This window comes from Cibotium barometz, chromosome 17 (assembly GCF_041138505.1).
Source record: "Cibotium barometz isolate CiBa-2024 chromosome 17, ASM4113850v1, whole genome shotgun sequence".
Classification (NCBI taxonomy): domain Eukaryota; kingdom Viridiplantae; phylum Streptophyta; class Polypodiopsida; order Cyatheales; family Cibotiaceae; genus Cibotium; species Cibotium barometz.
In genome coordinates, this window is record NC_141062.1 from 2,863,283 (window position 1) to 2,935,371 (window position 72,089).

Here is a 72,089-nt window from a genome sequence, read left to right on the forward strand (position 1 = left end):
GAGGAGTGAGAGACATTGATTGCCTTGTGTGGTGGTGTGAACGACTCTATGGTGACAGTGTGCAGGTGAAGCTTGGAGGATTGGAGCTTCTCAAGTTAGCTTGGAGACCTTAAGGGACACAAGTTCAAAGCATTGGTACGACAGTTATGTTCTATTGATCTTTCCAAAGGTGAATGCACTGAGTTTCCTCTTGGAGGTGTGGTATCCCATAACATTTTTGACACCGCTACCAGGGAAACACCTTTGTTTCTTCCATCCTCTTTGAGTTTTAGCTCCCATTACATAAGATTCATCATTGCCTTTGCATTCTGGTGTGTACTATGCATGGAATGAATGGATAAGATTTGAGCGAAAGTGAAAACTTGTGAGAAATTGGTTGTTTTTGTTATGTAGTTGTGTGATGGAGTGGCCTTGGAACAAGGCTCCACTATTTTTTCTAGTCAATTTTGATTTTTGTATCACCAGAATCGTACATGAACAAGTAGGGTGATATTCTATTTTTCTTTACTTTCAAAAATTTACAAAAATCGTAAAAATAAGAAGCCATTGGATTGCGTCTTGAACTCGTATTTCATTCCTTATGCATGGCACAATCATTTTGGAAGCATCTAGATAAGGATATTGCACCCAAACTTATCGACGTGAAAATTTTCCACATGAAACTGTAGGAGACCATTTCACCACGTAAAATATTTTTTTGCAACTTCACGGCATGAAACACTCCCGACATCATCACCACAATTCACGGGATTACCTTGCTAAAAATAGGTAGCCTTATCCTGACACCACGGGTCTGACAAAATTTGGAACCATTAATTAGCAAAAAACGTGAACTCACCACGTGAACTGATTCAATACATTTCACGATATGAACTGATTGCATTTCATGGTGTGAACCATTTCAAAGCCTTCCACGGTGTGAAGCATTTTCATTTCACGACGTAAACTATTTGCATTTCATAACGTGAAACATTTTCCCTTCACAGCGTGAACTATTTCTGCGATTTCATGCCTTAATGAAATTTAACTCACAAACTTGGTATTTTCAGATTAAGGTTAAGAAAGTTCTTGAGACCAGTAAAAATTATAACAAGGTAACGTGGATTTCTAAGTCAAAAGAAAAAATATTTGAACACATGAAAGTGTAGAAAATTATTCACGATGACATGAAAAGTTTTTTGATATTTCATGCCATGAACTCTTCTTTGCAATCTCATGTCCTCAGAAGACAAGTCAACAGTATCTTACCATTAAGTATTCTTCCCAACCTCAGAGGAATTAGAATTGGATCTGAAAAGGATTGAAGTAGTACGGTAGCTATGAGAATTGAGCTTATTAAGGGGAAACAAGAGCTCGATACTCGAAGGTATTAAATGACTAAGGTGATGGAAAAGGGTATGTGTGTGAATGGACTTATGGTCCACTAGCTCACCTATTTAAAGGCAAAGCTAGAAGGCATTTTTTAGTGTGCAAAGGCCAAGTTGTATGCATAAGCAAATTAATAAACAAGTTTATTTCTTGTATTTTTGGGTCTTATCTCCTCCACTCACTTTGATCTAGCATAAGCACCACTGTAGACCGGTTCTCTCTACCATGCAATATAGTGCTCATAGAGTACTACCGATCAACAAATGTGTCAAGAAACACAATGTCAATCCGAGGACTCGACCCGATTAGTGCATGAAGGTTTATCCCTTGAGGGAGAGCTCACATACACGAACCACCACTTGACGATTCAACCATTCAACACCTCAATCAATCTCTCAATCCCTTAAATCCACTACACTAATCAAGAGAACAAGCAATGCATGGCAATCTCTTAATCCCATTCAAACATTGATTAAATCTTAGCTTTCCCTAATGCCAGCAAACCCATAAGCATGCATCTACTAACCCACAAGCTTAAGCAAGCATAGAATGTAACATTCACAAACCCACAAGCTCATAGAGAGAGTCTATCCATGAATACTCATTGCCAATGAAGTGGGCAAGAGCTTGCATCAATGGAGACTACACACACACACACACTACAAGCATGCAGCATACACAAGAGAAAGAAAGAAGCATTCAACTAATCATAGATTAATCTACTTCAATGATGCTAAAATAGATTAAGAGAAAGAAGTGGAGCTATACTCATTGGAGCTTGATGCTAAAACAGATTAAGAGAAAGAAGTGGAGCTATACTCATTGGAGCTTGATGCCCATTAGAGTACAATAGAGAGAGTTAGAGAGTTGCCATAGCTTGAGAGCTCAAGAGCTTCACTCAATAGCTTATGAGAATGGCCAAAAAACATACACTTTCTTTAGCTAACATCTCTTTTGTAGAGATGTCACTAACCCTAACCCTAGGCCTCTTTCACACATGGGCAGACAACCCCATAAGTGAGCCTTGCTTAATACACTTAGAACTCTCATTTAGAACCCACATTGGACTAAAACGATTTACATTGCACTTCGGCACAAAAATATGGAAAAATTATGTGCGTCTTTATGTCCCCATGGCTACAATCCTGCTCTCTAGCATTAATTGCTTCCGGTCTCCTTCCATAATCCGTGTTCCCGTGACTGTTCGCGTGGAACATTTCCCCCTTCCTAAATCGCGCAAGTCCTTGGGCGCAGTAGAAGCAAAAGCTGTAAAAAATAATGGAAGACAAGTAAAGCCTTTTATTGAAAAAAAAAACCAGCATGACAATCTCACACGTGAGCATGCAAGTGAAAGGCCGATTAGAGTTTTAAAGAGTGCTAAAAGAAGTGAGTAAAGACTAGTCAAAGTGAGACTAAGTGGTAGATAGTGCTATGCAAAGGCAAGTGTGCTTGTACACCCCCGCAGGTTATGACCACAGTCTCAATGTTCTACAAGTGTTTAAGTTATTCCTAAGTAGCAAACCTACTCCTAAATATGAGCAATGGTGATTGGACCTTTCTTTCTTTCTTTCTTTCTTTCTTTTTTGTGTGTGTGTGTAAAAGATGATAAAGAGGAAGGTTTCATCCCAATGAGACCCAAGCAATGGCCAATAGACCTCCGCCAAGAGAATCTAAAGGCCGCTAAGTATCTCAAGGGCAAAAGACCCTTTTCTTTCTTTTTGACTTAAGGAGTACCCCATGAAGATGAGGGCATCGGTCTCGAGGGCCCATAATGTACCCCAGAGTCCTACCAGCATCTATCAAGGCGATAGACTCCTATCAGCATCTATCAAGGACTCTATCAAGGCGATAGAGTCCTTGAAGGTCTTCTTCTTAATCTTTTAGACGTCAGTGTTCACCGTAGAGGAAGGAGTGCTTCCTCGCTAAAATATGGCATTAGTTCTATGGGAAGGTTAAGTAGACAATTCCGATTTTGGAATTGCTCAATATAGGTACTCATAGTGATCCAAAATTGACATGTTGAGGCTGGGAGAAGGAGGGCTTGTAAGATAGGTGGTTGCAAGTCATTTATGCATGTATCCCTCCATTGTTGTGCTTGAACCTCCTCAGGTAATCTACATTGATTTGGTCCTCGGTCTGGTACTCTCACATCAAGAAGTTTATGGCGTTGGGGTGTAATTCCCACAATTTGTTTCATTAAGCCCATGCCATATCGTCGAAAGTAAGAGCGGCATAGCCAACAAATGTGTGAAGCTTCTCCTAATACGAGTCGTGCACACTCTTGACAATGTGGAAATGGGTGATGCTGTTGTGATAGAATAAAGTGACAAAGTGATGTCCACAGTAAATTTTACCTAAGGGAGCATAAAAGTACCTAGAATGAGTTTGAAAAGGAGGAGCACTATAACCCCCGCGATGTTCAGGTTGAGTACTATTATGGTCAATGCATGGTGGACATGTATCTCACCAAGTAAGAGGTATCTGGGCGTAGAATAGAAATTTAGAAACTTAAAACTTTATACACTCATATCCATCAGTACAATCCCTATCAAAAATAATGTAGATAAGATCATCTCAAAAAGAACACAATCCTGTAAAGGCATAAGGAACCACATTAGTAAAAGTGAGACTATTCAAACACTGATCTACCAAAGAGCTTCAATTGTAGTATGAATGCCTTACCTTTGGTTTTGGGCATGTGAGGTGGGAAGGTTAGCAATTGTCAAGGAATTTGAGCAAGATAAGAGGATTTCGGCAGTGAAGTGCTAGAATCTATGCTCAAAGGAGACTCATGTAAAGTTGGATTTGTCTTAGGTACATAAGTTGATGGTGGAATTGTGTAACAAGGAGAAATTGGGTGATTCAATACATGTTTGGAGAAGGTCAACACAAGTAGATTTGTAGGTGCTATTACAACCACCTATCCTATCTTGAAGAGGTTGTGTTGATTTCCTTTGCACCCACTGATATGAAAAACCAAGAGTGGCTTTTGGAATCTTATTGATACACTCTTCTGCCTTTAGCAAACCATGGCATTTGGGAAGCCAAAGTGCTGTTGCACCCTCATAATAGCCTTGTACTTTAAGAACATACTTTGGGACACCCAATGAGTAACAATCTGAGGTTTAGGCTTGGAAAAGATATGCTTTTTAAGAGGTTTAGCAACTAGGCTAGATGGTACAAGTTTATACGCATCTTTGGGTAGCCAAATTGACAATTCCTTCTTGCCTGGCCTTCTTTGAGCAGTGACTAGAGTAGTTGGAATATGCCAGCCATGGCCCTCATTTGAGGACTCATCGATTATCCACATCATTTGTCTTGGAGCTTGAAGAGCAGATGTTGAAAGTGGGTTGTGTAAGGTAGAACTACCACCCTTTTGACATGATAAAACTCGTGGAGCAGCAGATCCCAAGATGCAATCAGAATCAATTTACAATTTGTATTGTCTATTCTTCCAATCTAATGAACAATTGGTAGCACTTAACCATGATCGACCAAGAACAACCTCTACCACTGCCTTGGACTTACTAGCCACATAAAAGGGAACTGACATCTGGTGATCTTGAATGGATATCATAATGACACATTTTCCCTCTATAGGGTTATCTTCACCTGAGAAGCTTCGTAAGTCAATAGGAATGTGCACAAGTGTTGGTTGTCCCAAGGCTACCCATGTGTCAAATGAGAGAACATTATAATCTGCACCAGAGTCAATTAAGGCAGAGACAAAGTAGGTAGTCTCATGAAGATGAAGACACACGTGAATATTTAAAGGATTGACATATTGTTCATTAGTAGCCAACTGTAAGGTCAACATAGAAGCCTTGCGACGCTCCTTGGCTTTTGCAACTCTAGCTTTAGCTTCTTCTTGAGCCTGACGTTTAAGTAGGTCATGTGCTTCTTTTCGTGTGTGGGCAGCATGCATTTGTTGAAGCATGGCTTCAGTTAATGGTTCATTGTATTTCTTGAGACGACTTCCATTAATGAAGTTAGGCATTTTCTCACCTTCTAGTGTCTCTAAACGCACTGCACAACTTGGAGTAAGCTCATTAATCACAAACGGTCCTAGGCCACGTTTCTTGAGCTTTCTCTTATGCTTCTTAAGTGTGTACAAGAGCACAAGGTCCCCTTTTTTGAATCGGCCAGTTGTTACATTTCAATCATACCATTGCTTTTGTCTCCTCTTCTCGGCATACATCCCCATTACCGCCAATAAGCGGGTCTTATCAAGATTTTCCAATTCATCAATGCGTTGAGAAAGCTCATGACTAGTCCAGTCCAATTATTTAGCAACTCGTAGAGTAGGTACAAGAAATTCAATGGGAAGAATTGCATCTAGCCCAAAAGCAAGCTCAAATGGGGTTGTGCCCACCACAGATGTTTTATAGGCTGTTCTATATGACTGGCCTTCCTACTCTCTAGTCCAACGCACTAAATACCCACTAAAACAATGAATGCGTCCTAAATAACAACCACACACAGCCTAAATCTTAGAAACACACACCGAAAAGACATCTTTTTGTATGAAATAATTTACAATGTTTTATTTACACACACCCACACAGACACACAAATGGAAAAGAACAAACTACTACGACCCAACAAATCATCAAGACACAACTTCACCATTCTAAACTGAATAAAGAAATTTAATGTCAAAATGGTTTTGTGTAAATTGTTTCCAAGAATTTAATAAAAAAGAACGGATATTTTCAACACTTCCACGTTTCAGTCAATCTGCAACAGCATCACTGCATTCAACATTTGGCTAATCTTCACTTCACTCCACTCTTCACTCTCTCTCTTTCACACTTCAAAACTCTTTCTTTCTTTCTTCTCTCTCTCTACTCATTATTCTCGTGAACTCTCTTCTTCTTCTTCTTTCTTTCTCTTTCTCCTCCTCCTCCTCGTGTTCTTCACGTTTGCTAGAGAGAGAAGTGCTCTCTCTCTCTCTCTCTCTCTTTTATATGCTCTCAAGAAGTTGGCGGGTACCAACGGGTGCTAAAACTACCCACCCTTCCATTTTTTTATTTGAAACTTTTCATTTGTAACCACATTAAGGTCTCCAAACTTGCGTTCCCACCTAACCATCCTCAAAGCTTGAGCTCAAAACTCATCATACTAACCCTCGTTCTCTCCCCCTCGATCTATCTCTTCTCTCTTCACTCTTACTCCTCTTTATGTACAATACAATGTTAATCGTCACCATACCCATGCAATGTGCTTACACCAATGGACAACATCGACAATCATGATGCATGCAAATACCATGACATTCCACACACATATGCTTTCAAATACCATGGAAATGCACCTAAAATAACCACAATTGACCCTATTTAAATCCTAAAATTTGCTAAAAATGGCTTCGATCCAGGGGTCATCATTCCCCCCACACTGAAATGTGAGCGTCCTCGCGAACACAGCAGCAACTTCACTTTACAGCTTCTCCCACACTTAACTTCTTCACCATCACTGCCTATCTAGCATCACATCTCCACTTCATCACTCTGAAACAATCACCAACCATACACTAGAATTATACCGTACCAAACAAACAAACAAAAACAAAAACAAACCTTCAACACCTTCACATCAGCACACATAAATGAGTGAATGAAAATCCAAGTTGCAAACACCACTACAAGAACTTATATAACACTAACCAATAGATAAACCAAAAGGTTTATTAAGCAAACATCAAATCCCAAAAACAATAAAAATTAGCAACTACCACAACATCCTCACTATGTCTATAATATTTTCACTTTAACAAATAGGAAACAACCCATCCATAACTACAAAACTCTAGGAAAACTACCTTTCACTCACTTCCATATTTCATAAAGACAATAGTAGCACAACTAACCATGGAAGTCATTGATTGTAATTCCCTTAAATCAGAACCATGCCTTTCTCGTTTCATTTTTTTTCGCTTGATTTTTTTTTAAAGACACAACTTCACACCACAATGGCAACCACCCCATATGAAACTAAGCTGCGATTCTCAGACCTTGCCACCCAGCTAGGTTGACTCCAAGAACCTACCAAGCTCACATGACGATGGCTATCCCAAAACAGCCCAAGGCATCGGTTTAGAGTACTGACAACCCTGCCAACATGACTCTCCTCACCTACCAAGAACCATTAAGGCGATAGACCACATATACCACATACATACATTTGAATTTTTATTTTTCTTCCTTCCTCTTTTTTTTTCTTCTCTTTTTTTTTCATCATTTTTCAAAGGCAATGATTTGAAAACCCTCCCCAGGCTCATCATGAAAATCAAGACTATTATGGTCATTATAACCCAGGAATAAGGGAGAAAAGTTCCTTCCACTAGAGTTCTTAAGCACTTCCAAGCTGTTACCTACCATTAAAGAGAAAAAAGTATAGTCAATGCAGCACATGCCTAGTTAAGATGAATGTGGTAATGACCAATTTCTACTACAGAGCTCAGCAAGAAACTCATAGAATTAGTATCCTTGACTAATAAACCCCAAATCTTTCCAAAAGAAAGAATCATATAAGTCAAGTACCAAGCAATTGCAACTGGATTAACACAACTCACAATCCCCATTATTACACACACCATGCAAGTGATACCGAAAAAATAACCAAATATATTGGAGAAAATACACCTGTGGAACACTGCATATCCTCTGAGTAGCAAAAATTGCATGTCCAGAAACAATCTTCAATACTATGATATCATTGTTCCCAAGTTACTCCCCCATCTCCTTGCACCTAGCAATGCAAAAATACAAAGAAAATACCATATCTGCACATGCTAACCATTCAAACAATTAGATTACAACTTCCAAGAAACATAATGTACCTAAAACTAAAAACAAACAAACACAAAAAACCAATCCACATGCAAACCAAAACAAACAACAAAAACACATAACAAATCACACAAACAAAACAATTGTTTCTTTTTAAAGTTTTTTTTTTTAAAATAAATAACCAAGAAAAACAAAACTAATTGACAGCATGGGACTCAGAAAAAAACGGTGCGAAAACTCACAGGCGCATTCACTACACCAAAAGGCAAAAGTTGAGGTGTCACCCTATGGCCCTCTGTCTCGTTCAAAAGTACAGCTCTCGAAACAAAACTACTCTCTCTAGGTAGAAGTATCCGATACAAGCCATGACGGAGGCCAAAGCCCAAACCCTCATCCTTATCCTCCTCATCAAGATAGTCTACCACAACATCTTCAGGATGAAAAGAATCATCCAAAGAATCATCGGACGCATCGGTTAAGGTGTCCACACCTGAACCAAAAATCTCTGGCGCAATAACGGTCAAAGATTGGGCCATGCGACCAAAGTCGCTCTCGGCAATTGAAAGAGATTCCCCGGCAGCCAACCACCGAAACAACCATTCCAACTCATCAACCCAATCAGGGTCTACAACTAATGCTAAAATACCATCCCACCCAAACCAAACCACATAAGGATGAAGAAAAAAAAACAAAGCATTGAGAGAAAACTCCATACCACCTGTATACCACCTGTATGAAAGAAGATCGAATCGATCGCACCAAAACCTGATAAACCCACCAATCCCATCAAAACAACGCAAAATAATATTAGAGAGCAAAACTCATGTGAAAAATATACAATGAACCAACTTGACCCATGTAATTACCAACTTAAACAAAATAATGTTTCACCCTAAGACCATTAACACGAAAAGGAGCTATTACAGCATCAGGGTCTTGGACAATCAAAGAACCATTATTAAAGGCCTCTAACACATTGAAAGGGCCTAACCACCTCATTTGTAATTTGCCAGGAAACTTATAATATCGATTGTCATAGACTAAAACCTGATCATTCTTTTGAAACTCCCTCACCTTAATGTGACGATCGTGCCAAGCCTTTCGTCTATGTTGCATCGCCTCAACATTTTGCAGAGCCGTTAAACGTATCTCATCCAACCTCACCAAGGCGAGTAATCGAGCCTCTAAAGATTCCTTCTCACCTAGTCGAGATTCCAAGGCAACGCGTAATGTGGGTATTTCCTTCTCTATTGGGAAAATTGCTTCTGTACCATACACTAGAGTGAAAGGTGTATTTTGAGTCTTAACCTTAAATGTGGTACGGTATGCCCACAAAGCCTCAAATAATCGCTCATCCCAATCGCGTCGATTTTCCGATACTGTCTTGGTTAAAATCGTTCCCAGTATTCGATTGGTCACCTCCACTTGACCATTAGCTCGAGGATAATACGGAGTGGATTTTCGATGCTTGATTTTGTAAAATTTCGTTAATTTCGTAATGGTCTCATTTAAAAAATGAGAACCACGATCACTCACCAACTCCAACGGACAACCAAAACGAGTAATGATATTTTCATATAAAAATTTGGCGACATCCAATGCCCTATCCGTTTTCAAAGGTTTAGCTTCAACCCACTTGGTCACATAATCCGTGCACACAAGAATGTATCGATTGGATCGATAACGAGTGGGTGGATCAATTGGACCCACAAAATCAATTTCCCATTTCTCAAAAGGGGTCGCAAATTGTGGTGTGGGTCGACCAACCCGTTGACACTTATCACAACGTTTACAATGCTCAAAAGAGTCTTTATAAACAATTGGCCACCAATACCCTGCTAGCAATACTTTGCGAGCGGTTAATTCCCCCGCAAAATGACCTCCACATGGCTCATCATGAAGTGCACGTAAGATAGAAGGTATCTCATCCTCTCGCACACAAGGACGATACACCCCCTCCCTAGGAAAATAACGATACAAATAACCACCAAAGAGGGTGTAGTGGCGAGATTGCAATAAAATTTTCTTTTTTTCATACTTGCTGGCGCCTCTCCGGATAATGAGCAGTGCTCAAGAAATTTGCAATATCCGCAAACCAAGGAAGTGTACAATCGGTCAAAAATAATGCCGCATCAGGCAATTCATCATCCACTCCCTCCTCAATATCCTCAATCAAAAGCCGAGAAAGATGATCCGCCAATACATGAGATTTTCCAGGACGAGTAACCACCTCAAAATCAAACTCTTGAAAAAGTAACATCCATCGAATTACTCGCCCCGCAAGATCTGTCTTGTTCAAAAGGTATCTTAGTGCTTGATGATCCACATAAATTGTAAAAAACTTGCCCAATAAATAATGTCGATATTTATTCACGGCAAATACCATGGATAAACATTCCTTCTCCGTTGTAGTGTAATTTCTCTCTGTCTCTGTCAAATTGCGACTCGCATAATAAATCGGATGGTCTACCTTCTTATCGTCTGCTTGACAAAGAACTGCTCCTACAGCTGTGTGTGAAGCGTCTGCATGAATATGAAAAGGTTTAGACCAATCTGGGGGTATCAAAACTGGTGCTTTTATCAATCGATCTTTGATCGCATCAAAAGCCTCCTGACAATCTTATGACCATTCAAAGGGTACATCCTTCCGAAGAAGAGTAGTTAAAGGGTTTACCACCGAAGCAAAATTCAATATGAATCGGCGATAATAATTAGCATGTCCCAAAAACCCTCGTAATTGATTCATGGCTGTAGGAGCAGGCAGATCACGTATCTTATTGATTTTACTATCATCCACAGTAATGCCCTCAGATGAAATCACGTGACCTAATAAGATTCCTTTCTTAATGCCAAAAACACATTTCATTAGGAACTCAATGGAGTCTTCATGGGCCCTTTTATTTGGCAGTTTAAGGGAGTCAAACCTTTTCTCTTAAGAAGAAACATTTTCTAATTAGAAGCTTCAAAACGGCTACTTTATTCGAATTTGAATTTTGGGGGGAAAATGGAATTTAAAATCTAGCGGATAAAACCATATCATGTAACATATCTGTGGAAAGCTCTTGATGCGTAGATCACGGATCTATAATCTCCGCTCAAATCGGAGCTTGTATGTAGAAGTTATGGAGGTTCGAAAATTGTAAAATTGCCCCCTCCCCTTTTTGGGGGAAAAAGTGCACCCTTTGACCACTCTTACACCTCTCTTACAAACCATTGGTTTTTGCTTACATGGCAGGCTCCTATTTGTCAAAAAGTTAAACGTTTCCATAACCTCATGGCAAATTAAAGGGCCCAAGAAGACTCCATTGAGTTCCTAATGCTCCGGATTCAAGGAAATACCGGTTTGCTAACAACGATCAAAGACCTTAGCCAACTTCTCAGGCATATCCTCCTCATCCCCTTGAACTGAAAAATCGTCTAAAAAGATTTCCATCCACTTTTGTAAAAACTCTTGAAATGAAGCCATCATCACCCGTTGGAAAGTAGATGTAGCATTACATAATCCAAATGGCATCACTCGATAAGCATAAGTTCCCCATTCTGTTGTAAAAGTGGTTTTTGGTTGATCATCTGGGTGGATTTGTATTTGATTATAACTGCTAAAACCATCTAAGAAGGAATACAATTTATGCCCTGCTACTCGGTCTAGAACTTGATCAGTGAAGGCAATGGAAAGTGATCCTTCTTAGTCTTATCATTTAGCTTTCGATAATCCACACAAATTCTAATCTTACGATTTTTCTTTGGAACAATTACAATTGGGTAAACCCACTCACTGTATGCCACAGGATAAATGAAACCCGTATCTAACAGCTTTGTTATTTCTGCTTTCACAAGCTCTGCATAGACAGGGTTTGTGCGCCTTTGACGTTGGCATACCGGCCTAGCGTTTGGCTCTAAATCAATGTAATGCTGGCATATCTCAGGTTTCACTCCCTGCAAGTCTTTATAGGACCAAGCAAAAACATGTTTGTATGTTTGTAGAACCTCTCTCAATCTAGTTAAGGTTCGTTCTTGCAATTGACTCCCCAATGTAAAGCATTTTCCCTCTTCAACTTCCCAGCGATGAGTAATTTCTAATGCATCAGAAACAAAGGCTGATCGTCGAGACGAGATCTAGCTTGTATAGGTGGATGGTCTCTCACTTTGAAACAAACATTTTCTAGAAACTTTTGCTTGGTGTTACACTCCTCCTCCTCTTCGTGCGAAGAATGAGCACTTACAAGACTTTCATGGGTATAAGGTATCACCATTAAAGGGTATATTTCCTCTTCATCATTGATAGGCTCCTCAATTTGGACCATAAAAGCATCCCTCACTACCTCAATCATCTTGGAATCAGTCCAATCATTGAACTCTCCTCCATCACCTCCTATTGTTTCATTGTATTGTGCTTTCAAGAACTCTCTGGAAAATGACTTATTTTTCCTTCTACTCATCTTTTGCAACGACGAGTTATCCTCACTCTTGTTATCTTTTTGCTTATATCTCTCACATTCTCTGAGCAACTTTTGAGTATACCTCGCATTATATTTGAGTTCTTGTCGACAACGACCAATCTCACGATATTTTTCTCGAAGTAAGGCTTCCCAAGAAGTTTCTTCTTCATGACGGCACTCTTCAAGTTGCAAGGTCAAATCTTGCAAATGTCTAATTTTTATCTCAGCTTGTCCCTTATCTTCCTCTAGCAGCTTCACCTTCTTTAATAATGCGTCCATCGACTCACTAGAAAAAACTCGTTCTAGCTCTAACTGCTCTTGCAATTTCTCAATAAGGGCATATAGCTCTTGGTGCCTTGCTTTATCCCCATCGTCTGCTCTCCTCTGCTTGATTGTATCCATGCAAAAGCAATCCACTACACACTCCTCTGGTGATGACAACCAATCGATAATGTCATTGTCAGAGTCATTCTCCAAAGAAAAATGCACTCGATATTCTCCCATACCGGCATCCAAAGCAAAGTTAGAGCACTCTCTCTTTTGCATTATAGGCTCCTCCGTAGTATCAACCATTTGCATTTGATACCCATTTTGAAGAAGACGAGCATACTTATCTTTATTTAATGCAAAGCGTTCTTGGACTACTTCCTCACCAACGGATGTATCACTTCCATATCCCGTCATTTCTTCAGTTGTAGAAGGTGGTTTAGTGAACTCCCTCAAGAATTCTTTAGACACAACCCTCAATTGAACTCTATCCGTGCGTGGACCTATGGTTATTATCCCTTTATGCCACTTTTGAACACATCGAGCTTGTACTAACCAAGGTCGTGCTACCAAGATTGGAAATGCTGCACCATAGGAATGCGGTCGCACTACTAGATAGGTAACACAAAACTCCAATCCAGCTATTATAGTCTTTACTCCTTGAAGCAGACCTAATGGTTTCACTCAACGTTGATCTGCTACTCGCAACATGATATTTGTGGACTCTAAACCCTTTAGGCCCAACTCTTCCATTGTGTGTTCAGTCATGAGATTCATCGTAGCTCCTCCATCTAGTTGTACCCCCATGACCTGATGATGTCCAATTTCTACCGTAATAGTCGGAGCCTCAGAATAATCCATAAACATATCAATTACTTGCACTCCTGTTTCCAAAGGTTCTTTAGGAGTCACTTCTTTTCTCACCCGCGAACGTCGACGTGCAATACATCTGCTTTCGACATATTGGAGAGATCTCCGCTAATGTAGGTAGACTCATAGACACCTCACACCGTTCCAATATATCCCATAATTCAAATTGAGGTTTTGGATCAACTTTAGCACCTATCCCGACCTTCTTAGCACGTGGTACTTTTAATCTATCAGGGAAAGGTGTTAGGGCCTTTTCCTACGCGTGCTATGGGAGGTTGATCAGACAATTGCTCATCCGACACTGGCTCTTGACTCTCTGCAACTTCCTCTAAAGATGCCTCCTTAAGCATGCTTACTTTTCCTCCTTCTAATTGGGTTGATTTTGGCAATCTTTCCGCAGTCCTTTGCACTTTCCCCTGGGATCTAGTGTGACAACTCCCACCATTGGATGATTATGAGAAAATGTCACCTTTCCAGATTTTCTGTTTGCCGATTCTTTCCTAGCACCTACTATAGGGACTACTTCCACTAAATTTGCTGAAGTACTTGGACCCTCATCTACAATTTGCTTCCCTTTGTCCCCTATTAATTTTGCATTACTTTTAGGGCAATCTTTCTCCTCGTGGCCCTCCTCACTGCATTGCTTGCATAAAGGAACATAATCTTGGTGTGCCCTTGCATTCGGGCAATACGCAGCAATGTGGCCTTCTTGGTGGCAGTTCTAACAAATCACTGTTCCTTGGGTAATTGTATTAGGACTTCCATATCCTTGATAACCCCGGCCAAAATATGGCCGATATGGTGACCCTGGCCTTTGTCCCCTCATTCCACCTTGCCCTCGCCCTCATGGAAATGGAGGTCAGGCTTGTGCGGGTAATCCTTACTGCAATTGTTGCTTATAGGGCTCTGGGATTCCTCTTTGCATGAAAGGTCGAGGTGGAGGTCCAATTTCATAAGTAATATTATTCTTATCCATGCAATTAAAATTAGTGTTCATCCCCTGCGCTTGCCTTCTCTCATGTGCTTGCTTAATGAAGCAATTTTCCTCTGTATGATTGTTTTTCAAGCAATAAGTACAAAACAAGATTCGTGGTTGATCAGGTACGACTCGAGATACAGTAGGACACTCTGTAGCCAAGTGGCCATAGCCATGACATTTCCCACACCATATATTCGATCGGGGTGGACTTTGCACATTGGCTTGCATAGTAGGCAGCTGTGGCTCTATAGCCATAACGTCCCTTACTGGAGCTCGCACAGCACTTAAGATCTCCTCTTTAACTTTTCCCAACACACTTGTCACAATGTCCCCCACCCTTGCCTCGCTTACTAAAGGTTGTGGTGGTGTTCCGGTCTGAAGCATGTATGCCGGTGCAGTCATATATGGGTTTGGAGGCATGTATGATGCTGGATTTGTATTAACAACCACTTGTGGTTGTGAGGGACCGGCAATTGTTGAGACCTCCTGGGGTCTCATAGAGCTAACCATAGGTGATGTCCCCATAGGGCCATAAAGTAATTCCCTCCGTCGTTGCTGTCCCAGCTGTACCTCTTCCCATTTTCTAGCTTCTTGTTTGGCCGCATTCAAATCAACAGGCCGACGAAGCCCAACATACTTCTGAGCCTCTGGATCCCTTAGACCATCAATCAAACGACGCTTTTGTGTGTCATCATTAGGGGCTGCTACTCCCATCTTCCTCACAATGGTCTCCATGCATTGTATGTAATGGTCAATGTTCTTGTTCACTCCTTGTAGTCTAATTGCTGGGCCAATCTATCTTGAAAACCTTGCCTTCTAAATTTGGCAAAAAAAGATGTTGATAGATTTTGGTACGTGGCCTTGGAGGCTGCATCCAAGTTGCCATACCAACTTGTTGCTTCGTCTTTAAAAGTTGCCGGAAAGATATGCAGCTTTTGATCTTGATCAATTATCTCGTTAGCAACACATGTCACCTCAAACTTTTGTAAATGCGCATCAGGATCCTCGTCCCAAAGTCCCGCAAATTGCACAAAGTCGGCTAACCGGATTGTTGCTCTTTGTGCTGGAACATCCATTTGGAAAAATGGTAATACCTCAAAAGTTGGATCGTCCCAGAAATTTAAAGCTCTAGGTCTTACCCTAGGTAATCGCGGATAGCTTCTAAGTCCTCTAGGCACACTACCGCTAGTGCCTGCAATAGTCTCTCTTTCTTCTCTTGTTGGGCTATCAACTTGTACAGGTTGATTGCTGACTCCTAAATCCCTTATTGTTTGGTCATCACACGAAAGATCTTCTCCCCGCTTAGACTAGAAGGAACGCTAACCTGAAATTGACCGCTATCCAAGGATCTTCCTGAAAAGATGCAGGGGGGAAGAGAGCTTGAGCTCTTGCAAGCACACACACACACTCACAAACCCTAATAGAGAACACACAAGGTGAGAGGCTGAAAATCTTCTTCTTCTCTAGTCAACACTCAACACACCATATACAAGATAAGAGTACTCATAATATGAAAGGTACTCAAACAATACATACACGGGTTCTCTATAGTGTGAACCCGACTAAATGAGTTGGCGCTATAACTATGCTAGTCTCTAGAATGGCTGTCACACAGCCTGTCATCCCACTGGCCGCATATCACCCAAGATCTCACCAACCATGCCAGTGGTGTAAGTGTGGGGCCTATCCCCCAGGCGGGTCATCAGTGTCCACCGCCTCACTAGACGAGCTCGATATCTCAACACTCCCCCTCGAGCTCAACTCCATCTCATGTACACCAAGCGAAGCCCTGAATCTACGGAGCTTCTCTGTACCCAATGCTTTGGTGAAGATGTCAGCTACCTGATCCTCTGTGCTGACATAAACAATGTCAAGATCTCCTGCCAAGACCTTCTCTCTGACGAAGTGGTAGTGGACCTCTATGTGCTTCGTACGAGCATGAAAGACTGGGTTCCTGGCCAACTGTATACTGCTAATGTTGTCACAGAAAATGACAACTTTTCTATCTCAAGTAGCTTTCTCAACCAAGCTACCTCACATGCTGCCATAGCAGCTGCTCTGTACTCGGCCTCTGTAGTACTGGATAGAGCAACCGTAGGCTGCTTCTTGCTGCTCCAAGTCACAGCAGCACTCCCCAAAGAAAACATGAATCCACTGGTAGATCTTCTATCTGAGATACTACCAGCCCAATCAGCATCTGTGTACCCATGTACACATATCTCTGTCCCAGTCTCATAGAATAGTCCACAATGCAAAGTAGACCTCACATACCTCAGTATGCGTCTCACTGCATCCAAATGTGGTTTCCGTGGAGCCTACATAAATTGACTCACCAACCCAACAGCATAGCTCAAGTCTAGTCTGGTGATCGTCATGTAGATCAAACTTCCTACTATGCTCCTGTACATAGTAGGATCCTCCAAGATCTCTCCTGAATCTGCACTCAACTTGCCATTCTGATCCAATGGCACAGAAATAGGCTTACAGCCTGTCATACCATACTTGGACAACATGTCCAAGCCATACTGTCTCTGCAGTAATCCAATACCATGTGGTGACCTAATCACCTCAATGCCCAAGAAATATCTGAGCTCCCCCAGATCCTTCATCTCGAACTTCTATCTAAGCAAGATCTTTACATCAAAGATCTCTGCATCATGGTCCCCCGTAATGATCAAGTCATCTACATAAATGACAACAAGCACAACTCCTCTATCACCATGTCTCACATACAGCGAGAAATCTGCATTGGCTACATGAAAGCCAATAGTGACAAGATATTTAGAAATCTTGTCAGACCATGCTCTTGGTGCTTGTTTTAAGCCATACAAGGCTTTCTTCAACCTGCAAACATGCTCGGGGTGACCCACATCCTAATATCTAGGTGGCTGCAACATATACACCTCTTCTTGCAAATCCCCATGCAAGAATGCATTCTTTACATCCATCTGATGTAAAGACCATTGCTTTGACGCAGCCACTGCTATCACAACTCTCAGCGTTGCCATCTTGGCAACTGGGCTGAAAGTTTCCTCATAATCAATCCCATATGTCTGCGCATATCCTTTGGCTACCAATCTAGCCTTGTACCTGTTTATGCTTCCATCACTGTTATGTTTAGCTTTGTACATCCACTTGCATCCAATGGCTTTCTTGCCTTCAGGCAATTGCACTAAATCCCAAGTTTCATTTCCATATAGTGCATCCATCTCCTCATCCATGGCTTTCTCCCAACACACATTTCCAACAGCCTCATCAATGCATGTGGGCTCAACAACCTGCACAACCTTTGCCATATATGCATAGTGATGTGCCACATAACCATCATATGTAAATCTCTGCACAGGGTTCTTCACTCTCCCTCATCTTCGCAGCTTTTCATTCATGGCTTCCATAGCCTTCTTTACACCAGGTGTTCTCATAGCTGGGATCCCAAGCTCCTCATCAAGGCTCATATCTGAGCCACTAGACTCTCCATCAACATGAGAATGCCCTGCAGAAATGTCAGGCATACCAAGGGGCTCAATCACTTTCTCTTTTCCTTTACTGATGTACTAATCACATTTGCAGGACTGGTATTATGACACAGCCTGCCACTCCATGGTCTATCAATAGACCCACTAGATGAGGACTCTCCTGGTCCACTCAAAGACTGTGATTGCTGTCCTGCATTCTGTGCAACCACACTTCCACTCACATCAGTCCCAATAGCTTCTTTTTGAGCAACATACCAGCTGCTCATCTCATAAAAAACAACATCCCTGCTTACCCTCAACTCACGTGTAGCAGGGTTATAACACCTGTATCCCTTTTGCTCAAGGGAGTATCCAATAAACACACATTTTTCAGCTTTTGGATCCAGCTTAGTTCTCAGCTCATCTGGCACATGCACATTTGCAATGCATCCAAAGACTTTCAGATGAGACAAATCTGGTTTTCTGCTAGTAAACCTCTCCTCTGGAGTTACATCATGTATGGCTGTAGTTGGAGTCCTGTTCATGATGTATACTGCTATAGATACAGCCTCAGCCCAATAGCTATGTGGCATATTTTTCTCTTCCATCAATGCCCGCGCAATCTCAGCAATGTGCCTGTTTTTCCGCTCAGCAACTCCATTTTGCTGCGGAGTGTATCTGCATGTAAACTGTCTCCGAATACCATTCTTCTTCAAAAATTCAGAGAACTCATTGGAGAAGTACTCTCCCTCCATCTAACCTTAGGCACTGTACATATTTCCCTGTTTGCTTTTCAACCAAAACTCTGAAATTCTGAAAGTGAGTGAACACCTCACTCTTCTCCTTCATGAAATATACCCACACTTTCCTTGTGTGGTCATCATCAATGAAAGTCACATAATACCTACAGTCTCCCATAGATATGGTCTTCGTAGGACCCCATACATCTGAATGCATAACATCTAGTGCATTTCTGCTTACATATCTGTTACGTGGAAACACATGCTTTGTTTGCTTCCCAAATTGGCATGCTTCACATATTTTCTACATACCTTCCACTTTAAATATTGGCAGCCCTGTCACAATTCCTTTTGTCTGCATAGACTTCAATCTCTGCACATTTACATGTCCAATCCTTTTATGCCAAATGTCTGTGTCTGCAACAATTCCTTGAGGATGCATAGTTGTTTTGCTGCACTTTTCCATTTTGCATGTCAGCTTGCTTCTTATAACATTCTGCCTGCACATGTCCAGGCTTACCACAATAATAGCATTCACGTGCATCATTATATTGCCTTTGCTAATTTCCACGGCCTCTTTGACTCCCCCTGCCTCTGAATTTGCCTCTTCCACCTACGTGTTGTTATTGTTGTTGATTCTGGGACTGTTGTTGTTGCTGCTGCTGCTGGCCATAATTTTGATTACCTGTTCGGCCACCTCCTTGACCGCGTCCACGGCCTCCTCTACCTCGTCCTCTTACTAAACTCGTGTAGAAGGCCTGTTGCTCTGAACTATTTCTACTTTGTGAAGACTGTTGGTCTTCACGCAAGTTCTTCTCTTCGATAATCAGCATAGACACCAAATCTGTAAGGTTGGGAATGTTTTCCCGAGTCTGAATAGACGTCTTGAACGCCTTGTATTGTGGCTCGAGACCACGTAGACAGACCTCCACCTTATCATCATCATCTACTGACACACCAATAGATGCAAGGGATTCCACAATACCCTTTATCTTCAACGCAGTCATTCACAGACATGCTCTTTTTCTCCACAGTATGAAGTTTATTCTTCAACTGTATCTTACGTGCCTTGGTATTTGTTTCATAAAGCTTTACCAAGGTGTCCCACGCCTCCTTGGGGGACTTGGCATCCTGAATATGCCCAATCATGGTGTCCTGTATACTAATGGAGAGCCAATACATAACCTTCCTGGCTCCTTGATTCCAGTCTTTAAACTCTTTCACATCTGCAGCAGTCGGATTTATATCCGGTATCTCCGGTGCCTCTTCATGCTCACCTTCTATATGTAGTCCCAATAGCCTTTTCCCATTAGGAAATTCGTCAACCTAAACCTCCAAGCATGGAAGTTATTCTTATCCAGCTTCTCAGCCACAATCTGTGTTATGCCATCATTAGACATCTTGCCAAACACACAATTTTACCAGAAACTGCACTCTGGTTTTCCCTGCACAACTGCTGTATTTTCTGCACAGCGGTACCGCAGTCCACTCAAATGTCACAACCAATGACCTCAATGTGCATACATACACCCAATGGCAACTGTAGACCTCTTTGCAGCACCCACAGTGTCTGCACAGTCAATCTATCTTCCTGCAGTTCTTAAAACAGAGTTCTGCAGAGAATCGATGACTTACCCGCAGTGCTCGAATTCGCCTGCTTTCTGAAAAACGGAGGTCCAGACGCGCCCGAAACGCGTTTTCGGCCCAGAAAATTTTGTCCGATAGCGGGTTAGCGTGCAGCTTTGGCATATGAGTTGAACAAATGGTGCAATGAACTGAGACAGATTGTAAGCTGGGTTCTACCTGGTTGGGTAGTTCGTGTAGGGGGTAAAGACAAGTGCTCGACAGCCTGATGGCCGCCCGCAAGCCTGGCCAGAATGCCGACCAGTGGGCCGGTGGCGGACGTGGTGGGCTCTGACTGGTCGAAGCGGCTTCTGTCGTCTGCGTAGTTGTCACCGTGATCCGGCCCGCCCACAAGAGCACCCACCACCAGGTTGGGATTGGGAGCATTGCGGCTATACCAATCTGCGTAGCCTCCCTTGCAGGTGACGAACCCCGGGCTGTCCTTGATGGATACGATAGACGCCCCTCGGTGATGCACGTGCTGGGGATATCTCGCGCCGTAACCAACCAGGTAGCTCATGTGCATGGGATTGTTCCCCAAGATGTAGTCGACCTGGATTGGTAAACAAGGAGCTAGGTTGGCATACATAAAACACTTTTCTTTCTTCAAAAGGTGAAAAGAGAAAAGGGTATCTTTGTATAAAGATTACTTGGGACTGGGCCAAGTTGAGGAGTTGGGAAGGAGGGACTGAGCGCGCGGCCGGGCATTGCAGCTGCTGGCCTGCTGCAGAGAGATAATCGGAGTAGACACCAAGAAGGAACGGTGCGGATGCTACGTATTGCATGTTGTTCCAAGGGCGAGTGAAGAGCAGCCCTCCTACAGACAGTGTTTCAGTGTACTTAGCAATATGCTAGGCGACCCTACATTTATACAATATAAGCGACGTCTCAAGCGTCGGTCGAGTGGATTGGCCAATGTATACGCTTTGCATTGAGCTAGAGGACGTTCTCACCAGGCGTCACTTGAGCGTTGTCGGCACCCGAGTTCTTCTGAAGCAGAGAGCATAGGTAGAACTGTGCTCCGGATTGGTACTGCTTCAATATGTCAGCGTGCTGGCCAGCTCGACCTTCTAACAGAACCTATCCAGTATGGACACCTCGACGTTTCAGTGCAGGAGTGGCAGGCAGTTATTATTATTGTATTTGTTGACAAAGGCAACTTGATTATATAACCTTCGATGCTAAGATCTGAACGCCTGCGTATTTGACGTCCCAGCTAAACTCTTTCATGTTCCATCCTATTCCACCGCGTTATTCACCACGTACTCGAGGTATGCATCCTCGCCTGTGGCCTCATATAGCCACATTGCAGCCCACAATAGCTCGTCCTGCATATTTTATATTGATCATGATTAGCGTTAGCTAAGCCTCTCCCGATTGTGACACTACATCAGCCGACTCTACTACTGTAAAGTCAACCTTACTTTGTATCCACTCACTGACGCGTAAAAGGCCTTTACATTTGTGATGCTGTCATCGTACTTTCCTCGGAAACTGTCAGCAAATGTGAAGAGCTGGAAAACATGCAATCGAGACCTTTTGTTAGTAAGCGCTACCATCGACTAGATGCCAGTATCAGGAGGGATGGCCGGTACGTTTACTGACCTCTCTTGCGTGCTGGAGAAGAGTCTGCGAGTAGGCAGCGTCTGTGCTTTGGAAGGCCATGGAAGCAGCGGCCATGGCGGCCGCGGTCTCGCCAGCCTGGTCGGAGCCAGGGTGACCGGCATCCAGCCGGTAAGCCTGGCGGGAGGTGGTCATATCTTCGGCTCGTTGCCAGCAGTCATGGTCCGAGTTCCCATCCCCAACCTGCAACAGTTCGGGAGTACATTGTCAACAAGCGATTAACGTTGCTTAAGCTAGCATATATAGATATGTATGGCCTACCTCTGCCCATAGCACGTTGGGCTGCGGATGTGCTTTGATGAAGTAGTCGGTGCCCCACCGGATGGCGTCCAGCGCATTCTGCAACTGTCCGCTGCCGCTCAGCCCATTCCCCCCGTACTCCACCACGCCCCACGCGAGCATGGTCACCGTGTACGCCATCGGAAACCCAAACTTCACGTGGTCGCCCGCGTCGTAGTACCCGCCTTGCATGTCCACCTGTAGTGACAGAGCAAGCGGCTATTCGTCAACCTAGGCGCAGCTCATACTAGCTTGAATCTACGAGCAGCCCACGATTAGTTTTTTACACTTACTCCCTCGTTTTGCCCGTCGTGCAATGCTGAGTCTCCCCGCCACGCCACCCTCTGCGTTGACGGCAGCTTGCCGGATCGCTGTGCCTCCAGGAACAGCAGGCTCTTCGCCAGTGCGTCCGGGTAGTTGGAGGCGGCCACAGTAGCAGGAATCATGAGAAGCAGCATCATTAAGGTGATGAGAATAATCGGCCTGTCGTTTTTAGATGACAAAAGCGCCATTCCGTTAGTCCAACAAGAACAGTAAGTTACCTCCTCAAGTCAAAACGTACAGGGGGATTATAAAGCCGGTTGATGACGTCGTCGGCTTCTTCAGGTATAAGTGTCGAGCTCTTACTTCAAGAGGCTTGTTTGTGTTGACTCGAAGATCTAGAAGAAGATCCTACAAAATCAAACCAACATAAATAAATTAGTAATCAACATTTTATTAGTTCTCTATGCAAAAAAAGTTATAAGTAGACTACATTTTTTTATATGAGAAAGAAAGAGGAGAAGACAAGAACTGGAAGAAGAGAAGAGAAAAAGTGCAAGAGGAGAAGAGCAATGTGGGTCACTCTAACCCTAAACGTAATCCTAATCCTAATGCTAATAGAAAGCTTGTGAATAATAGAAAGTGCATGGCTCATGCAACCCTCATTACAAGAGATGGGGAGCATAACCGCGCAGCATAGCTACATGAAGAGGAGAGAGAGTAGGGAGAGGGGACTCGGGTAGGTGCATAGGGTATACACAATTACAATTCGCAGCTAATACATGGAATTTAAAAAACCCCTTAGTTGTGAATTTAAAAAACCCCTTAGTTGTGATTTTTTCATGAATTAAATGACCCCTTTTTCTTTACAGATTTATGATTTTGTTTTTCAAAATCGATAAAAAAAACCTCTTCTGTAAATCTATTTATGTAAATTAACCTTAAAATTTTGAATTAAAAAATCCCTTTATTTAAACTCACATGCTATATGGGTGGTTGCAAGATGAGGTTATCTAGTTTCGTTTAGTGGGCGCCCTTGGGTTTAGCCTGAAAATGTGTATTTTTTCAAGAAGAATAGCCAATGTCTCCTAATTAGCCAAGAAGTTTCACTTCAAGGTCTTCAAATGAAATATCATATGTAAAGTTGGGCAGCTAAAACTATAATCTGATCGAATATCCAATAACTGCAAAGCCCCTTTTCTTTGGGAACCAAAATTGTATATAAGCCCTGTCGGAGGTTTGGACAAGTACACTAAATGTTAGTAAATTGCCTACAACTTTTACATTATTAATCAAATGATGTTCCCACTTTGCATATCACAAATTAAAATAACATAGAGCTTAGCTTGATTTATTGCGTAATTTTTGATGTGTTCTACTATTTTTTATATTATTTAAAAGGCATTAGAACTGTTAAAAAACATACTATTTTATCCTCCCACCATATCTACCATTTAAAATGCTTGATTTGTATGGATCTAGTGATGATTAGATTGGGGAAGATTAATAGAATGTGGATCTGAGGTAAAATTACAAATCTGATGGTTGGACTTTTGTAGATTTACTTTGGAAAATTTGTTATGTCTATTAGAGGCCAATTAAATCAATTATAATTTAATTTTAAAAAATCAAATATTGAATCTTTAAATCTAAAAACTCTAGGCATTAATATAATTGTTTCTATGAATTTATTAAAAAAATTAGCTTAATTTGAGTATGGGAAAGTCCATTTTCAATCCTCCCAAGTGAAAATTCCCACATTGTGTCCACTCTCCTCTTTTCAAGTCTAAAATCAATCCTAGTTAGCTTTGGAAATCTAGGCTTGGTAATCTTCAAAGCGTAGATATCATGCCATGTGTGAGGCTTGGGTAGGCACAAACCTTATATATGCATGCCACTTTATGTCCACATCAGCTTTGAGAGGATCTACATAAGCACCTTGCCACCTCCACTCTCCATGTCAACATGGTCAACCTAGTTGACTTCTCACCTCATCATCCTAGTCATCATTAATGCCATATCTTCTTGCCACATCGCACTTGATGACATGACATGCCATATCACAGAATTCCTACATTAGCCATAACATTGCCACATCTCAAAAAATACCACGTGGCATATACGCGTGTGACAGGTGGCACCTCTTTCCCACCTTTCCATTTTTCTCAAAAATATATTTTTGAAAAGTATATTTTTTTAGTATTTTTCAAAAAAAGAGAAATAAAATATAGAATTTTAAATAATAATATATATATAGCTTATTAATATAAAAAATTTTAAAATTACTAATTTTAAAGGATTATATTTTTAAATTAGATAAATAATATTATTTTTAAATTCATGTTATTTAATTTTAAAATTTTACTTTTTTAAATTTAATGGCTCTTGAAAATATTTTATGTATAGGAAAAAACTTTAAATAAATATTAAAAAAATATATTATAAAAGAAAATATAGTTATATAATTATAAAACAAAAGATAAATTTTAAGATATATTTATATATCTAGTCATGATAAATATTTAGATTTATAAATAATATTACTTTTTAAGTGGATAATAGTTTTATTTTTATTTTTATGTTTATCTTAATTATCCAATCAATCTTAGATAGGACATCCAATGAGATTTGAAGTGGATAACCTATTTTTCCTATATAAACACACATCTCTAATACTACCCCACACACATCTCTAGTACTATCCCATCATTAAGCCTTCATATTTTTTTCTCTCTTAGCTTCCTTGAGAATGGGTTCTTAAAGTCATAGAGTTGGAAACGTGATAGGACTAGACTTCCCCCCATCCACCAAGTTCAAGAGGAGGAGAGAAAGAGGGTAGCTCATTTGAGAGAGAGTGTAGAGAGTACGTCAACGATGAGAAACACCTTGCCTTGCTCCTCCTCTTCCACTTCCTCTCCCTCCACCCTCGTCCCCGGCCCCCACTATCCCTTAGTTTAGATAATACAGATGAACCCGCCCTTTTTGAGCCCCCTTCTCTTTCACAAGAACCCACCCCCTCCTTTGGGCGTCCATAGTGTGGATAGAAAAGAACTATCAAAGTCAGGGGCGTATCGTCGTGCCCATGCAATTATCCAATCCTATTTCAAAGACCTCACCCCTTCATCACCACAGGCATGCATGCTTGATGCTTTGATCAATATGGCCAACTGCAGGGTGCTTTCTGACATTGGAGGTTGAAGAGAGAGGAGAGCTATAAAGTGTTCGTTCTTCTTATACAATTAACAAGAAGAGGAACTATGCGGACGCTTTGGCTGCTCGATGGGCTATTGTGGTAGCCATAAGTAGCTCCCAAATGAAGGGTAAGGTGAGTGCCACATCTTGCATCCTTTCCATACCAGCACACACACTTAGAGTTGGGTCTATTAGACGGCAAAGTTTTGATGCCAATGAGGTTGGTGCTTTGTGGGCGAGTAGTGGTCGTGTAGCTAGGCATGATTACCTACTAGAGATGAAACCACTAGAGCCTTGATAGAAAGTTTTTGGGAGGAAAATTGTCGTGCCTTGCCAGTTATCAAAAATCTTTCCGTAAGAGAGTGACAAGAGGAGTGTTCATTGAGCACGGTGCTTGCTTTCTTGAAATGACCCAAACAGAGTTGTATTCTTAGTTTGTGGCATTATATCCAGACCTTAAAATTGGGCAAAGGTCATTTGAGGGGTGTAAGCCTTGGTTTGTGCGGTACTCACAACAGTGTCACACACGTTGTCACTACCATGTTGAGTTTCAACTTTTTTATGATGTGTTCTATTCTCTTAGTGGGCATAGAGAGTTGCTTCATAGTCCTTGTGATTTTATCCACTCTCTTCTGTATGCACGCAGGAGGATGCCCATTTCCATATGATGCCTTGTGTGGAGAGAAATTGCACATCATGTGGTTCACTTGCATATCTAAGGATGGTATATCTTGATGGAAGTGACCAAGAGATAGTGCCATGGTGACGTTATGAGTATTTGACACACAAGCTCTAGAGTGGCGGGCAGTCCAGGAAGTTACAACTTGTGGATAAACATACACCGCATTATAACTTCATAGCCACATCTAGGGAGAAAATCTACCCCTATATACGGGCACAGTCATTGTGCCAAGTGGCAGGATTGTTAGTTCCGAGCATGCCTAGCAGAGTTTCCTATTGCTGTGGTCATCTCTCTGGTTGATTTTGTTGCGAACTACACCTTCACACCTTTTCAAGAGTTACAATCTGAGTATTACTTCTCGAAGCAGGTAATGGTTATATTTCATAATATTTGTTTCGTGTTTGAGCTATATTACTTATTTGAAATCTATGTCCTAATCGTCTCTCTTCCTTACCTCACGAGGTTGTTATTATGGTCCACATTAGCTATCGACATGCAGAGGCAGATGTAGATGGGATAGCGAGTACCCCCGAGGCCTGTGTCATTATTCGAGAGTATCATTTCTATATCAGTGTGATGATCGTTCACATGATGCACATTTTGTGCAAAACTATTTTCGACTCCATGATAATTTTTTACGAGATTGTTGGATCGTACGTGGCTAACGATGGGTTTGGTCGGATGGTTGTGACGCACAGTTCAAGTTTTCAACGACAGTTCTATTGGCTTTACAGGTAGTACTTATAGTTCTCTTAGATTCGTAATTAAACTAAATTCACTCTTAAAGAAAACAATAACTAAGACTTTGTTTTATGCATTTATAGGTGGCATGTGCAGTCTAGTATCCTAGTGATTTGGTCATTCTTTGAGACTGGTCAATCAACGAGAAGGGAGAGCATGATGGTGCGGGCGCATGTGTGAAACATGCTTTGAGACGTCCTCAACTGGTGGTAGGATGCTGATGAGCGGTTCAAAGATGCAGGCCACGTGGTCGAGTAGTGCTCCCAACATTTGTGTGGAAGTGCAGCATCATCGTATCCCAAACGTGATACTCGGATTGTTAGGAGATTTTCTTGGCATGTGGATGGTGGCATGATTGACCATAGTAGCTCCCATGATTGTGACATAGTGCCTAGCACTTTGGGTTTACATTCCATCAGAAGCACGTGCATGGCGGCCCCCATGATTTACACACAACGGTTTGCATGTTCGTACTACCAATAATTAGCACCGTGTATGGATTTTTCAAGTCTCCTAGTGCTTGAGAGGCCATAGAAAATCTCGCTCTTCCCCATGCCATCACACCCAAACATGCTTTGATGGTGACCAAACTATGTGAGCATGTGGAGGGGACCCACCCCCACATGCTTGCAAAGTTTGGTTATCATGGGAGCATTTTTGGATTAGCAATTAGCGCCCAGTGCATATTTTTCAAGTCTCTTAGTGCTCGCAAGGCCATAGAAAATCCCGCTCTTCTCAATGCCAATGTACCCAAGCATGCTCCAATGGTGACCGAACTTTGTGAGCATGTGAGGGGGTTGCCCCCACATGCTCGCAAAGTTTGGTCAGCATCAAAGCATGTTTGGATCCAGTGCAAATTTTTCAAGTCTCTTAGTACTTGAGAGGCCATGGAAAATCCCGCTCTTCCCCATGTCATCCTTTTGAAGTTGCTCTTTGGCTTGCTCCAGCTGCGCTTTCAAATTTGTATTCTCTTTGATCTTTTGCACAATGGTTTGGCTCAAAACTAGATTGTTGTTTTCTAGTGCTTGGTATCTAGCTTCCTTCTCCTTGGCCGCCTTGAATATCTTTAGAATAACATCCTTATGGGTTGCTTCTGTTGTTGTGAGGTGCTCTTGCAATGTCTATACTTGGTTGGTAGTCTCTTGGACCTGCTTCCATAATGTTGCATTGCCGTCATGGAGCATGTGGGTTGTGAGGAAATGGCACCACCATACACATTGCTCTTGCTCACAAGGAAAGCACTTGTTGCTCAACCCCTTCCAGTCTAGCATGTGGCAAGTTCAAGAGTTCGTCTAGTCCCTCCATAGTCTCTCGAAAGAATCTTTCATAATCCAAATTATGGAGGAAGGATGTTTCTCCTCCTCAGGGTCTTCTGTCAAAAGGTTTAAGGCCATGAAAGTGCAAGCTATGAAAGGGAATTCTGTGAAATGGGATAAACCTGTGAAAGTTAAATCCATGAAATGGTTTAAGGCTGTGAAAGGGAATTCTGTGAAATGATCTAAGACCGTGAAATTACAGGTTTTGGCTTGAGCCGTGAACTTGTAGGTTTTTTTACCTTGTTTTTGAATAGTGAAATTTGATTGTGTTAAAGTAACTTGTTTTCAGGAATGCAAATGTGATATACCCATTGAGCACGGGTTTGTGAGGTGATGATAATGAATGAAATTGAAGACAAGGGGGAAATCAATGATTTCTAATCACGTGATTTTATGCTTACGAAGAAAAGATTTGAAAACATGAAAAGAAAGAACGCAAAAGCAAGGCACAAGCTCCCACCTCAAACCCGTAAATGTCAATTTTGCACTCGATAAAGGAAGAAGGAAATCAATGAGAGCATAGCTCGATGGTTGCATTGTGCACACGATGAAAAATGAATGCAAAATGACGAAAAAGGAAGGAATTTTGATTTTATGGTGCAGGTGTCAGACTGGGCGACTGTCTTAATGAAGAATGCCATGTGTCTTTCAATGATTGGTCGAGAAAAAGTAACCATTTCATGGCGTGAACCCTTTCGAACCAGTTCACGGCATGAATCTTTTAGTCCAGTTCACGGCATAAACTACTTAGAATGTTTCACGACGTGAATTGTTTTGTATCAGTTCACGGCATGAATTGTTTTGTACCAGTACATGGCGTGAACTGTTTTGTACACCAAGTGTGTGCAAGAGTGATACCATATATTTATTTTCATGCTTAGACACTCAACCATGCATTCAAAGATTGGATGAAGTGAATGATACCCATTTTCACCTTGTATCCATTTTTTAGTGATGGATACCTTCATCTTCTTATTGCCATGGGAACCAAGGTGGTACTTTGGCACTTCTGGGCAAGTGTTGTTGCAAGCGTTTTAACTCCGTGTGTGTGAGAGTGCTTGATTCTTCCCTCCACCCAAATGAAGAGTGTTTCTACTGAGTCTTATGGATTGGGGTTTGTAAAACAGTGTCTGTCCATTGGTTGCACCTTCCATTTCTTCTTTTCATCAATGATCTTATCTAGCTCCTTTGCCCTGGTAATACCCTTGTGCCATTAGCAAGTCCTTTCAAACCCATTGCTTATTAACGAGGGCTTTCTGGAGTGCTGTTTTGTTTGGAATACTGCGAGCTTACATGTGAAGACCATTTTTGTTCTTTGTCTACTCTTTGGACCTTTTTCCTTAACTCCTTATTAACGCTCTTCTCATCTTTGTATAGCTAGTTTCCAAGTTGACCCTTAGGCACCCACTGCTGAGTACCTTGTGACTTGGGCTGCTTTTTGTGTAGGGATTGCGAAATTGATGCCTTTTTTGCTAAATGAGCTGATGTCGCCATGCTTGGTGTTTCTATATCCTCAATCATGCACTACAAGAATGGTCTATACATAGCGACCCTCATATAAATATGAAGAAAATAGCGGGGGTCGCTTTTGTGGATGCTTATGCGACGTTTAAATTGCAGTTGTGTATGCCACCATTGTAGCGACCCTTGCAAACTGGAAATGAGTGGTTTATGCATTGGACTTGCGATGCATAAGCCACCTTTTGTTTTTGGGTCATTTATGCATCGCGAATTTTTAAAAAAACTAAAATGTGAATACTCGACTCCTTCCCCTCTGGGTACTCCGCGCGCCTCGACTCCTTCCCCTCTGGGTATGAGGACCAGAAGCTGGTCCACTGCTGCAAATGCATGGGACTCTGCGGCATACCTCTCGAACCGTTAGTAGCAGCTTCCTTCTAAATGACGAAATGAGTGGTTTATGCATCGAACTTGCGATGCATACGCCACCTTTTTTTGGAGTCGTTTATGCATCGCAAATTTTAAAAAAAACTAAAATATGTTCGTTTTCTTCCCCGTTTTGCGTGAACTGTAGCATCTTCAAACTTTTCCACGCTGCGCGCAGTTCGTCTCTCAATCCACGCTCACGGCGGCCAGGTAAGGTGTCTTGACTCACAATTTTGTCCCTCCTCTGTTGGCTGAATCAAATTGTAGATATGTTAGGGAATACCTGCCTTACAACGCTATACAAAAGATCTGGCCTTTGATGGATCTTGCCTCATGTGATGAAGTCATATTCCCAAGATTCTAGGCTGTCAAAGATATTATCTTCAAGATGATGTACCACCACTGCCTTGCATCTGTGAAATATGTTAATGTAATCTATATTCTCTAGCAGCAACTACCTTTGAAGATCCTCAACATCCTTATTTATTTGCAAGTAAAATAATGAATGCAAAGTTTATGGTGGGAGAGTCAGTGTGGTCAACACAATTTGTGCATCTATCATATCCCATTCTTTAGGCCACACATGATGTGACTTTCTAATTAGATAGGTCCTCCAATGAGTTCCTCTTCCACTATTATTTGTGGGTAGCTAACATGTCCCTCTCTATGAAGTGACCATTAGAATTAGGATTCTGAGCTAGATAAAGTAGGTGACCACTGACAATGGAATGAAGCTTTAGGATTTCCAATGGCTTGTACATCTATGAATGAGATGAATCTAGCTGGTTATGCATTGATTAGGCTTCCTATAGGTCATCATCCATGCAACACTATATTTCAACATTCGCTTTAAGAGCCCGTCATTTCATCCTCTATTGTATTGGGAACCCTAAGCTTAAGGAGTTCTTCATCTTCTTTAAATATCTCAGGGTGTTCTCCAGCCAACAGCCTTCTGGACTGGCCGACCAGCTCTCTTCCTCACATTGTGGCAGTTTTGCAAGTAGATCACGTGGCCTTGAGGCACACAATTGAAATCTCCAAGAAGATGATAGGTAATCTAGATATCAATATCTTTTGATTCCTTTTACCACTATATCTCCCTATAAAACTCTAATTTTATAAAGAGCACTTCCTACAAGTTTTTGAGGATGGATTCATTGTTAGCCCTAGATACCCTCATCGGAAGATCACATGCCATATTATCATCGGCCAATAAAGAGTATCATCCCACTATGTGTAGATTGAATCAGATTGAATTTGGTAGAGCAAAGGGCATTACTTGAGAGGCATAGTTATGCAAGGTACACAGTTAGGGAGGTGCAGATTGAGAAGCATTATATGTGCAGATGCCCACCCTATTATTTGATTCAAGGGAGATTCCATTGTCTCAAGATGGATTCAACCCTCTCTCATAGGTTATAGAATGTCGCACCATAAGAGGCTCAATATGTTTTTGATACTTTGAAAGAGGACTTCCATCAATCTCGCTAGGATTGGAGCAAGCCTATTCCTCAGGTTACTTATAAATTGCAGCTACCATCTCTGGTACAACCAGTCTATCCTTGGTGGCTCTTTTGTGGAGGGGGTGTACTTTGCCTCCCGTGGGTTTTATGAAGTTCACCTCACCGATGCCTTGCTGCAGAAGCAGCGTGTGCTTGAATTTTCTCCTTTATTTTATGGCAGGAAAATGGTACATGCTATGCCATGGTTCCCCAATAAGGACTATCAAAGTCTCATACGACATCATTGTCCTGTCTGGGTGGAGGTGGTTAATTTCCCAGACTATATGCGAGAAGAATTGCCAAGATTGGCCGCTGCACTGGGCCAAGTTATCTGCCCCCCTCGCCCTGCTGGGAATTGTAATAGATTTTGTTTTGTGGGACACAGATACCCCTACCCTCCCCTCCATTGCAGTCGAGGTTGAAGGTTTGCCAATGGGCCAAAAGTACTTTGAATTGAAATGGGAAATTTTTGCAAGTGCTTGTTTTTCATGCCATAAGTACGGGCATCTGGCCTCTGAATGCCCTACTATCTTGCATCCCCCTCCAGCCACTGCTATACCTTCTCCCCTGGTTCAGCCCACTCATAAGCAAGAGACTACTGGGTCCAAGAATTTGGATAAAAATGCCTACAAAGTTGGGAAAGTGGCTTCGCAAATGCTAGCCATAGCTAAAGGCAAGGACAAAGGTAAAGAGAAAGAGAAGGCCCCTGATAATGATGGTTTTTTACAGCCCAAGAGGGTGTTGAGGCAAAGACCCCTTCAATCTCGCCACTAGGATGCATCTACTCCTACTCCAGTCCAAGCCTCTACCTCAGCCACTCCCCTGGTTCTTCTCAATTGTGTTGGAGTTCTCAAAAAATACATTCCTGTTTGTGAGTCTGAGGAAGGGCTATCCTTTGACCCAGGGAAAGAAGGGCTGTAGCCCATGATGGCCGCATGCTTAAGCACTCTTTGGTTGTATATTCTTGGTCTCCTCCTTTGTATATATCCTCATGCTTGACAAACTCCATTGTGTCACTCTTAATGTACAGGGCCTCTGCAATCCTTCTAAAGTGGAGGCTAGTGTGGAATTATGTTTTAACTAGGCAGCCGGACATTCTCTGTTTGCAAGAACATAACCAACATTCTATGGCTGGCCAGGCTGGCTATTTTGGGGGCTATGATAAGCATTTCTCTGGTCTTTGCATATTGGTCAGACATGAACTGCAGCCCCAGCTTGCCTTCAATGATTGTGATGGCAGATGGATGGTGATTCAATGTGATGTCAATGGTGATATTTGGAAATTTGCCTCTATTTATGCCTTGTAAACTTCTGCTTCCAGAGCTTCCATGTGGCATGCCATTGCTTCTTACCCATGGCGATCTTGTGCTCTTCTTGGCGGAGACTTTAATAACTCTCCCATGCCATCAGACACAACACTACTCATAGATCTCATATGATCCCTTCTGAAAAGCGATCATGGGAGGAGTTACTTACCACGACCCATGCACAAGATTTATGGACAACCATGCACACTGGAATAGTGGGCTACACCTATCATCATAATGCCTTTACTAACTACTGGGCTCGCTTGGATAGATGGTATTTACTGTATGCTCAACAATATACAGATTTCAGTCTTCATATTGAGGTTGATCACTCTCTTGGTCTCTCTGACCATGCTCCTTTATGGCTGAATATTCAGTTTGGCAGCCCTGGGATGACATGCCTTTACATTCCATTCGGATGAAACATAACAATAAAGAATACATGCAGCATGCACAATTTCAACAATTGATCCGATATGCCATAATTCCTCTTACAGCCCATGTCCATTATGACTGTAATTTTGCATGGCAACGCCTTGTGGACAGGCTTCAGCATGCTATTCATGAATATGGGAGTAATTTCATGCCTGACTGGAGAGCTAAAGTTCAGCATGCCAAAGCAGTAGTTCAGTCCTTGACTGCACATTCCCAATTGCAGCCCCTCTCCTCTCAACAAATGGACACTCTCTCTCAGTCACAACAGCTCTCTTGCAAGCTAATGACCGATGGAAATTAGCCAAGTGGTAGGTTCGGGCAAGGATGACTCAATTCATGGATAAAGGCTGCTCTTCAAAATCTTTCTTTCAAGGGTTACATGCTTCCAGGAGGAAGACCTCTTGCCTCAGAGTCCGTAAACTGGATGGTGAATGGACTCGGTCTTTCTCAGAGCTCCAACATGAATGCTTTTCTTATTTTCAGAAACTGTTTGCACCCCCTGCTATACCACTTCTTTGAACGAATTACAAGCTCGGGATACTCCTTTACAGCATGTTCTTCCCATTCTCAACCCACAGGAAGCTCTCAAACTTGACATGCCTTTCACTGATGTGGAGCTTGATGATGCCTTGTCCCATCTCAGCAGTGGTAAGGCACCAGGGTATGATGGCCTCACGGTGGAATTTTTCTTACACTTTTGGGAAGACCTTAAAGGTGTTATCCTGCAAATGATTAATGAGGCTTGGCATATAGGAGTACTCCCCCAATCATGGAAGCATGGCATAGGTAAACTCATCCCCAAGCGGAATTTGTGTGAGCATCTCATGGATTGGTGGAGGCCCATCACATTGATGCCTGTTTGCAAGTGCTTTATGAGGGTCTGCATCCCTTGCAATATGGCTTTGTTCCTAGGCGGCAGATCCATGATAATATTGGCAATGCTCTCATGGCTATTGAATATGCAAAATATTCTGACCAAGATGTTTTTATTATGCAAGTGGACTTTGCTAAAGCTTTTGACACGGTCAACTGGGATTTTATCTCACAGACAATGGCTCAGATGGGATTCGGGCCAAAAATGGCTAATGTCATCTACTGCTTGTATGCTGACTCTACAGCCCAATGCATCCTTGGCAATCATCTTTCTCAATCTTGGTCCTTGGGTCGTTCGGTCAGACAAGGGTGTCCACTCAGTGCCCTCTTATATGCCATTGCCACTCACCCACTTCTCAGATACTTGGATCATCTTACCGCGCATCATTGGTCTTCAGATTCCTGGAGCCCCTCCCTTTATGGCTCAGGCATATGCAGATGACTCCTTCTTTATGCAGCATAATTCTCCACAGCAGTTGAAGACTCTTATGGACACTCTCTCTATATATGGCATGGCTGCTGGCCTGCATGTCAATTTTGACAAATCTAGCCTCATACCTCTGCATTTATATGATTGGCATGTTCTTTTATGGCCCAGACACATTATGCAACCCTATGATGTGGTCTGCCATCTTGGTTACCCTATTGGCTGGTACATCACTAGGAAACAACAGTTAAAGTGGATTTTTGACAAACTTCATGCCAAGCTCCACTACTGGAAGCTCTCCACCTGGCCACTCCATGTTAGGCTCCGGATTGTCCAGTCGATTATCATGGCCTATGTTCAGTACTATTTGCCTTTGATACATTGGACCTCTCAGGATACTTCTGCTTTCATGTCTCAGGCTATGGAGCTGTTATGGAAAACAAAGTCTTCTGTGCTAAAGCTTTAAGACTTATGCGGATGGCAAAAGTTTGTTCCCCGAGGATGCATGGCGGATTGAATGTGCTGAATATTGCGCATCATGTCTTGGCAAGGAAAATTCCTCTCCTACTCACCTTTTTTCGTCAGATGCAGCCATGGACTCATATGCTTGCAACCATGTGCACGGCCTTACGCACTTCTGGACATGGTGCATGGATCACTGATCACTGGGAGGTCATTTTGGGCAGATTTGTAGGTTCTATCCCGGGCTACCCTTTTGCCACTTCACTTATTTTGCGATTGGAAACAGGTCCTTTTGCATGCTCATTGGGCACCCTTCCTTTTGTCTCATGCCAATTCCCTTCGGCAGGAAAGCATTTACTGGAGTGCTGTTTTTGATTCTCCATTGGCCCTGCAAGAGCCGATTCGGACATACAATCTCAGCAAATTGGGGATTAGGTGCATGAATGATGTTGTTGATGCTACTGGTCAAATGCTTTTCTTCCCTTGGGCTATGGCTTCCTATCCACTAGCCATGCATCATAGGTTCATTTGGAGGAAAATTGCTGACTTGCTGCAGCCTTTTCTTCCCATCCCTCCTTTATCTAACAGAGGGACAGATTACAGGATTGGCAGTTACACCCGGTTGGCTCAAATTCTCGTCCTGTTATTCTTTCTGACCTAACGGTTAGGATGACATACTCTTTCCTCCAGCCATCACCATGGATTCATTCACATGCTAATTCTCTTTGGCTATTTTGGGGGCTATGATATCCACTATGCAGGTACTAAGCATTTCTCGGGTCTTTGCATATTGGTCAGACATGAAGTGCAGCCCCAGCTTGCCTTCAATGATTGTGATGGCAGATGGATGGTGATTCAATGTGATGTCAATGGTGATATTTGGGAGTTTGCCTCTGTTTATGCCTCGCAAACTTCTGCTTCCAGAGCTTCCATGTGGCATGCCATTGCTGTCACGTGCACACCATTCAGGTGTACAGTGACATGGCATTATTTTATGGCATGGCATCATCACGTATTTAATCAGGATTTATCAGGCATTTTCTGGACATTTAAATGAATGTTTTCAGCATGTACCACATGGTATGGGTTGGATTCAACATTGTAGCATCATATTAACTATCTAGACAAAAGCATTGGGGCTTGTAGAGGCAGCCAACAGCATTCAAGTCAGCATTCAAGTCAGCCGACCAGCCTTTAAAGCATTTATGGCATTTAAAGTCGTGAGCATATTCAGAGCTGGCCGACTGCATTCAAGTTAGCCGACCAGCCTTTAAAGCATTTATGGCATTTAAATGGTAGTCGTGAGCATATTCAGAGCTGGCCGACTGCAGCCAAGCTGGCCGACCAGCACCAATTCCCTATATATAAAGAAACGCATCATTTCAGCATAGACATCTGGATCTCTTCAGCGTTTTCCTTCCTAGGAGCAAAGGGGGATACAGTTCAGCATCCAACAGTGTGTTCCTTCAGCGTTTCTACACCAAGAGGGCTGGGAACAGTAGCGCATCCATGCATCAGCATATTCAGCCATCTTCCCAACTCCTACATAGAGGGATACCAGCATACAAGTGGTGGAACTCATTATTGGAGTCAGGACAGCCATCTTTCAGCCATCCTTCATCATTATTCAGCATGTTTCCCTCTCTTCCAGGGATAAACATCATCTAGGACAGCATAGATCCCTTTGGATATCATTGTAACCGCATTCATCATCTAATATAGCTGCATTGCATTGACACATATTTGTCTATCTCTTAAACATCATTAAGTGCAGTTTAGTTAGACTAAGGTTGTGATTACTACGGTCGAAGCCTCACATGCCACATTGGTATCAGAGCGTTACAGGGTAACCAGCCTTCTTAGATCATGTTCATTCCATCAGTCATTCAGTCAGACATCATGTTAATCGCTTCCGCACAGTTAAACCCAGTTCTCAAAATCTTGCAGGCCACCCTTAGGGATTTTCCCTTAGGTATGCATTAGTAACCCATCCATCTGCATTCTTGCACAGCATATAGGGTTGCACATGGTTTGCATAGCAGATATCTTAGCAGTCATCTTAGCAGTCCATCTTGCATCTGCAAGGCATACATGTTTGCCCATAAACTCTCTGGGAAAGAATGACATCCATCATCAAAGGAGGACATAAGTTTTGGGCTTCAACTGGCAGTAGGGGGTTTCTCTTCCACAGAAGACGGAAGTTTGCTCCAACATCGCCTCAGGAGGTTCAGAGCTTCAGGAGGACATAAGTTTTGGGCTTCAACTGGCAGCAGCAGGGGGGTTTCTCTTCCACAAAAGACGGAAATTTTATCCAACATCACCTCAGGAGGTTCAGAGCTTCAGGAACGACGGAGATGGTAGGTGAAAGGTTTCCACAGGCAGGTCAGGGGTGACTCAAGTATTTCCAAGCAGTTTTAGCAGCATTTGTCGTTCAGTTCCCGTAGTATAAAGAGTCTTGGCTCAAAGGATTTCATGCCATCAGACAACACTACTCATAGATCTCATATGATCCCTTCTGAAAAGCGATCATGGGAGGAGTTACTTACCATGACACATGCACAAGATTTATGGACAGCCATGCACACTGGAATAGTGGGCTACACCTATCATTAGTAATGCCTTTACTAACTACTGGGCTCGCTTGGATAGATGGTATTTACTGCATGCTCAACAATATACAGATTTCAGTCTTCATATTGAGGTTGATCACTCTCTTGGTCTCTCTGACCATGCTCCTTTATGGCTGAATATTCAGTTTGGCAGCCCTGGGATGACATGCCTTTACATTTCATTCGGATGAAACATATCAATAAAGGATACCTGCAGCATGCACAATTTCAACAATTGATCCGATATGCCATAATTCCTCTTACAGCCCATGTCCATTATGACTGTAATTTTGCATGGCAACGCCTTGTGGATAGGCTTCAGCATGCTATTCATGAATATGGGAGTAATTTCATGCCTGACTGGAGAGCTAAAGTTCAGCATGCCAAAGTAGTAGTTCAGTCCTTGACTGCACATTCCCAATTGCAGCCCCTCTCCTCTCAACAAATGGACACTCTCTCAGTCAACAGCTCTCTTGCAAGCTATTGACCGACGGAAATTGGCCAAGTGGCAGGTTCGGGCAAGAATGACTCAATTCATGGATAAAGGCTGCTCTTCAAAATCTTTCTTTCAAGGGTTACATGCTTCCAGGAGGAAGACCTCTTGCCTCAGAGTCCGTAAACTGGATGGTGAATGGACTCCATCTTTCTCAAAGCTCCAACATGAATGCTTTTCTTATTTTCAAAAACTGTTTGCACCCCCTGCTACCACTTGTCATGTGCATCATAGATGCCATGGACATTCTCAGGGCTAGATCCAGAAAAGGCAACCAGATAAAGAGTATGAACCAGTAGAAGATAGGTAGAACCAGAGTGTAGGAGCTTCAAGTGTAACATCTAGAGGAGGACTTGGAGCAAGAAGCAGTCGACTGGTTCCAGAAAGGACTGTCAACAACTGACATCAGTAGGACAAGAGATGAGTAGGCTGGTTGCAGAAGGTGTCGGCTGCCCATAGCCATGGTCGGCTGAACCAGTACATAGAGGCAGCAAGGTGCTAGGGTGTGTGTGGACTGGAAAGCAGTCGAGCAGCAGCATGCGCAAGAGTGATCCAGTCGACTATGTTTAAAAGAGCATTAATAAATTTATGAACTGGCCGACCAGCAGTCGGCCAGTTCCCCATGCATTTAAAGGGGCTATAAATAGCCCAAGTGCTCCTTGTTTTTAATCATTCAGCCCACTAGGGGTTTGAGTCAATAGGAGTCCTAGTTTGGGATTGAATTTTGGGGTGTTATCACCTTTTCAAGAAGGCAACCAAGGGCTGCAGACATGTACCTTTTTGTACCATAGATTATACTGAATTTCCAGCACTTCTCTCGCTCTCTACTCTCTCTCTATATTTGCGTTTTTGCATTAGATGGTGCGTTTTTGCATCTTTTCCAAGAGTGTTTTGGGCTGAAAGAAGACTACCCAGAGCTTCCGCGTGTTACATTGGTATCGGAGCATCAGGCTCAGCAAAGCTAAAAACTGAATCAGTCCTCCCAGATGATGGTGTACAGGTCCAAGGTACAGGAAAGTACACGGATTCGAAGCCCAAGGCAAGAACACAGATCGGGAAGAACTCCCAGGAGGTTTGTTGGTAGTGTTTCACAGTGCCAGATGGGGATGGCAGTTCCGTGAGCCAGATAGGTTCTCAGGTAACGGTCCCAAGGGAGGTTGATCCTCCAAGGGTGATGTGAGAGTGCCAGACTCAGTTCCAGGAATGAAGACCAAGACCGTGTTCAGAGTCAGGGCAGGAATGGATTGTGGACTAGAGGAAGACCAGATGCATAGATCTTCATCAGAGACAGAAGAGTGGTTTGGAGAACAGGTCGGGTTTTCAGAGAAAAAGGTTTGCGAGGAATGGATGATCATAGATGGACTTCGGGACAAGATTGGGATGATGACAGTCATCCAAGAGCAGGCTGGATTCCCGTCATCAAGTTTAGCAGAGGGGGATGTCATGTGCATCATAGATGCCATGGACATTCTCAGGGCTAGATCCAGAAAAGGCAACCAGATAAAGAGTATGAACCAGTAGAAGATAGGTAGAACCAGAGTGTAGGAGCTTCAGGTGTAACATCTAAGGTGGACATGGAGCAGGACTTGGAGCAAGAAGCAGTCGGTTGGTTCCAGAAAGGACTGTCGACTGATATCAGCAGGACAAGAGATGAGTAGGCTGGTTGCAGAAGGTGTCGGCTGCCCATAGCCATGGTCGGCTGAACCAGTACATAGAGGCAGCAGGCAGGCCCTAGGGTGTGTGTGGACTGGAAAGCAGTCAGGCAGCAGCATGCGTAGGAGTGATCCAGTCGACTGTGTTTAAAAGAGCATTAATAAATTTATGAACTGGCCGACCAGCAGCCAGTTCCCCATGCATTTAAAGGGGCTATAAATAGCCCAAGTGCTCCTTGTTTTTAATCATTCAGCCCACTAGGGGTTTGAGTCAGTAGGAGTCCTAGTTTGGGACTGAATTTTGGGGTGTTATCACCTTTTCAAGAAGGCAGCCAAGGGCTGCAGACATGTACCTTTTTGTACCATAGATTGTGGAGGCAGCCGACAGCATTCAAGTCAGCCGACCAGCCTTTAAAGCATTCAAGTCAGTCGACGAGCCTTTAAAGCATTTATGGCATTAAAATGGCAGTCGTGAGTATATTCAGAGCTGGCTGACTGACTGCAGCCAAGCTGGCCGACCAGCACCAATTCCCCATATATAAAGAAACGCATCATTTCAGCATAGACATCTGGATCTCTTCAGCGTTTTCCTTCCCAGGAGCAAAGGGGGATACAGTTCAGCATCCAACAGTGTGTTCCTTCAGCGTTTCTACACCAAGAGGGCTGGGAGCAGGAGCGCATCCACGCATCAGCATATTCAGCCATCTTTCCAACTCCTACATAGAGGGATACCAGCATACAAGTGGTGGAACTCATTATTGGAGTCAGGACAGCCATCTTTCAGCCATCCTTCATCATTATTCAGCATGTTTCCCTCTCTTCCAGGGATAGACATCATCTAGGACAGCATAGATCCCTTTGGATCTCATTGTAACCGCATTCATCATCTAATATAGCTGCATTGCATTGAAACATATTTGTCTATCTCTTAAACATCATTAAGTGCAGTTTAGTTAGACTAAGGTTGTGATTACTACGGTCGAAGCCTCACATGTCACATTGGTATCAGAGTGTTACATGGTAACGAGCCTTAGATCATGTTCATTCCATCAGTCATTCAGTCAGACATCATGTTAATTGCTTCCGCAGAATTAAACCCAGTTCTCATGATTACTGCGGGCTGCGGGGCAGGCATGACGGCACCGCGCGGCACGAGGGGGGGGACTGCGGGGGCGTGACGGCACGACCCGGGGGGGCTGTGGGGGCGCGACGGCATGGCACCGCCGGGGGGGGCTGCGGGCTGCGGGGCATGACGGCACGGCACCGCACCGCCGGGGGGGGGCGGGCTGCGGGGGCGCGACGGCACGGCCCGGGGGGGCTGCGGGGCATGACGGCACCACGCGGCACGAGGAGGGGGGGCTACGGGGAGTGACGACACGGCACCCGGGGGCTGTGGGGCATGACGGCACCGCGCGGCACAAGGGGGGGAGCGACCGCACGGCACCGCGGGGGGGTGTGGGGGAGTGAGGGCACGGCTCCGGCGGGGGCCGGGGAGGGTGTTCGGGCAGCATGGCACCGCGGGGGCCGTGGGCGTGAGGGCACGGCTCGGGGGGGGCGGTCGGGGGGCGTGAGGGCACGGCACCGGGGTGTGAGGGCACGGGGGGGCACGGCTCCGGGGGGCCGACCGCCGAGGGGGGGCGTGAGGGCACGGCTCCGGGGGGTGTTCGAGCACGGCACCGCGGGGGCCGGGGAGGGTGGTCGGGCACGGCACCGCGGGGGCCGGGGAAGGTGTTCGGGCTCACCGGGGTGACGGCACGGCATGGCTCCGTGGGGGCCGGGGGAGGGTGTTCAGGGCACGGCACCGCGGGGGCCGGGGGGTGTTCGGGCACGACACCGCGGGGGCCGGGGAGCGTGTTCAGGCACGGCACCGCGGGGGCTGAGGGAGGGTGTTCGATCACGGCACCGCGGGGGCCGGGGGGCGTGAGGGCACGGCTTCGGGGGGCCGGCCGGGGGGTGTTCGGCCGGGGGAACGGCCGGGGAGGGTGTTTGGGCACGGCTCCGGCCGGGGGGTGTTCGGGCACGGCTCCCCGGGGGGCCGACCGGGGGGGCGTGAGGGCACGGCTCTTGGGGGGCCGGCCGGGAGGGTGTCTAAAGGCGATTCTCAGCTTGGCTGGCCTCCTTCCTTTTGCGCTGAGCAAAAGGAGCCTTTCTCCTCACTTTTAGAGCTGCGATTCACTTTTGGCATATGCCTTTCTGCTGATATAAATGACCTTAGCCAGTTTTGGTGTGCGATTTCCTTTGTAGGCTAGATCTAGCTCTAACACACACCCCCAGCCCTTATGCTCTCTCTCTCTCTCTCTCTCTCTATCATATGCCTTAGGGACATGGGCTGCCCTAGTGGCCTTTAGGTTTCCATACTTAGGAAATTGTAGAAGAGTTAATCCACAGCAAGCTGCGAGGAGTTAATCCACAGCAATCCACAGCTGGCTGGTATTAAACTTATCTATCCTTCACTAGCTACTTGTAGCCATACCATCTCGCTGTACTTGTGCTCATATCAGAGCCTTACAATATCTTTAGGACTACCTCTCACTAAATAGCTTAGGTGTCACGTGCACACCATTCAGGTGTACAGTGACATGGCATCATTTTAGCATCATAAGTATCATCAGGATTTATCAGGCATTATTCAGGCATTTAAATGAATGTTTTCAGCATGAACCACATGGTATGAGTTGGATTCAGCATGGTAGCATCACATTAGCCATATAGACCATCATTTAGGGCTTGTGGAGGCAGCCGACAGCCTGTTTACATCAGCCGATAGGATGCTACTTCAGTCGACCAGCATTTATGCTATTCTTGGCATAATATATTCAATCGTGGGCTTTTGCATCTGGCCGGCTGTGCAGCCAAGCTGGCCGACCAGCCCCCCTCACCCATATATATAGAGACCTCAGCATTCAGTTCAGCACATCATCATCATCTGTCTCATCAGCGCATCTCAACGCATCTCAGATATAGCAGCATTCAGCAGGGTGTTCTCCAACGCATCTCCTCCAGGAAGCTTTAGGAGCAGCATATCCAGCCAACGCATCAGCACATTCAGCAACGTATCATCATCAGCATTCAGTACTTCATCTTCAGCAAACGCATCTATTCTCCTCAGCGTTTCCTTCCCAGGTAACAGGAGCACATCTGCGTTTCATCATCAGGTCAACATAGCATCTGTTCCAAAGCATCCCTTCACCGTTTCCTTCCCAGGAGACAAGGGAAAGATAGTGGACAGCAGTTCATTCATCATATCAGAATATTCAGCATATAGGTAGCATATTGAGCAGTATAGATCCCTTTGGATCTCATTGTAACCGCATTCATCATATAATATAGCTGCATTGCATTGACACATATTTGTCTATCTCTTAAACATCATTAAGTGCAGTTTAGTTAGACTAAGGTTGTGATTACTATGGTCGAAGACCTTTACATGTCACATTGGTATCAGAGCGTTATAGGGTAACCAACCTTAGAGCATGTTCAGTTCATCAGTCATTTAGTCAGACATCATTTTTATCGCTTTGCACAGTTAAACCCAGTTCTCAAAATCTTGCAGACCACCCTTAGGGATTTTCCCTTAGGTTTGCATCAGTAACCCATCCATCTGCATTCCTGCACAGCATATAGGGTTGCACATGGCTTGCATAGCAGATATCTTAGCAGTCATCTTAGCAGTCCATCTTGCATCTGCAAGGCATACATGTTGCCCATGAACTCTCTGGGGAAGAATGACATCCATCATCAAAGGAGGACATAAGTTTTGGGCTTCAACTTGATGCAAGGGGTTTCTCTTCCACAGAAGACGGAAGTTTGCTCCAACATCACCTTAGGAGGTTCAGAGCTTCAGGAACGACAGAGATGGTAGATGAAAGGTTTCCAGAGACAGGTCAGGGGTGACTCAGGTATTTCCAGGCAGTTTAGCAGCATTTGCCATTCAGTTCCCGCAGTACGTAGAGTCTTGGCTCGAAGGATTTCACTCCTACAGACGACCTCAGTCCCGGTAGGCAGAAGACAGAAGGGGGTAGTGTTTCGGAGGAGAAGGATCACAGAGGAGTTGAAGGTTGCGAGGTATATCACCCAGCAACAGTTTAGCAGCGGGGAATGTCACGTGCACACCATTCAGGTGTACAGTGACATGGCATCATTTTAGCATCATAAGCATCATCCGGATTTATCAGGCATTATTCAGGCATTTAAATGAATGTTTTCAGCATGTACCACATGGTATGAGTTGGATTCAGCATGGTAGCATCACATTAGCCATATAGACCAGCATTTAGGGCTTGTGGAGGCAGCCGACAGCTTGTTTACATCAGCCGATAGGATGCTACTTCAACCGACCAGCATTTATGCTATTTTTGGCATAATATATTCAGTCGTGGGCTTTTGCATCTGGCCGACTGCAGCCAGGCTGGCCGACCAGCCCCCCTCACCCATATATATAGAGACCTCAGCATTCAGTTCAGCACATCATCATCATTTGTCATCAGCGCATCTCAACGCATCTCAGATATAGCAGCATTCAGCAGGGTGTTCTCCAACGCATCTCCTCCAGGAAGCTTTGGGAGCAGCATATCCAGCCAACGCATCAGCACATTCAGCAACGCATTATCATCAGATTCAGTACTTCATCTTCAGCAAACGCATCTATTCTCCTCAGCGTTTCCTTCCCAAGTAACAGGAGCACATCTGCGTTTCATCATCAGGTCAGCATAGCATCTGTTCCAAAGCATTCCTTCAGCGTTTCCTTCCCAGGAGACAAGGGAAAGATAGTGGACAATAGTTCATTCATCATATCAGAATATTCAGCATATAGGCAGCATGTTCAGCAGTATAGATCCATTTGGATCTCATTGTAACCGCATTGATCATATAATATAGCTGCATTGCATTGGCACATATTTGTCTATCTCTTAAACATCATTAAGTGCAGTTTAGTTAGACTAAGGTTGTGATTACTATGGTCGAAGACCTTTACATGTCACATTAGGAGCTTCTGGTGTCCATCCATGGTTCTTCTGGTAATTGTCCTTAATGTATGTATTAAATTTGATTAATACAGGTTGGTGACATCTTTTATACAGGATGAAGGGCCAGCACACATGGAACTGAGAGAGAGCATGTACACATGGTGCATCTTGCACAATTGGAACCTAGAGAAGCTATAGTGCTCGAGCGCGAGGAAGAAGACCATGTACTTCTTGGACATGGTAAACATGAAGTCTATGTACATCATGTACATGATGAGCATCATCAGGCTCAACCATGGCAGCTGGGGATCTAAAGAGCTGCATTTTTTTTAGAATACATGCTTGTTTTTTTAGAATACATGCTTGTTATTTTTAGAGCATATTGTAAATAAAAGCGAGAGTAGCAGGGGAACATAAAAGGGGCAGTCCACGCATCACTTGAGCATAACCTGGGGGGGTAGAGTAGCTTTTGGCTGGCCTATGTGCACCTTGGTTTCATGACTTTTCCTCCGAGAAAAAGTTGACGTGTACTTGCTTGCTTTTTCAGCACTTCCTTAATTCTTGCCCAAGCACATAACTGTGTTGTCCTTTACGCATGATCTCTATTGGCTCTCTCTTTCTCATGAGTTGACTATAATTTTTTTTCCTTGAAATAGCTATGGCTGAGCAAGAAAAGGCTCCCCTCCCCTTTTGAGACAAATGGCGGTAGACAAAGAGTCCATCCAGGAGGATATGATTGATGACTGTACCCCAGCTTGAGTTAATCATCACTCACCTCTCGACACTAGTACGGCCAGTAGCCTTTGGGGAGGGCTCTTCGAGGGATCCTATTCCCGGAGGTAGCGGCACACCCCAACCCGTGCATACGCTTTTGGTGCAGACGCAGGTGCAGCAGACGCCGGGCCCCAGTGTTTTGACACAGGTCGAGGGCACTCCCTTGGCACAGAGGCGCCGCCGTTCCAGGTATGCATTAATCTACTCCATGTCTAGGTGTAATTTTCATGAAACCATCCAAAATGAATCTTAAAAATTATATGTGTTTTTTGTGCAGTAGTAGTAGTAGTCAGCCATCACCATCACCAATCTCTTCACCATGTATGCCTCCTTTTGCACCTCAACCTGCCCCCTCGGAGCTTCGCATGCTATCGGGCACGATGCCCATTAGCATTCAGGTGGATCAGAGTGGGCGAGTGCAGTATGTAGACGGTGGGGCACTTTTTCGTCGCCACTTGAGAGAGCTCGTGCACACATACATGCCCAAGATACACATACACATCCATTGGCGGTAAGTCCAATTCTTTCATGTATTTTTTAAAATCTCTGTATACATTGATATCAAATGATAACTCTAACTAAAGTGACTTTTTTTTTCAAATTGTAGGGATCAAGATGATAATGACAAGAAATATGTGTTGGCAATCCTCGCGCAGGAGTTCGGCGTTGGTTGGGACGAGACCGTTGTATTGCATGAGATGCAAACGCTTCTAAAGCGTTGAATTATTGTTAAATTAAATAAAGAAAGTTTGGAACGTCAAACACCTGAAACGTTCTCTAGAAAGTTCACATACTCTCGCACTTACACACACACAAATTAGCCCACCAATTCTTCTTTTTGTGCATAGCTCTTCCTCGCCATCAGAGGAAAAGGGCAGCTTTACTGGTCAAAAAGGCCAGCTTCTTCTGGCAGAAGCGAGTTCGTTCTGGCATAAAGTAGGTATAAAGGGTATGAGTAGTTTTATACCCTCTCTCCCCTACTTGTCTCGGAAACCTCTCAAGTCCAGTCTTGCTAACTAGATGCTTGCACACCCTAACTAGATGTTGCTAATTTGCCACCTCAGCTCTTGATGCCACATCAGCATCGTCACTTACATCATCAACCACGTCAGCTGCTCATTGCGCATTAGCTTCACGATCAGCTCTTTTCACAACACTTTTGCCTGTAAGACAAAACACACACACACATAGTACATGGACTCATGACTATAGAACACGAGCCTAAGGGGAATCGAACCCCTAAGTAGCAGCATAAGGCCACTCTAAGACCAAGAGGCTCCCCCTACCACCCCACCCTATAGTTAGTATCATGTACAATCAAAACAAGCGATGAAAAAAAAGGATATCGAGGTAGAAACACATTATCGTTTTCTTTTAAATTGATGAGCCAAGCTGTTTATGAACAATTGGAAACTATGCCTCGCCAAAGATATCAATCTCTAAGAACACCTCGTCGTTGTCAGCCATAGCCTCTTGAAGTTCCATCTCTGTTAGGCATATGCCGAGTCCATCAGGGAGTGAAGCATTGTTCGAGGTGGATTCTGAGATTTGCTCAATGTCAGCCTCTAGTAGATCTTCTCCTAGATCATCCGATAAATCTTTACCCCGATCATCCCCTTCATCATCCGTTGAGGGTGGTGTGACATTTGTTTGTGAAATCAAATTTGCTTCTCTAATGCGAAGAATTGTATCTCCTTGCCCATGTGATATAGAGGTCATTGTTGTGTCTGGTGTATTGTCGGGCTCTGTAGAGGTCATTGTTGTGTGTGGTGTATTTTCACACGCTCAGTAGAAAAGGTGGTATCAAACAATCTTCGGCTTCTAGGGTTCACATGAACAATTTGCCACCATGGATTGCCATTTGGATTTTTGTAAAAGAAAGCTTGTTGCGCATGCATCAGGAAGAGATAGGGCTCTTTGGTTGCTTGTAGGAGCTTCGATGAGTCAACGGACCAGAAGCCGCTTTGTTCGTGCCTCAAGGTGGCCCTTTTTCCTTTGTACTCTGCTCGAAACCAACACACCTTCAAAATTACCTGCAATATTATAATGTATATAAACTTGTTACTCAAAGAGATCTTTCCAATACTCCAACGTATACCATATGGAGGAATTCTGTGTCATTGATTTCTTGCCTCGCGACGACTGCCGCAAATCATATTCGTCATCATTATCGCTTGCAAGTTCTGCCTTCGGATCTACTAGAGGTCCGTTTGTCCACTTGACGTACCAATCTCTTGGAGTCATTCGTGTTGGACAATATCCATTCTCCACTTTGCCATTAAAATGTCTCGCATTCGCTTTGGAATGTAGCACATGATCTGGAGGCAGAAATCGTCGATGTCGAAGGTATATATTTTTACTCAAACTTCGACTATATTTGGAGCGTAGCCAATCACCGCATTGTGGACATGCTTTGTAACCCTTTGTTGATAGGCCTGAGAGAAACAAAAATTGTTTTTATGTTTTCAACATCCAAATTTTTTGATTGTATAAACAAACAAACAACTAAAGAGCCCTGCTATACCGAAATGCCACGAACCTTGAAACTTCTATTACCCACAGGTTTTGACATATCAATAACATTTACTCGTTTCCATATTTGTTGCAAGTCATCAATGAGCGGTGCAAGATATACATTGATGTCTTTAAATTGTCGCTTCCCTACATTGATGCATCGTTTAAATTTGACATTTTTCAAATAGAAATGAGTGTGCTATTTAGAAATGAGAATATTTATCACATACCAGGAATCAACAAAGACAATATTAAATGCTCTTTCTTAATTGACATGAATGGTGGGATGTTGTAGTTGATAAGAACTACGGGCCAAGTTGACCACTTGCTCGATCGCATGGAAAAGGGATTGATTCCATCCAAGCCAACTATAAATTTTATATGGCGAGGCTCCCATGTAGCATCGATATGCTTAAATGCTTTGCTATCGCTTGGAATCCTCATGACTCCATCTATACTTGCATTTCTGGAACTCCAATCCATAAGCTTGGCTATTTCGGGGCTGCGGAAGATGTGTTCAACTCGTGGTGCCAAGGGAAAGTGTTGCAGAACTTTCATAGGGACATTCAAGGTTCCTGCCTTGAAACGAGCAATACCGCATTTGGGACAAGTGGTTGCATTTTCATACTCTCCACGATACAAAATGCAATCATTGACACATGCATGAATTGTGTTGTATTCGAGTCCAAGGGATGCGATCATTTTCTTTGCCTCGTCCTCGACTTTGGGATCACATTGTTTGATGGTAGAATCTTGTTCGAAAGAAGCCTACCACTCAATTGTAAATATTTAATGAGCACAAAAGTGATTGAGAGCCATTATTTTTATGCAAACAAAATACAAATATAACTTACGATCGTAATGCAGAAATCGATGCATTACTCCATTGGTAGCGTGTTTGGAGATTCAAGATGAGTAAGGTCACAATCAATCTTGATATGGATGCACCATCGTAGATGGGCCTTGAAGCTTCTTCTCGTAGAAATTTTTCATGCGGACAAGTTTCTTCTTCACTACTTGCTTGGAACCAATCGTCGATAAACTCATTGATGTCATCATCATGTCCCTCATTGGTCGCTTTTTCTCTGCATTTTGCATTGTACTCATCTCTAAGTCGTTGATATGTACTTGGATCTTGTTTACGTAAAAGCCTCATGTACTGCTCTGGCAAGATATGGTGACTTCGGTGAGAGCTAGATACACCCTCAACATCTGGACACTGCATGTATAAACATAGTCTACATGAAGAAATGATTTAAAGTAACAACAATCGAATTATTAAGTGATATAATCATAACATTAAAACCCTTTTTACACTACTAGAGCTTGAGGGCATACCGACGTAAAAATACCGAGGCAAATGGCGAACGTCGGTATGCCCGTCGTAATCTTGGAGGAGACAAGTCAGGCGGGGTAATTTGAAATTTTCCTCTACCGGCGTGTATACCAAAGCACATACCGAAGCATATACTGTTGCTGATATCGATGCATATTCCGAAGTATATACCGGCGCTTATACCCGAAGGACATACCGACGCTCGTAAGTTTTTTACAGTCGAGAGCATATTTTCTCTGTTTTCCGCGGCGTTGCAGAGAAGGTATGTGTTTCCTCTTTTCTCCTCTCTCCTCTTTTCTCCTTCTTTCCTCTTTTCTCCTCTTCTCCTTCTCCACTTTTACTAATATGCTCTTGCTTTTGCTTTTTAATTTAGGATACAGAACGTTTAGGATTTTGTGTTTTTTTTGACTCTCTATGCATGTTGAGAGCTCTCTATGTATGCATAGATCTCCTAATGCATGCATAGAGATTTTAGGGTTTTGTATTAGCTCTTATTCTTATGTTTAATTTACTAATTATTTTGTTTAATATTTTGTTTTGCAGCTCTTTCACCAATCTTTCACCAATCCTCTCCTTCAGCTTCGCAAAAAAGAGGTAGACCCTCTTTCGATTTTCCTTGTTTATGCTTTTTTCTACGTATTATTGCATCCCTGTTTTATGGTTTAGGGTTAGTTTAGGGTTCTTGCAAGCTTATACATAAGATTAATTCAAGATCTATGCATAAAACCTATCATAAGCTTGCAATCTCTATGCATGGCCTTCTTGCAAGCTTTATGCATAAGCTCTATTCATAGAGCTTGCAAGCTTGTGAAATCTCTATGCATAAGCTCTATGCGCAAGCTTGTGAAATCTCTATGCATAAGCTCTATGCATAGGCTTTATGCATAGAGTTTGCAAGCTTATAAAATCTCTATGCATAGGTTTCTTGAAAGCTTGCATGGACATTGTACATAGAGCTTGCATAGCCTTCTTGTTGAAATCTCTATGTATAGCCTTCTTGTAAAAGCTTAATGCATATGCTCTATGTAAAGGCTTTATACATAGAGGTTGTAAGATTATGAAAGCTCTATACATAGGGCTTGTAAGCTTATGCAAGCTCTATACATAGAGTTTATGCATAGAGCTATATGAATCTAGCTGAATGCATGAATTAAGATCTATGCATAAAGCTTAATACATAATGTTTTATGTATAAATCTTATGGATGAGCTTTATGCATAAGGCTTCACATGCGTTATGTTTTTATGCATAAAGCTTTTTTTGATGTAGAGTGCCTTGCATGGATGGAGAGCATAAGCTTTTTGAATGTTTATACTCTCTTATACATATAACATATATTTCTTATGCTCTGTTTTTCTATGCAGAAGGTATTCTCTTTATTCATAGAGTTTATATATGTTATCAAGGTAAGATCTCTTATCCATATAAGACAAGATCATGTTTATTACACCATTGGGTGATGGGATTAAGGGTTAGCATAGTGCATAAGGCTTATAGCATAGAGCTTGTGCATAAGACTTATGCATAGAGCTTATGCATAAGTCTTGCATAGAGCTTATGCATAAGACTTATGCATAGAGCTTATGCATAAGACATGCATATGGCTTATGCATAGAGCGTATGCATAAGACATGCATATGGCTTATGCATAGAGCGTATGCATAAGACTTATGCATAGAGCTTATGCATAAGACTTATGCATATGGCTTATGCATAGAGCTTATGCATAAGTCTTGCAGCCTTATTATGCAAGCTTATACTTAAGGCTTGCAAGCCTTACTATGCATACGATTGCATAAACTTTATTCATAAAGCTTGCATAAGACTTACGTATAGAGCATTACACATAAGCTTATGTATAGATCATTATGCATAGGCTTTATGCATAAGGCTCTGTGCGTTCAGCTTTAGGTGTAGGCTTCTATGCATAGAGCTCAATGTGTAGGCTCTATTTACAGAATCTATGCATATAGATTTTTGCATAAGGCCTTTATAAATAGCTATTTATGAATAGAGATAGCTTCTCTCTCCATCCTTGTTCTAATTACCTTCTTAATTTTGTGTATGGAGAGAAGATAAGCTAATATATAAGTTATTTTTAAAATCTCCCTCAACGGCTGGGAAAAAGAAGCCCGTTTAATGCTTTTTTTAATATTTTTAAAGTCTCCCTCAACGGCTGGGGAAAAGAAGCCCGTTTGACGCTTTAAATGTTATTTTTAAAATCTCCCACGGCGGCTGGGGAAAAGAAGCCCTGTTTTATGGTTTACATAATGCTTTGTGTAATGCATAATGATTTGTATTTAATGAGCTATATATACATGTTATCTTGCTAGATGGAGCCTCTTAATCTTGAAGAGAGAATAGCATGTCCATGCATGCGATGTAAGTACCAAATCTTTCGAAAACGAAGGATTTGCAACCAGCATGTTCATGACGCTGGCATATTTCCAATGGAGCGCTTGCAAAATTTACGGTTTCAATCGTACAACCAAGCAAGTGTGCAGCCGCATCTTGATAACATTGCACCTGTGAATTCTCGTCCCCAACAAAGGATGAGGATATCGCACGAGGGAGTGACAGATGGAGCTCAATTAACAGCACCCGAGGGAATGGAAGAAGGTCAGGAAATGGAAGAAGGTCCAATGGAAGAAATGTTGGATGCCTTCATCGAGCAACAAGAATCTCTCTTCGAGGAGCATGAACATGAAGATCATCAACCATGACATTCTCAGTGGTCAAATTATGAACCACAGGAAGAGGCCATGCGTAAACTTGCACGTCTTCCATTATACAATGGTGCCAACATATCTGTATTGCGTGCATCTCTTACGATGCTAAATTTGCAGTCAATTTTTGGATGGTCTAATACAAGTGTCACTGAACTATTCAAGTAAGGACTTTTTTGGAGATTACACCTACTATTGAAATGATAAATTTTCAACTTGTATTTGACTAAATCTTAATAGTAACGATCAGATATTGCCATACTTGCAGGCTTTTGAGATTACACTGAACTATTCAAGTAAGGACTTTTTTTGGAGATTACACCTACTGTTGAAATGATAAATTTTTAACTTGTATTTGACTAAATCTTAATAGTAACGATCAGATATTGCCATACTTGCAGGCTTTTGAAAGACCAGATATTGCCCCCTGGCAACAAGATGCCTCCATCTCGTGCAGATGCCAAGAAGTTATTGAAATCCATAGGCATGGATTACAATAATATTCATGCTTGTCGCAATGATTGTTGCCTCTTCCGCCATGAATATGAGCATTTGCAAGAATGTCCCCATTGTGGCTCTAACAGATATAGAGAAGATGTTCAGGGGGAAGCTGTCCCGGTAAAGGTTCTTAGGCACTTTCCAATCATCCCAAGAATAAAAAGCATGTTCAGGTGCTATAGCAAGCTTGATGACATGGCATGCCACAACTCGATCCACAGATGAAGTGATGCGTGTGCCTACTAATTCACCCGCATGGAGACACATTGAAGAGAAATGGCCGGCTTTTAAGGAAGAACCTCGAAACCTCTGTCTTGGCCTAGCAATGGATGGTGTAAACCCTTTTGGTTTAAGGAGCTCTTCATGGAGCACATGGCCTGTTTGCCTTGTGAATTATAATCTTCCGCCATGGTTAGCAAAAATAAAGAAAGGTCATTTGTTGCTCTCATTAATAGTTCCAGGAAAGTACAAGGTGAAGAACATGGATGTATATTTGGCACCACTTATTGATGAGTTACGCACCTTGTGGAACGGAATTGAAGTGAAGGACATGTAAAAGCAGCAGAGTGGCCAAAGACTTACAACTGTGCAAGGTATTCTCATGTGGATAATGCATGATTGGCCTGGCTATGGAGAATGCTCAGGTTTGTCTATATCGGGTTACAATGCATGTCCTGTATGTGGTCCTCGACTTCATTCAAGATACTCAAAAGCATTACAAAAGAATGTCCCTACCAAGGACATGTTAGGTATCTTCCAGAAAATCATGAATTGCGGGATGGTAATCTAGGAAGACCTCCTCCAAGTGCATTGAAGGCAAGCGATTGGAAGATCAAATGGGAGGAATGTGGCAACTTGGCATGTCCTGGGATGAAGAGGCTCTCTATCTTTCACCAACTCCTCTATTGGGGTGATCTCCTTATAAACCATTTGCTTGACCCCATGCATATTTTCAAGAATGTAGCTGACATTCTGTGGAAGACCATGACAGGAAAAAAGGAGACTAAAGGCCAAAGGGATGACTTGGTTGGTTGCATGCAAGAGTTGTGGGCTCGCACTAGACCTAATGGAAAGGTGCTACTTCCAAGAGCCCCATGGGTTTTTAGTAAGATGGAGGAACAACAAGTCAAGAGGACAATTTCAGAGTTTCGGACTCCTACAGGTTGTATGCATTGCTTGAAAAGTGCATTTACAAAGGATGATGATCTTAGTGGCCTCAAGAGTCATGATTGGCACAAGTTTCTACAATTTGTGCTACCCATAGCAATAAAAGATTGCCTCACTGAAGACATTAGAGCTACTATCTATAAGATTGGCACATTGGTGCGCTGGATTTCTTCAAAAGAGATAAAGAGAGACACTTTGGAGATAGCGCGTTTAAACTCCATAGAGGCAGTCTGCATGGTAGAGAAGTTTTTCCCTACAAGTTTATTAACAATCCAGATGCATCTGCTGGTTCATGAGTAGATGAGGTTGCAGTTGCTGGAACAGTCCATTCAAGATGGATGTTCTTTTTGGAGAGGTTTATGAAGACATTAAAGGGATTTGTTCGCCAAATGGCTCGCCCAGAGGGTAGTATGTCAGAAGGGTGGCTGATACAAGAATCCCTTGTTTACATCACTGAATATTTAAGTTCCTCAGATCCAGAGATACCTCAACTATGGTCTCAAGAGTCTAACAGGCAAGTCATTGGTGAGGAATCTCAAGGCCAAGGCATTAAGAGAAAGATGGATAACAATTTGAGGGAAAAAATCAACAAATTTTTCATCTTGAACTCTCATGTAATGGAGAAGTGGATTGAGACATATGAAGCTCTCAAGCAACAGCGACGAGTACAAGATCGTTTAAGTTTCAGAAGGAATCGCACTACAAGAAATCTCCCATATCCAGAAGGTATGCAAGCTCTTTCGGACTTTCCCACAGGTAGATGGCTAGAAGCTACAATTTTAGAAGCCAAATGTGCTGGTTTAACTAAAACAGAGGAGGAGGAGGATCTTACAAAAGGATGCGATTGGCATGTAAGTGTTTAAGTTCTACATGTCTCTCTTTTTTTTCTCTACATGTCTCAGTGTTTGTTTCTCCATCAACAATCTTTATGTGCTATTTGTAGTATCACAAATATGGGGCGTTTTGGTCACATGGACGTCATTTTCGAGTAGAACGAATAGACCAAAGAAGAGAAACCTTTGATTGTGGTGTCACAGCACAGTTTGTTCAAGAAAGTCGTGCAAGTGCAAGTGATGATAACACAATTACTGGAATGCTTGATTACTTTGGAACCATTCAAGATATATTAAAGGTTAGCTTCAGAAGTTTTGAGTTGTTTATCTTTGATGTGAAGTGGTTCAAGGTAATCACGAATGGGCCACATGCAACTGTACGTAGAGACAAGAGTGGCCTCATCATCCAAGTGGACTCCACAAAGGTATGGACCGATCAGCAAGATACTTTTGCGCGCCCAGAGCATTGTGAGCAGGTTGTCTTTAAAGCGGATCCAAAAGATCCATGCTGGCTATTTGTGGTTCAAGTCGCCCCCCGCAGTAAGCAAATTTTTGAAGAATTTGAGCTACGACAAGGTGATGTGGATGCACAGGGTGGTGGAGAGCAGCAAGAACAAGCCGATATCAACAATGAAGAGGAGCAAGCAAATGAAGATGAGCAACTAGAGCAAGATCCAAATGAAGAGGTGCAAACCAAGGAAGCTGAAAAACATGAAGAAGAAGACATAGATGATGAGGACATCCTTCATCAACGGACTTTTAATGATGAGGATGCTGAAATGTACATAGACATAGATCTCTTTGGGGCTACTGATCTTAATGAGGATGATAGAATAGATAATGATTTTTAAAATGATGTATCTTAATGATTATGCAAATAGTTATGACATATTTGTAATGATTTTATGACATTGAAGGTCCTTTCATTGTTTACCATTGTTAATGTTTACCATCATAATCACTACTGTAGGTGCAAGTTGATATAGTTTTACCATTGTTGTTTATAATTGTTGATATTTTACCATTGTTGTTTATCATTGTTGTTTATCATTGTTAATGTTTGTCATATGGTTCTTTCATTGTTTACCGTGTATATACCGTCAATTGGGAGGCATTACCATGATGTAAGATGACCTTCAAACTAATGGTATATGATCAAAACATTCTTGAGTATTAATGTTTAATTTAATTTCTTGTTTATCGATCTGGAAAATAAAAAAACGAGCACGGTTGTTTTTGTGCTCTATTTTAGACAGAATGGTACTGTCTGTTTGCTGTTGTTGATCCTGTTCATTGCAGGCAGCCAGGCAACAGCCAGGCAACACTATTCTGTCCAAAAAAAAAATTTGGTACAGCGTCGGTATATTCCCCGGTTTATACACTGGTATATTCACTGGTATATGTGCCGGTATACATGCCGGTACTGCTGTGTGCCGGTGAACGTCGGTATAGGGGCAGGTATACACCCCGGTATAAGTGCTGGTATAGTGGCCGATATAGACGCTGGTATAGCCGTCGGTATTAGCACCGGTGATACGTCGGTATAGACACCGGTATAGACGCCGGTATTGTTCCCCGACGCTTATACCGACGTCGTCATTTCGACGCATATACTGGCGTTTATACCGATGACGGGGCTTTTTTAGACCCCGTTCAATGACGTCGGTATAAGCGCCGGTATTAGGCTAACATGTAGTAGTGTTACAACACAATTCAAGCATATTAGCAGCAAAAATCTATACTCAAGACAAGACACTAAAATACCCTTAGTTGTATTACTGACGAGACAATGAAATATATCATCAAATATTTGTCAAAATTAAATGCTGATTGGGCTACAAAGCTGGATACATTATTTGAAACATACATAATTTAAGAGGCCGACACTTTATCTCAAATTTCATTCTCAAAGAGGGGCTGGTGATAGCTGACGCCATCCATAATTTACAAATAATTCCTCGCCAGCTTGATCTTGTAGCACACACTACTATATATATGGGTACATCTCTAATCATATAACATGGCTCGTGACTATTCTCACACTCCATAAAGTTACAATTTGTTCTCTCATTTCTCCCTCTACTACTATTGATTAGCCCTGCTATATTTCCTTGAGCATAGGGTCTTCCATCAATATAAAGCTGCGATCCACAATTATATCTAATGTTTCTTTCGGTGAGTGAGGACGCATTAGCACAAAGCCCATATGTTGTCATACTTCTGATAAAGGGAACAAGTGCATGCCATGCGCCCCAACCATAAATGGGCCCACTTAACTCAAGCGTCAACTCCTCCCCCGGCCAATAGAGGGATTCAAGAGCAGCTCACAAAGATCAGCCAAGATGTACAGACCATCTCTTCACGTATTGCTCCTGTGTGCCAAGGAAACCACATCTCTCATTTTTTGATACATCCTGATCTTGTGGGAGTTTCTGCTGAGGCTACTAGTTCGTCCACCCCCCAATGTCCTGTATGTTACAAAGTATTCGATGGGTGGAGCGGCCAGTATATACTACCCTGTGGACACTACTACCACTTGATATGTTTAGTGAGGCAAATGCAAAATATTTCCACATGTGCATTGTGCAGTGTCCCAATAAATCAAGGTATTTATACAGTGTTCGGCATGGCTAGCGAATATAAACCACCAGGACCTTTAGATGCAACTCCTAGTGTAATTCGTAATTTATTTCAAGATGAAAGCTAAGAAAGACATAAATCCTACTTTTATATTGATAATTTCTCCAAATACGATCATTTGTACAAGTACTTTTTATGAAATTAATGAAATGACTTCTTCCTCTATGTCAGTATCTTGCTCCAAAATTCTTTCACCGTTTACCCTCTCGTCTGCTAAATTAAGCTCATCTAAGTCAATGTCTAAATTGTCTTCTATCTCAAGGGTGGTGCACGACGTGCGTCCAACATCAAAGTTCTCGTCTACTACATCATCACAATTGTACATCCATCTGGGCATATCTTCTTCATACTCTTCGCCTTCAATGTCTTGCAAGATCTTTTCATTGCAATACATGAAAACAAGTTTATCTGCTCGATCTGCAAGAAGTCGATTGCGAATAGTATTGTGAATATATTTGTACATGCTCCAGTTTCTTTCTGAGCCTGAGTTTGAAGAGCACTGACTTAGAACCTTCATCGCAAGGTTGCGCAATAAAGCATAATGCTCACCACCATTCATCATCCACCACTTCCATGCAGGTTGCTCTTTAGCCATTTGTTGAACAAGGGAGTTGGAAAATAAACCCTCTTTCAATAGAAATGAGGTCATCTCCTTTATGCACTTTACACGATCATCAACATTATTATAGAAAGTGTTTACCACTTTATAAAAATCTTACACCACCTCAACGTTGGACATCAAATCTATATTCCAATATTCAGGATCTAACATGTAAGCAGCATTGTGTAGTGGTGAATGCGCTCCAATCCATCTAGCATGAAAGTACTTCAATAGGACTTTTCTTTGTCTACTGGAGAATGGTACACACCATTGCTTTTCCACCACTGAATGCTCTAATTTCTCAAGACACTCCAAACTCCACTGGACAGTCCACCATTGCATCCATGCTTTCCTGAGATTAGGCGCTCTTTGATCATCAAGACTTCGTACGGCATACATAATAGGCATCATTACATGGTATGCATCCATCACACTATTCCACCAACTTCTTCTCGTAAGCGCTGCCTTCAAGACTTTGATTTTCGCTTTCACTTTTTCAAGTTGAGTGCTCTCCCAGGCAGTCATGAAATGCCATGCATGTAAATGTTTCGCAAACTGCATCTTTATTTCGAAGAAGAGACTCAAAAGTGTAAAAGTGAGTGCAAAACCTAGTCTCCGCTGGAAGCTTTAACATAATTGACATGCGAGGTTGAAAAATATCTAACACTCTCTATCTCTTGAGCATGAATCTCACAAGATGGCGAGAGCAGTGTCGACGATTGAGGCAAACCATTTGGTATCATCACTTTTATACCAATCTTTTAATACAAGATTCAAACTATGAGTATTACAGCCTACCGAAAAAACATGTGGATATTATCGCTGTAGGATTTTGGATGCATTTTTGCAATTCTTTGCATTGTCCATGACGACTTGGACTACATTTTTGGCACCCACTTCCTCTATACAGAGCCAATGACTTGAGCAATGTAAGCCCCAGTTTTGATTGAACCAGCTGAATGCACAGCACGGATGAAAGTCTCACCTCTAGGTGAAATAACCATTATATTAATTAATGGTTTTCTTTGTACATTAGACCATCCATCACTTACTATACTACATCCAAAAAGCTCTATATTGCTAAGAATTATTCTTTGTACACGTTCTTTTACTTGCGCATAACATTTCTCTAATAGATCATTTCACATAGCATGGTACGTAGGCGGTGAAAACCCTGGTCCAAACTCACCAATTTTCTTCCATGCTCTCTTCCAATGCTCACTGTCCACCATCATCATAGCACTCCCAGAAAAGTAAATCACGTCAGCAAGGGCGAGTTGTGCATCATCGAGCCAACCTTGACGTAGGCTTTCTTGCAATGAAGTTTGACGCATGGGTTCACTTGCAGGAAGATGCACTGGGTAGATTACTTTCTGGTTGCACATTGACGTTTGGAGTACAAGCAGGCGATGTAGCGGGAGTTTGATGATTAGAACAACAGTGTTCTTGCTGCATTGATACATTAACGGTAGGAGTGTCATGTTTTCTTGAATCTTTCTTTTGAATTTCTTCTCTTATGCGTTTGGCCACTACAGGTGCAGAGAGGTGGGTACATGACTTTTTCTTCGGTCCACCTAAAAAGTGTTCTCTTAGTCGAGGCGCCCCACCTGATTTTACTGCATGGCATAGCTTACACTCCCAATCTATGAATCGATCACCAACGTTAATTGCATGTTGCCACTCTATCCTAGGTGCCTTTTTTTTCCTGCTATTTAAAATTTGGACTCTATTAGAGGTATCACTAGATCCAACATTGTCCTCCATCTCAACAAATAACCTATTCAACCAAGCATATAACAATGAATACACAAATGAAAAAACAACAAAGTCACTTACGTATTACAAAATATACATTAGCAGACAAAGTACTTCGAAACTATCTTGACAAATACAAAAGATCATCACATAACACAAAACTACTTCGAAACTATCTTGCAAGGTCTGACTACAAAACTACTTTGAAACTATCATGCACATTGCACCCCCAATGAAGGATGCCTTTTGTACCCAATTAAGGATACTTTACACAATCAAAGATCTATGCTTGCCCAATACTCTAGTATAGGACAATAGACCTTCTCTAACATTCACAAAAAAATTCAAAGATCTATGCTTGCCCAATACTCTAATATAGGACAATAAACCCTTGTCTACTCTAAACTATATCAAGTATCAAGAACCAATACAAGCCCCTAAAAGCAGGACTCTTGGCTCACTACTACTTAACCTAATACCGGCGCTTATATCGACGTCATTGAACGGGGTCTAAAAAAGCCCCGTCCATCAGTATAGACGTCGGTATATGCGCCGGAATGACAACGTCGGTATAAGCGTTGGAGAACAATACCGACGCCTATACCAGTGTCTATACCGACGTTTCACTGGCGCTAATACCGACGGCTATACCGGCATCTATACCGGCCACTATACCAGCACTTGTACCGGGGTGTATACCTGCCCCTATACCGACGGCAGTATCGGCATCTATATCGGCACATATACCGGTGAATATACCGGTGAATATACCGGTGTATATACCAGGGAATATACCGACGCTGTACCAAATTTTTTTTTTGGACAGAATAGTGTTGCTTGGCTGTTGCCTGGCTGCCTGCAATGAACAGGATCAACAATAGCAAACAGACAGCACCATTCTGCAATGAACAGGATCAACAACAGCAAACAGACAGCACCATTCTGTCTAAAATAGAGCACAAAAACAACCGTGCTCTTTTTTTATGAACAGGATCAACAACAGCAAACAGACAGCACCATTCTGTCTAAAATAGAGCACAAAAACAACCGTGCTCGTTTTTTTATTTTTCGAATCGATAAACAAGTAATTAAATTAAACATTAATACTCAAGAATGTTTTGATCATATACCATTATTTTGAAGGTCAACTTACATCATGGTAATGCCTCCCAATTGACGGTCTCTCCTTCTTCTTCAAGCATCTCAAATAAGGCCACAAGGCCATGTTTGTGAGCGTACTTCTCCTCTCGCCTACTTGGTGGGCGATTCATGGCCAACTCCTACACAAACGATTAACAATTATAACTTTTAGAAATCAACATTTAGCCCACATACATACATTTACATAAATAAAATTGCTACAAATACTTATGAATTCATGGTGCATGGTTTCGTAACCACCACTCTCAAGATGAGAAGCCCCTACTGTTTGGAGTCTTGCCCTTGCTGCCTCTCGTTGTTGTTGAAACCTCTCTGGTGTCTCTGTGAGCTCCTGAGCAATGGCTGCCCACTCCCTGTCATCTAGCCAAACAGGTTTCTCTTTCCCCTCTCTAAATGCATCCCTCGTCTCTGACCTATGATGCCCCATCAAAATGCAAGCTGTATACTGTATCCACTCATTAGAGACGACATTCATAGGGTCAGATGGCTGAAACTCTTACTTTATCTTTGTATTTATATAATTTTTCTTCCCCTTATCTTGCTGATCCCATTTAGTCATGACAGAGTCGTGAAACTGTATAGTGCATAATTGTCGAATGCGTGTCTTCATTGCCTTCCCTGCACTATTCATTATTGGTGCCCCATCCCTAATTGCGTATATCTTGCTGTTGTCATGGTCATGTGCACCCCAGGGAGTGGAAGGTGACCCTATGGGTGTGCTATCAACAGATGAGAGCGAAGGACGACGCTCACGTGGTGGTGGTGTCACAGCATCTGTGGCACTACCACCACAACAACCTCCCCCTGAAGACCTACTACTACGTGCGCGACGTCTATGTGAAGAGGTGGTAGATCGAGCTATAAGAGGAGTGGAAGGCTGTGTGGTATGAGGTGTGGGAGCTGCTGTCGTACCCACGGGTGTGGGAACTGGCGTCGGGAAGCCAGATGGTGAGGCAGATGTCCCTGCTCCAGAACCCCAATAACTCTGAGCCATGGCTCTCTGCTCTAGAGTCATGGACGAAAGAAAACCATATAACTGCTGGGGACTCATGCCCTGCGGTGTAGAATTAAATGAGAAATCAGGACTGTAGGGCGGTGAGTCACCCATGGCCTGTTGGACAAAAAACCATATGACAAACTTGTGCGAAATGAAAATTACACGGTAAACAATGAAAGAACCATATGACAAACATTAACAATGATAAACAAAAATGGTAAAACTATATCAACTTGCACCTACAGTAGTGATTATGATGGTAAACATTAACAATGGTAAACAATGTCATAAAATCATTACAAATATGTCATAACTGTTTGCATAATCATTAAGATACATCATTTTAAAAATCATTATCTATTCTATCATCCTCATTAAGATCAGTAGCCCCAAAGAGATCTATGTCTATGTACATTTCAGCATCCTCATCATTAAAAGTCCCTTGATGAAGGATGTCCTCATCATCTATGTCTTCTTCCTCAACATGTTTTTCAGCTTCCTTGTTTTGCACCTCTTCATTTGGATCTTGCTCTAGTTGCTCCTCTTCATTTGCTTGCTCCTCTTCATTGTTGATATCGGCTTGTTCTTGCTGCTCTCCACCACCCTGTGCATCCACATCACCTTGTTGTAGCTCAAATTCTTCAAAAATTTGCTTACTCTGCGGGGGGCGACTTGAACCACAAATAGCCAGCGTGGATCTTTTGGATCCGCTTTAAAGACAACCTCCAATGCTCTGGGCGCATAAAAGTATCTTGCTGATCGGTCCATACCTTTGTGGAGTCCACTTGGATGAGGCCACTCTTGTCTCTACGTACAGTTGCATCATGTGGCCCATTCGTGATTACCTTGAACCACTTCACATCAAAGATAAACAACTCAAAACTTCTGAAGCCAACCTTTAATATATCTTGAATGGTTCCAAAGTAATCAAGCATTCCAGTAATTGTGTTATCATCACTTGCACTTGCACGACTTTCTTGAACAAACTGTGCTGTGACACCACAATCAAAGGTTGCTCTTCTTTGGTCTATTCGTTCTACTCAAAAATGACGTCCATGTGACCAAAACGCCCCATATTTGTGATACTACAAATAGCACATAAAGATTGTTGATGGAGAAATAAACACTGAGACATGTAGAGAAAAAAAAGAGAGACATGTAGAACTTAAACACTTACATGCCAATCACATCATTTTGTAAGCTCCTCCTCCTCCTCTGTTATAGTTAAACCAGCACGTTTGGCTTCTAAAATTGTAGCTTCTAGCCATCTACCTGTGGGAAAGTCCGGAAGAGCTTGCATACCTTCTGGATATGGGAGATTTCTTGTAGTGCGATTCCTTCTGAAACTTAAACGATCTTGTACTCGCTGTCGCTTGAGAGTTTCATATGTCTCAATCCACTTCTCCATTACATGAGAGTTCGAGATGCAAAATTTGTGGTTTTGTTTCCTCAAATTGTTATCCATCTTTCTCTTAATGCCTTGGCCTTAAGGTTCCTCACCAATGACTCGCGTGCTAGACTCTTGAGACCATAGTCGAGGTATCTCTGGATCTGAGGAACTTAAATATTCAGTGATGTAAACTAGGGATTCTTGTATCAGCCACCCTTCTAACATACTACCCTCTGGGCGAGCCATTTGGCTAACAAATCCCTTTAATGTCTTCATAAACCTCTCCAAAAAGAACATCCATCTTGAATGGACTGTTCCAGCAACCTCATCTACAACATGAACTAGCAGATGCATCTGGATTGTTAATAAACTTGTAGGGAAAATCTTCTCTACCATGCAGACTGCCTCTATGGAGTTTAAACGCGCTGTCTCCAAAGTGTCTCTCTTTATCTCTTTTGAAGAAATCCAACGCACCAATGTGCCAATCTTATAGATAGTAGCTCTAATGTCTTCAATGAGACAATCTTTTATTGCTATGGGTAGCACAAATTGTAGAAACTTGTGCCAATCATGACTCTTGAGGCCACTAAGATCATCATCCTTTGTAAGTGCACTTTTCAAGCAATGCATACAACCTGTAGGAGTCCGAAACTCTGAAATTGTCCTCTTGACTTGTTGTTCCTCCATCTTACTAAAAACCCATGGGGCTCTTGGAAGTAGCACCTTTCCATTGGGTCTAGTGCGAGCCCACAACTCTTGCATGCAACCAATCTCTTCCAAGTCATCCCTTTGGCCTTTAGTCTCCTTTTTTCCTATCATGGTCTTCCACAGAATGTCAGCTACATTCTTGAAAATATGCATCGGATCAAGCAAATGGTTTATAAGGAGATCACCCCAAGAGGGGAGTTGGTGAAAGATAGAGAGCCTCTTCATCCCAAGACATGCCAAGTTGCCACATTCCTCCCATTTGATCTTCCAATCGCTTGCCTTCAATGCACTTGGAGGAGGTCTTCCTAGATTACCATCCTGTAATTCATGATTTTCTAGAAGATACCTAACATGTCCTTGGTAGACATTCTTTCGTAATGCTTTTGAGTATCTTGAATCAAGTCGAGGACCACATACAGGACATGCATTGTAACCCGATATAGACAAACCTGAGCATTCTCCATAGCCAGGCCAATCATGCATTGTCCACATGAGAATACCTTGCACAGTTGTAAGTCTTTGGCCACTCTGCTGCTTTGACATGTCCTTCACTTCAATTCCGTTCCACAAGGTGCGTAACTCATCAATAAGTGGTGCCAAATATACATCCATGTTCTTCACCTTGTACTTTCCTGGAATTATTAATGAGAGCAACAAATGACCTTTCTTTATTGCTAACCATGGCGGAAGATTATAATTCACAAGGCAAACAGGCCATCTGCTCCATGAAGAGCTCCTTAAACCAAAAGGGTTTACACCATCCATTGCTAGGCCAAGACGGAGGTTTCAAGGTTCTTCCTTAAAAGCCGGCCATTTCTCTTCAATGTGTCTCCATGCAGGTGAATCAGCAGGCACATGCATCACTTCATCTGTGGATAGAGTTGTGGCATGCCATGTCATCAAGCTTGTTATAGATTTGCACCTGAACATGCTTTTTATTCTTGGGATGATTGGAAAGTGCCTAAGAACCTTTACTGGGACAGCTTCCCCCTGAACATCTTCTCTATATCTGTTAGAGCCACAATGGGGACATTCTTGCAAATTCTCATATTCATGGCGAAAGAGGCAACAATCATTGCGACAAGCATGAATATTATTGTAATCCATGCCTATGGATTTCAATAACTTCTTGGCATCTGCACGAGATGGAGGCATCTCGTTGCCGGGGGGCAATATCTGGTCTTTCAAAAGCCTGCAAGTATGGCAATATCTGATCGTTACTATTAAGATTTAGTCAAATACAAGTTGAAAATTTATCATTTCAACATTAGGTGTAATCTCCAAAAAAAATCCTTACTTGAATAGTTCAGTGACACTTGTATTAGACTATCCAAAAATTGACTGCAAATTTAGCATCATAAGAGATGCACGCAATACAGATATGTTGGCACCATTGTATAGTGGAAGGCGTGCAAGTTTACGCATGGCATCTTCCTCTGGTTCATAATTTGACCGTTGAGAATGTCGTGGTGGATGATCTTCATGTTTATACTCCTTTAAGAGAGCTTCTTGTTGCTCGATGAAGGCATCCAACATTTCTTCCATTGGACCTTCTTCCATTTCCTGACCTTCTTCCATCCCCTCGGCGGGTGCTATTAATTGAGCTCCATCTGTCACTCCCTCCTTCGATATCCTCATCCTTTGTTGGGGACGAGAATTCACAGCTTATGCTCTCCATCCATGCAAGGCACTCTACATCAAAAAAAGCTTTATACATAAAAACATGGCTATGCACATTAATCATTGGAATGTTGTTGGGGAATTGGTAAGACTGGAAGGCATGACTTTGTAAGCAAATGTCCCCCACCCACATTGTATTGAAGGCTTTCTTATGCTAGTCTTCAGGTGCTATAGACACCTGATTGTAGCCTGAAAATCCATCCAAGAAGCTGTAAGATTCTTCACCAGCTACTCTCTCCAAAATGTGTTCCATATAGGGCAATGGATAATGGTCCTTCCTAGCTGCGTTGATGTTTTTAAGATCGACACATATCCTAAGTTTCCCATTCTTCTTTGGCACTATTACGATTGGTGGGGCAACCAATCCGTATGTTCTATCTCATAGATGAAATCTGCAAGTAATGAGTTTATCAACTTTCTCTTTTACAACTGCCACATATTTAGGATTCATCTAGTATGGTTTTTGCCTGGTTGGTCTTGATTTGTCCATGATTGGGGTCATATGTTACACCACCTCAGGTGGTACAGCCTTCATCTCTTTGTACTTCCAGGTGAAGCAATCCTTAAACTCTTTAGAGCAACAAGCTCATTTTTTTCAACTAGAGTCAAGTCCTAAAGCGATATAAACAGGTTTGGTTTCCCTCCCTGGTTCTGCAATATCAACTTTCTTGACTTCAGCTGGGCCATCATATGATGTGGATGACCCATCTTCCTTAACTCTTTTTGTTGTCAGTCGGACCACCTTTCGTTCTCAATTGTGGAGGTTTTGAAATGGTTTGGTACTAAAAGCAGGTCTGGTTTATCCTCATTCTCACTTTTTATTTTAGCCATAACTTTCCTGGCCTCTCGCTCAGCTTCTACCAAAGCTTTATTTCATTTTCGGCACGCAGCCTTCGTGAGCTTAGGCATTTCTGGGTTTTGGAAGGATGACTTCCTCCCTATGTTTCCCTTCAAGGGATATCTTACTCAATTCCTCACCCAAATCCTTAGAAAACTCATCGTGTACCTAAGTAGCTTCGAGATATCTCTTCCACTAGGGATCCATGGGTTTTCTTCATAGTAGTAGGGAATTTCGTCGAGCGATATATCTTTTCTACTTTCACCATCTTCTAAGGCATTGGGTGCTGGTACGGCCATGTGATCCAGTCCCTTCTATGCTAGAGACCTCCTCTTCTGATTCCTCATGAATGGTTTGCCAATTGACCATATAGATAGAGGTAGTGGGAACAGTTCTAGATTCCACATATTGGGTTCCTCGGGGTTGCATCACATCTATGGTAGCTAGCACATGCATCCAGTTTTCACTAAAATTTGGAGGAGGAAGTGATGCATACATTTCCATTTCCTCTTCCTCTTTGGAAATTTCCACCATGGGGTGGCATATTTGTACGGATGTGGTTCGCTCTCGGTTGATCGAATCATAACCGAACAGTTTCTCTTCCATGGGGTGTGCTCTCCACGTTCTCAGATCTATCTTTAGAATTTACGAATCCCTGCTGCGAACATACCTATGGTCTGATGCCCAATCGTGCACCAATTTGGATTCCCTCATGAAGGGTCTCTCCCAACATTATGTTATATGAGTTCAGTTGGCATAGAAAGTCCATTACTACAAATGTATGATGGTAGTAAAACTTAAAGAGTTTGAGTCTCACATTCTCCAAAAGCCCAATGGGTCTTGAAGATGTTATGTCTGCCATTTTAACGAGACGATAAGATTTTCTCTTTTTAGATTGGGTTTTCCTAGTTTTTCTAACATCGTTTTGTGATGATGCTAACCCCCACCCCACCATCCAGGAGAGCTAGTGCCTTGTATCCGTTTATGATGAATTAAGATCATAGCATTAGTGTCGTCACTTTTGTAATAATGCCCAATTGATTAACCGGTATCTTGAGACGACTCTAGTTGTTCTTTCCCTTGTGTGTTTTAAGGTTCTCTCTGCCAGAGGTGACAGAACATCCTGTGTAGTGTCGGTTGGTCTTAGTCCCGTTCCTTTATGTCTGTCCATAATGTTGGTGAATTGTGTCGCAGTTGTCCCAATGGCATTTGCAACAACAAAGTGGACAGTACAACCACCACGAGAATGCCTATGTCTCTGGGTTCTCTGGCAATTGGGAGTTCCTTTCATGTGTGCGTCTCATATCCATTCCTAGGGAATGAATGGATGGACTCATCCTTGGCATCTTCCTTAAACATTCTTGACATCGTGTTTCCTTGAGATCCTTCTTCCATCTCTTCTAGAATTGGAGTAGGTAGTCCAATTCCCTTTCCCTTGTTGGTTTGTTTCTTGGATACATTGTATCCTTGACCCAGTTAGCCCTTAACTTGTCTTTGTAAAGTCATTGACACTCTTTGACTAGGGCCGTGGCTTCTTCAAGCTTCCTTATCTCCTCTTCAGCATTTGGGTACTCACCAACTCCTTAGGGGTTGATGGACATTCCCCTTGCATCTCTTTGTCAAACTCATTTGGTTTGACCACTTGATCCCTCTCTTCTCTTCATTGAGTGGACCCGGTGTCAATCATATCTTCTTCAGATCCATCTTGAATTGTGACCCTGGTGTCACCATTACCCACCTTTTTCACCCTCCTCCTCTTGCCAGTTTTGGAAGTGGTTGCATCCTGCTGGGTTCTTCCCTTTGTCCTCCAATTGGGCCTGGGTTCATGTTAGGACATTGAGTGGCGTGATGTTTCCAGGTTGCACACTAATGGTCTAGATGGTGGCCTAAATAGAAGTGGAAGTCAAACCACTTACATGGTATGGACAATCTTTGGTCAAATGATCAATCCCACATTTAGTACAAATAAGTATTGGCATGTGGGTGCAGTCAATTGTTGAGGTTGGTGTGTATGAACCACATTCTTGTTTGGACATTTCAGTGATTTGATGCAACCCACTGCAACCAAAACATTATAGTGGTCCTCTCCTTATGTTTGAGAGTTTATGTCCTTACCCTTCCACGGTACCATGGTTTGAAACACAGATACTGGCATGTTATTTTGTAAGATAGAATTCTGGTGCGATCTCCGTAGCTTCCTCATAGAAATTTGATTTCTACTTCATGCACCATATCCGTATCTTCTGATGGATATGGTGGCTCTATATAGAAACACCATATCCATCCAAAGCTGTTTGCGCATATTTACAAGAGCTGGCATTGGACAATCTACATTTGTGGTGATTGCACACAGGTCTCTCCAGAGTCCCTAAGTCTTCTTTGAATTCTCTATGTTTGCTGGCTTCTCCAAAAATCTCCTTGCCTTTGATCTAGTCATGGAGACCTTTTAAGCAACCTCGTATGACATACCAGAGGCCTGCTTATTCACTGATGATGTTTTAAGTCCTTCTTGACATTGTAAAAGGCTCAATTGTGATGCTTGCAATTGAGATTGGAGAATATAGGTTTGCCAAGCTCCACTTGTAGTCAATCTTCTACAGTATCCTAATAACAAGCCAAGCTCTCCTTCACCAACAAATTGCATAAAAGATGATAAATTGCAAAAAGGAGGGTTTGCTCTTAATGGAGGGTCAACTGCATAGAGATGCCCATCAACCCAAAGATCTACATTTTTCTCCTTAGCTATCCTACGAGCTTGGACAGATTGTGCATGAGTAGGATGGGTTTTTTTAGAGCTACCATACTCTTCAGGAATATGAATGTGTAAATCAACCTTTCGTTTTTTAGCTTCACAAGGGGCTACACACACAGCTTGCAAAGGCTCCATAGCTAAGCAGAGGAAGAAGCTAAAGCAAAGAGATCCTCAGAGGGAGGGAGAGAGAGAGAGAGTGAGAGAGAGAGAGTGTGTGAGAGAGAGAGAGAGAGAGAGAGAGAGAGAGTGAGTGAGAGAGATTGTTAAAACTTTGCTATTGCAGGTTTCACACAAATCCATTTTTCTAAGTAGAAAGTATTTTTGATATACAATTATACTAACATGGAGTTTTTTTATCAATAAATTACATTTATGAGAAAAATTAAAAAATAATAATTTTTGGGGTCCCCACAATTTCGGGATCTCATGGATGTAGTGGTTCCTGATAATGACAGCTAGTTATGTTTATGGGGTTGTGGGAACCTAACAGCTAGTTATGGATGTACTGTCTCCTGATAGGCTTCTGACGTGACCCTTGAATTACAAGCTTTTTGGAGGGAAAATTTTATTTTCATCATACATATTGGTTGGGTGGTGTTTTTTCCACCTCAAAATGTAAAAAAATAATAAATAAATAATTTTCACTTTTTGGGACCCACCTAAATACGAGAATGTTTTGCTAATGTGGAAGGAAGATATGGTGGGATTTAATGAGAAAGGAGATTTCAAACTGACAAGAAAGATTCAATTTGTAGAGAGTGAAGATAAAAAATTCAAAAAGTAAGAGAGAAAGTATAAGAAAAGTCAAGAAGTAAGAGAGAGAGAGTGAGAATATTCCCTTTAAAAAGTGAAACTATGGGGGTATGGCTGATGTGGCAAGGCAAAAAATAGGGGTCATCATAGCCTTTGTCTCCCTTAAGCCCATCTTTTTAAGCTCTAATCCCTTAAAATTAGGAATCCTTAGGAGGCCCTTTTTGGGTCCAAAAAATTCCTAATGATAGAGGCGCATGAGATTGCGCAGCATTATCTATGTGCATGTCAAGGGGTGCTACCAATAAGGCTAAAACCACCCAATCAATGATGCCGGACCTTGCGCAGCCTTCTGAGAATTGCTTGGAGGGCACCCAAGAGCCATCTAGCCTAACCGGATGCCCAAGATAGATTGTTAGCTTGCAAACACCTTCACCTCAACAGTTTGCAAAGAGTTAATCTGGCGACTGTGTCTAGTTTGGGCTTGCGATGGAGGATGCCTAGCTTTGCCCACAAGAATAGAACCCCCCTCTCACGATTTGCAGCTACAAGATCTGATGTGACTTAGAGCATCAACACACCTTGCCTTCTCCCTTTTTTAGTCGAGCCATTAGCAAACGTGCAGAAGCTTTTCTTCCTCATGCTAAGAGCTCCGATATACCAAGTTGAAATTAGTGGTGCTTATGCTAGATCAAAGTGAGTGGAGGAGATAAGACCCAAAAATATAAGAAATAAACTTGTTTATTAAGTTGCTCATGCATACAACTTGGCCTTTGCACACTACAAAATGCCTTCTAGCTTTGCCTTTAAATAGGTGAGCTAGTGGACCATAAGTCCATTCACACACACACGCTTCTCCTACCCTTTTACATGAACCTTAGTGATTTAATACCTTCGAGTATCGAGCTCTTGTTTCCCCTTAAGCTCAATTCTCATAGCTACCGCTCTCCTTCAATCCTTTTCAAATCTAATTCTACTTCCTCTGAGGTTGGGAAGAATACTTGATGGTAAGATACTATTGACTTGTCTTCTGAGGCCATGAGATTGCAACAACGAATAGTTCATGGCATGAAATGTCAGAAAACTTTTTATGTCGTGAACAATTTTCTACACTTTCATGTGTTCAAATTTTTTTGCTTTGGACTTAGAAATCCACGTTACCTTGTTATAATTTTTACTAGTCTCAAGAACTTTCTTAACCTTCATCTAAAAATACCAAGTTTGTGAGTTAGATTTCATTAAGGCGTGAAATTGCAAAAATAGTTCATGCCGTGAAGGGAAAATGTTTCACGTCATGAAATGCAAATAGTTTACGTCGTCAAATAAATATGCTTCACACCGTGAAAGGCTTTGAAATGGTTCACACCATGAAATGCAATCGGTTCACGTCGTGAAATGTACTGAATCAGTTCACGTGGTGAGTTCACGTTTTTTTGCTAATTCGTAGTTTCAAATTTTGTCATACCCGTGGTGTCAGGATAAGGCTACCTATTTTTAGCAAGGTAATCCCGTGAATTGCGATGATGATGTCGGGAGTGTTTCATGCCGTGAAGTTGCAAAAAAATGTTTCACGTGGTGAAATGGTCTCCTATAGTTTCACGTGGAAAATTTCCGCATCGATTGAGATGAGTTTGGGTGCAAAAGCCTTATCTAGATGCTTCCAAAATGATTGTGCCATGCATAAGGAATGAGATACGAGTTCAAGACACAATCAATGGCTTCTTATTTTTAC

The 72,089-nt window shown here is 42.5% G+C and overlaps 1 pseudogene; it reads right to left on the reverse strand.

The window, feature by feature from the left end:
* Positions 1-20,638: 20,638 nt before the first annotated feature.
* Positions 20,639-22,946, reverse strand: LOC147629587 (endoglucanase 6-like; annotated as a pseudogene).
* Between the last annotated feature and the right edge of the window lie 49,143 nt (positions 22,947-72,089).